This window comes from Phytophthora infestans, genomic scaffold (genome assembly GCF_000142945.1).
Source record: "Phytophthora infestans T30-4 supercont1.13 genomic scaffold, whole genome shotgun sequence".
In the NCBI taxonomy this organism is placed as follows: Eukaryota; Oomycota; class Peronosporomycetes; order Peronosporales; family Peronosporaceae; genus Phytophthora; species Phytophthora infestans.
This window is the reverse complement of record NW_003303746.1, coordinates 1,488,116-1,558,490: the sequence shown is the minus strand read 5'-3', so window position 1 is coordinate 1,558,490 and position 70,375 is coordinate 1,488,116. Positions and strand designations below refer to the sequence as shown.

The window sequence follows — 70,375 nt, the reverse complement described above, 5'->3', positions numbered from 1 at the left end:
TTCAGCAGTTTTTGCACCGTCTTGCTTGAAACGACTGACGACGTCCATGATGTATCTCTTTTGGGAAAGACAGAGGACGCGCTGTTCGACATTGTGATTCAGCTCAATCCCCAGCACAAATTTGGCAATTTCGAGCTCCTTGAGTCGAAAGCGTTCTTGGAGGAAGTTGCACACATTTTCAACAAGCTGCCTCTTCTTCGATGCGATCAATAGGTCATCAACGTAAAGACAGACAATAACCAGACTTCCAGCGTTGTCATCATCATCGTCACCATGCCGGTACACGATATACAAGGATCTGCACACGACGTAGCAAAACCAAACTCGATGAGCGCCGAGTGGATGGTGTTGTGCCACACCTGAGAAGCTTGCTTTAGTCCGTAGATTGATTTCTCTAGTTTGAGAACAGATCCTGAAGGAACTTTTACTCTTGGCGGAGCTCTCATGAACACTTTTTCCTTAAGAACGCCATATAAAAAAGCCGTATCCACATCAAACTGAAAAATCAAGAGCTGTTTTTGGCAGCACACCGACGGGAATATACGAATGCCATTCATGCTGGCCACTGGGGAATACGTATCGTGAAAGTCAACACCTTGACGTTGCGTGAAGCCACGCGCAACAAGTCGAGCTTTGTAGCGAATGATTTTTCCAGCAGCATCACGCTTCAGTGCAAAAACCCATTTCCATCCGACGGGCTTCATCGTGCTGGTGCGCGGAATTACGATCCTGTTGTTATTCCGCTCCAAGGGGTTGAGCTCCGCAGCAATCGCTTCTTGCCATTTCTTCTGGTCGGGTCCAGTAATAGCTTCATCAAAAGTGCAAGGAACATCTGCAGCAAACGCAACTTCTCCTGCAATAAGGGCTGTTTCCGTCCGTGATCGCTTTGATGGTCGATCTCCTGTCTCCAATTCATTGTCGTGACTGCCATCATAAACCACCATCGTGCCCGAATCGCTCTCATTTGCGACGACGGAATCTCTAGCACGATAGTCACTTCGGTTGCCCGATCCGCTGTAAGACACAATACTTGTCGTGTACTGGTTACTAACACGGCGGCTCTCCGTGGGATGAAAAGCATAACAGCTGGCGTTGAGAAGGTTCTGGAGCTGGTAATTGCCTCGGAGCGGCGGGGCTAGTGGAAGGAAGAGCAGGAATGCCGTCTGGGACGGGAAGTGCAGCAACTTGAGCTGGGGCTTCTTGGACATCTTCCATGGTAATGACATTGTCCGTGACTCCTTCCGCTTCTGCAGGGTCCATGTCCACGTCGATGCTGCCGGCGTTCAGCTCTGGTTGCATAAGTTCATCGTCCACGTCTTTCCACACAATGTACTCAATTGGTCTGTCACGAGGAGCTTCAGCGTAGACACCATCAACTTCACGCTCATCTAGCGCTAATGATCGACTGAGTTTCACCTTCCCTGTCTCCAAGTCGACGACGCGATACGCTTTTGCCTGCTCTGCGTATCCGATCAGCATGCACTTGTAGCTCTTAGCGTCAAGTTTAGTACGCTTTTCCTTGTGTACATGCGCGTAGCCAATGAAGCCAAAAACTCGTAGATGATCCAAACTTGGGCGTTTGCCATGACAGATCTCGTATGGCGTCACGTGGGGATTCACATTGTCCACGAAACGGTTGATCAGGTAGATTGCGGTGTTCACCGCTTCCGCCCACCACTTGTAACTTACGCGCTTGTGATGCAGCATGGAGCGAGCCATTTCCATCACAGCTCTGTTTGTGCGTTCTGCTAAGCCGTTTTGCTGGGGAGTGTACGGTGTCGTCAGCTGGTGAACAATGTCACTTGCTCTGCAGATACCGTCAAACGTCTTGTTGACGTACTCTGTGCCGTTGTCCGACCTGACCGCCTTGATTTGGTGGCCAAACCGATTCTCTACGAGGGCCTTGTATTTCCGAAAGCAGTTCGCCACCTCGCTCTTCTTCTTCAAAAAGAAGCCAACAATGTAACGGGAGTAATCGTCGACAAACAGAAGTATATACTTCGATCCGCCACTCGATGCTGTTTTCATCGGGCCCATCAGATCACTGTGGACGAGCTCGAGAACGCGACTTGTCTTCACCGCACCTGTGCTCCCCGGAAAGCTACTTACCGTGTGCTTCCCTTTCATGCAGCCTGAGCACAATTCGCCGCCTCTCGCGGTGATCGACGGCAATCCTGCTGTGGCCTTAAGGGTACTCAAGATGCGAGCTTTCGAAGCATGACCCATACGAGCATGCCATAACTCCCACTGCGTCGAAACGGGTTTGTGCTTCACGACAGCAGCTCGTTCGGGCTCAACATCAAGATCGTAAGCTTTGCCCACCTTTGGCACCTTAAGAATCGTCTTATTTCCTCGCATGAACCTGCAAAACGTGGCTCCAGACTTCACTACGAGTGACCGAGAAGTGATTCGCGGTACAGACAGTAAACGACGATCGAGCTTCGGAATATGAAGTGCATTCTGCACAACGATTCGTTGGTCTTGGTAACCTCGAATGTGGATGTTCTCAATACCCACCGCCTCCATTACAGCACCATCTGCGACGGTTACTCGGATAGATTTCTTGAGTGGTCGGTACGTGACAAAATCCTCCTTTTTCGGCGACATGTGCGAAGATGCACCGCTGTCAATCAGCCACCCTTCACCACCCCCTTGGTGAACCATGAACAGAGTCTCGTCGCCGCCATTCTGGTGAGAACTTCTGCAGTCTGCCTCCTTGTGCCCACGCTTTCCACAAGCAAAGCACTTGCCACCAAATTTATTTTTGGATGGACCACCGAATTTCTTAATAGCCCTCGGCTGCACCTTCGACTTTGTTCGTGAGTTAGGGCGGGCCTTAAATGCCACCTCTTCCGACTCTTGAGTTGCTTGCTTGTCGTGCTCCTTATGCAACTTCTCCTTCACTTCGATGAGAGTTACGCTTCGGGTATTCTCGAAATTCGACACTATGGTGCTGTACTCAGTAGGCAGGCTGCCGAGCAACACTACCAGTTGCCGTGCGTCATCTATCCCATCGCCAACAGCCTCCAGCGCCGTTTCCAACTCGTTGAATCGGTCAAGATGCGTGGCCATAGTTTGTCCTGGCTCCATTGCAAACTCGTGCAGTCTGCGGGTCATCGTCACGCGATTCTGCAGGGTAGAGCGGCTGTAGTACTCCTTCAGTGTGTCCCACGCTTGCTTCGCTGTAACAGCAGTGCGTATCCTGGTCTGGTGTTTTAGAGACACCCTCTGAGCGATGAGTGCCAGCGCATTCTGGTCACTCAACCTCCACGCCTCAGTCATCTCGTGTTCTTGCTTCACGACGGTGAGATGGTCCCCGAGGCCCTTTCGTGCGAATGTCATCCTCATATTAAACTCCCAATGGAAGTAATTGTCGGAACGGAGCAGGTCGTCGGGCTTCTTCATGGTACTCTTCGTCGAAGCGCCTTGGTCTCATAACCTGTTGAGTTGTTGGAAATTTAAAGAGTGAGATTAATCGTGCGCTAGCTACTTGTGGTCCTAGTTCGAGCTGATCTACATCTAGCCTGTAGCAAAAGGGTAAAGTCTTGGGCAGCACGCTGAAGAGTGCTGCATGCCACCAATCGCAGAGCCACCTGAACGAGCATGGTGCCACCGACCAATAGTCTTCTGTGTGGTGCGTGTGCCTTGCCTGTACGTCGTAATCAGCGGTAGATGACTACATGTTGACGTGCCTCTCAACAATACTTATTAGTAGGACGTTGTTTCATGGATTTTATATCCAGATATTTACAAGTCCTTCCAACCCAAAACTACTCTATTTCTAATACTCAGATTCCAAGCCAAGGTTTTCACCTCAAAACGTAAATTAATCGACTTGAGCACTTAAAAATTATTCCATATAAGATATGCATTGGATGATCATATTTGTCAAAATTCGCGGAGGTTTCTCTTTGAACCTGCGACATCACTGTCAATTACAACTAACCGAAGTTTTGTAGCTCGTGTAAATATTCCTTAAACAGACTTCAGCTTACAGATGATGCACACTTTACATTTATCGCCAATTTGAACAAGAGGTGCGATGGTGTGGGAAATTAATCAATGGCGATGAAATTCATCATGACCCGGATAGAATTCAAGCGCTGCCTTACCCAACGACAGCGGCAGAGCTGCAACAATTTTTATGCGCAACGAATTGGATGAGGGATTCGCTCGTCGACTACGCCCGGAAAGCCCGTCCACTTCAAGATGCGTTGGACACTGCGTTAGCGCGAGCTTCCAGGAGGACGAAACGTGTTGCAGCAGGGATTGCAGTGGAACTTACTAAACAACAACGACTAGCATACGACTCAATGAAGGAAATGTTGACTATGAGCGCTACGTTAGCGTTCTCAGAAGGAAGGCGCAACGATGTGCCTGCTGACAGATGCCTCCGATGTGGGTTGGAGTGTTGTGGCCAGTCAAGTGGTGGAATGGCTACCTGGAAAAGAAGTGTACGAGCAGCCACACGAACTTTTAGTTTGTCTGAGTGGAAGCTTTACTCGATCGCAATACAACTGGTCCATAATATAAAGAGAAGCTTACCCGATCGTGTGCGCTTGCGAGAAATTAAGCTATTTACTCTTGCGCGAAGGTGGTTTTAAGCATTACTGTGACCACCGGAACTTGGTCTACGTATTTGCACCTGGAAAAGAAGTAAAAAAACACATTCGGGGCAAATTTGTGCGATGGTCTACTAAGTTAATTGAGTACAGATACGAAGTGGAGCATATTGACGGGGAATCGAATGTTTGGGCGGACATGGTGTCGCGCTGGGGAGACAACCACGGATCAGCAGTTCATCTGAACGCTATGACTCTCCGGAAACGAAGAAGTGTGAGTCTCCGGCGAAGCCGCAGCCGCACCGGAAGCGCCGTAAGAAGGCTGAACCTCGCTCAGGTGATAAGCTGGTGCATACACAGTCACATCAACATCACCTTCGTCCGCTCGACGATCCGGATTTCATTTGGCCGTCGGTCACCGTGATAATTGAGATGCAGCGGCAGCATGCAGCGTCTCGACCAGCTGTAGCTGTAGGCAATGCCGAGCAGGGTTGGTTTATCAAAGACAAGATGTGGATCCCCCGCAAAGCTACCGATCTCGTACAGCTGCTCCTTGTGGTGGCACATTGCACCGGGGACGTGATGCAAAGCTGGAATGTGTCGGTAGATACTTCAATGTACACCATTTACGAGCATATGTGGAGCGGTTCCTCGATGCTTCTCCTTCACTTCGATGAGAGTTACGTTTCGGGTATTCTCGAAATTCGACACTATGGTGCTGTACTCAGTAGGCAAGCTGCCGAGCAACACTACCAGTTGCCGTGCGTCATCTATCCCATCGCCAACAGCCTCCAGCGCCGTTTCCAACTCGTTGAATCGGTCAAGATGCGTGGCCATAGTTTGTCCTGGCTCCATTGCAAACTCGTGCAGTCTGCGGGTCATCGTCACGCGATTCTGCAGGGTAGAGCGGCTGTAGTACTCCTTCAGTGTGTCCCACGCTTGCTTCGCTGTAACAGCAGTGCGTATCCTGGTCTGGTGTTTTAGAGACACCCTCTGAGCGATGAGTGCCAGCGCATTCTGGTCACTCAACCTCCACGCCTCAGTCATCTCGTGTTCTTGCTTCACGACGGTGAGATGGTCCCCGAGGCCCTTTCGTGCGAATGTCATCCTCATATTAAACTCCCAATGGAAGTAATTGTCGGAACGGAGCAGGTCGTCGGGCTTCTTCATGGTACTCTTCGTCGAAGCGCCTTGGTCTCATAACCTGTTGAGTTGTTGGAAATTTAAAGAGTGAGATTAATCGTGCGCTAGCTACTTGTGGTCCTAGTTCGAGCTGATCTACATCTAGCCTGTAGCAAAAGGGTAAAGTCTTGGGCAGCACGCTGAAGAGTGCTGCATGCCACCAATCGCAGAGCCACCTGAACGAGCATGGTGCCACCGACCAATAGTCTTCTGTGTGGTGCGTGTGCCTTGCCTGTACGTCGTAATCAGCGGTAGATGACTACATGTTGACGTGCCTTTCAACAATACTTATTAGTAGGACGTTGTTTCATGGATTTTATATCCAGATATTTACAAGTCCTTCCAACCCAAAACTACTCTATTTCTAATACTCAGATTCCAAGCCAAGGTTTTCACCTCAAAACGTAAATTAATCGACTTGAGCACTTAAAAATCATTCCATATAAGATATGCATTGGATGATCATATTTGTCAAAATTCGCGGAGGTTTCTCTTTGAACCTGCGACATCACTGTCAATTACAACTAACCGAAGTTTTGTAGCTCGTGTAAATATTCCTTAAACAGACTTCAGCTTACAGATGATGCACACTTTACATTTATCGCCAATTTGAACAAGAGGTGCGATGGTGTGGGAAATTAATCAATGGCGATGAAATTCATCATGACCCGGATAGAATTCAAGCGCTGCCTTACCCAACGACAGCGGCAGAGCTGCAACAATTTTTATGCGCAACGAATTGGATGAGGGATTCGCTCGTCGACTACGCCCGGAAAGCCCGTCCACTTCAAGATGCGTTGGACACTGCGTTAGCGCGAGCTTCCAGGAGGACGAAACGTGTTGCAGCAGGGATTGCAGTGGGACTTACTAAACAACAACGACTAGCATACGACTCAATGAAGGAAATGTTGACTATGAGCGCTACGTTAGCGTTCTCAGAAGGAAGGCGCAACGATGTGCCTGCTGACAGATGCCTCCGATGTGGGTTGGAGTGTTGTGGCCAGTCAAGTGGTGGAATGGCTACCTGGAAAAGAAGTGTACGAGCAGCCACACGAACTTTTAGTTTGTCTGAGTGGAAGCTTTACTCGATCGCAATACAACTGGTCCATAATATAAAGAGAAGCTTACCCGATCGTGTGCGCTTGCGAGAAATTAAGCTATTTACTCTTGCGCGAAGGTGGTTTTAAGCATTACTGTGACCACCGGAACTTGGTCTACGTATTTGCACCTGGAAAAGAAGTAAAAAAACACATTCGGGGCAAATTTGTGCGATGGTCTACTAAGTTAATTGAGTACAGATACGAAGTGGAGCATATTGACGGGGAATCGAATGTTTGGGCGGACATGGTGTCGCGCTGGGGAGACAACCACGGATCAGCAGTTCATCTGAACGCTATGACTCTCCGGAAACGAAGAAGTGTGAGTCTCCGGCGAAGCCGCAGCCGCACCGGAAGCGCCGTAAGAAGGCTGAACCTCGCTCAGGGGCGGACCAACACTCTTTTCGTGTTCGCCATTTGCTGACAGGAGACGAGACTGACGTCCACCCTTCGCGACTAAAATTCTACGCTGATAAGTCACTGTTGGTCAGCGAAGAGCTGCGAGATCACGACGCAGCTCAAGGTATTGTACTATCGGTGGAGAAATTGAAAGAGACGCGCTGGAATAAGGATAAAAAAGACTATGAAGTGCTGGTTAGCTGGAAAGGGCTCGAGTCGATCGAAGACTCGTGGGAATCAACCAAGCAGCTGAGCAGGGATATACCAGTGCTGCTGACAGAGTATGCAGCTACTACGAACAACAGAAAGTTCGAACAGCACATTGCCGCTGAAACAAAGCTCAAGCCTAGGTCAACAGACCAACCGTCACTGAAAGCACAACAGAACGTGCAGCACGAAGGACCGTGAGTGGACAAGTGCTTGGGAGGGCAGTGTAGTGGTGGATAATTCAATGGCAAGCCTTCACCCACTCACACAGGGCAAAGCACAGGAAGGCGATGCCGAGCTGGCTAGTTAGGGGTTAGGACAACACAGCCAAGGCATAGAGTGTGCTTGGCACTGAATGGACATTAGAGATTCTACTCTAGAAGACTCACAATAGACTTTTGGGTTTACCAGGAAGCGCCAGCTTCCCTAGCAGTAGTCTTATCGCTAAGACCTACTACACCTATATAGAATGTAAACGGATGGCGTGTGTTAGTTTAGAGAGCACCCACGACCAGTATTTGACGGCAGCTCACACACCAGCTCAGAATACGCATAAAAATCTTCAATAACTTCATCAATTCACTCTTCATTGCTTTGCATGTTCTCGACACGTTTTCACCATGTTTTCGCCATGGTTTCAAAAGTTTACTTTGTGCCAACTCTCAGCCATCTTCCTCAGTCTTCATTTTTCGTGTCGTCCTGGTAACCTGATTTGGGCAAGTTTCCATCACCGTAATATATTATGGCCATGTTTTACCATGCTGGTATTTTATTATCGGAAACATGGTAAACCATGGGCTAACATGGGAAATCTAAATATTTTCACTTACCTAAGCCTTTTTAAAAACATGGACGGTATGGGTCGCCAAATAAAAAGGGCTAGCTCATTTTAAATGTTAGCCACCTCCGGAGGTGGCTCACTTTGAAAGTAAACAGGTCGTTGTCAAAAATGTAAGCGTATTTCGAAGGGGGTTCTGAGCACGTTCTTTGCAATGTTCGACTGTCCCTAATAAAAGCACATCAAAATATTTTTTCTACGAGGTATGGAGACTTTCTAGTTGGCATAGTAGCATAGTCGCTAGTTATGTAGACACCGTCGTAGAGATCGTGTAGTATTTGCCAGGGCGTATCCGATCCTCATTTGGCATCCTTGCAAGCACTAGCGCCAGCAAAGTGAGGCAATTTCAACGTTTGCCTTCAGTGACACAACATACACAAGCCCCTGAACGATAAGGAGATTTATTACATATACAGTGAGACGTTGAAGTTTATAAGCATTGCTGCATAGAATCCGGCTGTCCTAGATCTCAGGCATTGGAATTTTTTTTGGTATATCCACCGGAAAAGTATTGCTACTAAAATGACCAACTGTTGCACCATCGAAATACAAATACTTAATTGCACAACGACCTGAAATTGCAATACTCAAGTGCAGGGTTAAACGACACTGCAATACCAAATTGCAAAATTACCTACAATATGCAACTGATACATTCCGTTTCTACCGTGTTGATTCCGCAGGTAGAGATTTTTGAATCCAGTCATCCATCGCTGTGCTCATGTAGATCTGGTGTAGATATGAACTTAATGCAAGTGAACACAACTTCGCCATCCGAGTCGCTGACCTCGTAAAAAAAAAGAACTTGGCAATGTCTGGAATCTGTCCTCGTACCCTGTTTTTAGTAAATGTCATGATCTCTAAACTAAATCTACTAGATTCTAGTAAATCTAGTTTAAAAGGGCAATTTCGGAGCAACTGCGTCCGGTTGCTTTAGGCATTGGCCCCGACGTGGTCAATTTTGTAAAATCAAATTTCGTAAAATCAAAATTCAGTTCTGAATAGTTTTTGTGACTGAATACGAATGCTGAAGGGGAACCGTTGCAGGCCAGGATTTTTTACATGGAAACACACTCATGTCCTCGTCCATGATCAAAATAAAATACATTACCGCTCTCCTATTTCCGAATTAAAAAAAATCGAAAGCATTTCATTTTATTTTGTGCCGCCTCCACAAAAGATGCTCCATGACGTGGTTACCGCTAATGCAGCCGGCGCTCGCGGACGCGCCGGCGAACGACGGCTCCTGTCCCGATGTCGAGGACCGGGCCTTTCCAATACGCTGTGGGGAGGCCAAGTGGCGCCACCTGGACCTCTAGTTGGAGGCGGAGATAGCCCTTTGGAAGGTGGAGAGAGCAAAACCGTCCAGAATCGCAACAGTGACGGGGAAATGGATGAATCAGAAGGTCAGGAGAGGCGAAGGAATATGTAGAGGCGGGGCATCCATCGGAAACAGATGGAGCGGACGATGATGACGCTGCAATTACGTCTGTGTACCCGCCGGTGAAGTATCACGGCAGTTGGAAAGCTTGGCAAGAATATTTTGAGGACTACTGCCAACGGACGCTGCAAGTAATACCAGTAAAGGAGACCATGTCCAGAGCAGAACGCAACAAGAGGCTCAAGATAACGAAAAAGGGTAAAGGCGAGTCCCAGTTTGTGCCCGACGGCTACGACCCGTACCAGCGGACGTATATTTCCACTCATGAATGGAGGAAAAGGAAGTCCCGCAGCGAAGGAAGCCGTCCCAGACAGCATATCCGTCTTACGAATTCCCAGTTTCGTTTCGTGGTACAGTAAAATCTCGCTCGTGGAAAATTACAGGTCAAGAATGTTTTTTTTGGCACAATCACCAAGTTTCTCCTGACGTGATCGCGCAAAACAACCCCATCCAGTTCGACGGGTGTACATGTGCTGGAAGTTTCTCTGTAAGGCCTTTCTTGAATAGGAGTGACAAATCGCTCACGAAACGTCGCGTCGAGTTATTTTTCTATTTGCTGAAGGCTCGTCTACTTCCTTTGAAAGACGCTTCTGATGCAGCAACACCCGACGCAGACGACGACGAGAAAAAAAAACGAAGGCCCCAAGCGATGAAGACAGTAGGAACAATGACGAAGAAATCCCTTCCATCATTATCGCGACGTCGACAAGCTAATTGTGGTGGTTGTAAGTCTCGCTTGCATTAACTACATTTAATACATGTTTTTAACTTCATTGAATTCAAGTTTGCTTTACCTTGCAACTCAGTAAATCTGACATCGAGCTTTTCGTAGAAGCAGCATTGATAGGGCTTCGTCGTTGTGAGAAAGATCTCTTCGATCGCATTTGCAGACAGGAATCCAGACTTCAAGTCGGTTGCCAGGATTAAATCATGGCCAAATACCTGATTTATCATGCTAAATGGTATATTCATTACAGTACGAATCTGTGACCAGGACTTACAGTAGTCCTGGATACAACAGGATTAAATCCTGGTTATACGACAGCCCCACGTTTATATCTTCCCACGTCCTCAACAAATCTTCTCGTACATGAATATTTATTTAAGTTAGATTGTGTCGCCAGGATTATTCTTGACTATTTACATGAATGATTCCACGTCGATAATCCTAGCCTCGAACAGCCGCCATGCTGAAGCCAAGCCTCACGCGGTGCAAGCCGTACCAGGCCATTGGCTTCTTGCAGGATCTTGGGTGACTTTGTAAGTACACCAGGACGCTCATCAGTGATGCTCGCGGGTCTGGGCTATTCACGAAATTAAATGCTGAAAGCAAGTGCACGAAAGTGCACAAAACCCTTTTGTGCTGCACGAAAGTTTTTTTTTTTTTCAATACGAAAAGCCCTTGCGGGAATCGCACCGAGGCAGTCTGGAAGCAGCTTAGAGTATGCTAGGATTTACAGAGCCTTGGCCGAGGGCTGGGTGGGGGGGGGGTCGATACTGTATGGCATGTGGAACAGAAGAAACTATTAGAGTTTCTTCGGTCGTGAAGTGGATCTGCTGAAATTGTCGCCTACAGACCGAATGGTTCCGTTGCTGGACATCCGGACCTAAGAAAGTGTGGGGAGTTCGTCTCGGGCTCCTTGTAGCTCGCAACATGCCTCAAGTCGCAGTTATTGAACATGAACTAGCTCACGCTCACGATTACTTAACCCTTTGGTTACTTAAGTACTCGAGTGTGGCTCTGCTGTCTTGTGTTGCTTGCGGTTTTCCTTCTTCTGTGCCCGTCGCTTTCCTCGACCCTTACGCAGTAGGTCGTCTGCAAGTCGTTCCAGGATCTGGTGCAGAGTAAAATGGGGTAGCGAGCACCCTCCTGGGGGTTTAAAACAATGAACTGGTGCGTGTACGTCGGTGACGCTCGACACAGCAGGCGGCGTCTTGTCTTCTCCGCAGAAGGCGTAGTGCAGTGTCACCCACTTCGGTCGATTCAGAATCTCAAAGTTGGCGCGCGTCGCCTTCTTCAGCACCTTCGTGTAGTTCTCAAAGCCCCATCGTTTCGCCTTCCCTGGTTTCTTTAAGCTTGCCGTTTGTTGCTCTGGAAGACGCAAGTGAGCGAGGTCACAGCCTTCGCCCTTGGAAACACTCGGACACATTCCCTCCAGAAAGAAAGGAAGACAGTACATGCCTGTCTGGTACGTGTACGGGATACGGTCACGGAGATTCCACGACGGAAGAACGGGACATACAGTAGACACCACGTCGGGCGTCGATAACGCGGACGCTGGTTCAGTACTCGCAGTCGTTGGCATGAAGCTGTACAAATCCACGACTGTCGACTCGGTGGCAGCTTCGGCAGCAGCCATCAGGACTTCCACCCCGCCACGTTTCTTGCCAAACGTGCTTTGGCCGTATCCGTCTTGTGGTCGCAAAAGATAATTCCCCACAGGGACATCTCCCAATGTTGCAAACAGCGTCGCAAGCCACTGAAATTTCACGGAAGGACTATTCAGCATTAAAAAATAATTAGTTCCATGTAAAAAAAAAAACATTTCAGCGACCTACTCAAAGTACTCGAGGGGGAGTGATTGCTGGGCACTGTCTCCGTAGACGAGCGACGCAGGAGAATAATTCTTCCACGAGGTAACCGCGTCGTTCTTGGGATCCACTCGAGCCACTAGAACGGCTGAACCACCTCGAAGCCATGAATGCAGCCAGAAGCGACATCTCTCGCTCGTTGTCAGCAGTTCTTCAATTCCCAGTAAATGATAATCTGGCTTCACAAACACGCTCAACGGCGCCGTCGTGGTCTGCTGATCTTGTGATGAACTCTCCGACGATGTAGGTACAACCACGCCTACGTGTGTGGTACTGCGCACAAGAATCCGCTTGTCATCAAGTTGCCAGACATGATACGCTGTTCGTCCGCCTGTTGATCCTCCAACAACAGATTCACTCTAGATGAATAGAAGTTAGACTTTTTTATGCTTGGCTTTGACTTAAACGCAGCAATCTCACCTCAAAGCGGGACAGTAATGCAGCGCGTCCAGCTTCCGTTACTTTGTCTCGCGTGCTTGGACTGCTTCCTGGCAATGGACGGTCCAGAAAGAGCCGCTTTTTCGTAATCGCCGCTCCATCGCGAATGATTGCTCGGCTTTTCAAGGGGATCCCCCACCCTACAGGCTGCATGGTCCACACGTGTCAGTACTTTTAGTGAGTTAGTACAGAAAAATCTATCGTAAACGTACCACGTGGGCGAAGCGAGTGGACGTATCGCTGTCAAAGAGAGTGACCAAAGTGGACGAAGAGATGGCTACATCGCAGTCGTACTTCTCCATCAACTGTTCAGCCTGAGGATCCGCCGAAATGGCTTGGCGAGGAGACACAACGTTCAGCCCTCCGCTATCACCCACAGCGTGTAGAAGCGGCTGACCGGCCACAAGTTTGCGCAGGTCAATGACGCAACACGTGCCTCGAGCAGCGACCTCTTTTGCCGTCGCCACAATAGAGCCATTTCCATCAGGAGCACTGCCACTAGGCAGCTTAACTGCCACGCATGGCTCAAACCATCGTGGATACAGACGATAGATGTCGTTCCAACACTGCGTCAACATCGCATTGTACTGCAAACACTCAGCATTCACTCAATTAGCACCATCATTCCTCATCAACTCACTGCACCATCACACTCACCCACGACTTCACAGCTGGCGGTATGTGCGCCTCGTTAAAAGCACATTCAGCAGCCAGGCTTCTCGCCATCATCCTGCAAAAACCCACTTGTTCCAACTCAACCTCCGCTTTCATTTGCTGCCACTGTGTAGCCTCATCTTGGGAGAGAGCCAGCACCTCTGGAAGTCCACGCTACTCTCCAAGGACAACCATTCCGTCAGCTTTTCCTTCTCTATTACCAGTAAAAAAATATGTATTATGTACCTGTTGAGCTTGGAAGAGCTTGCGCTGCAGCATGAGGTACCGTTCATGTTGAACGACGGAGAAGCCAGAGACCCTTCGACGCGCATTGTCAAGCTCCAAAATCTTCTCCGGAGCTCGAATCCGACGGCTTTCAATGGCCTCAACAAGTAGTTTTACCAGATGTTTGGACTGCTGCTTGATTTGCATTGCTGCAGAGCGTTTTGAGGTAGAATTCGGCTCATTAACAGGCGTGAGAATGGTCCGTCGACGGGTCTCCAGTGCTTCATAAAGGCTCGACTCGTGGGCATCGCCACGGACGGAAAATGATGCAAAGTCATTGGCAGTGAAGAACGCGGGGCTCTCGATGTCGTTACAGTCTTCCGCGCGGCGCTTTCGGCCTCCAAGCAGGCGACGTGGGGTGGCGAACGGATTTACAATTGTGTCCATTGCTGAATTGCTGAAAAGAGACGTTGTGTTTATTTGGCCAATCATAATTTCTGAATTTGGCAATTTACAGATACATCTAGATTGCACTTTATGAAAGTGATAATGCTGGGATGAATTCGATAAGTGGTCAGTCTGGACGAGAAAGAAGGCACTCGGAAGAAATCCGTCACTTAAAATGCGTTCTTAGAAACAGGTTTGTACATGCAGTATAGTACTCTGGACAATTTTATTACATTGGCGGTGCGCCCCCGCCCCCCGATAGTTCTGTGATAAGTGTTGCGTGAATGTTGCTAGGAAGCCCAATCCGAGAAGTCGGCACCGGAATTGGCATCCGCAGCAGTGGTAAAATTTACCACTGGCAATAAGCTAGTGCAAGTTTTGGATGCTTCGTATAATTATCACAGGGTCGTAATATCTCCAGCTCGTTACTTATCAACGCCACCTTATCCAGAATACTCTCAGCAAGTGGCCCAATAGCGATTCTTGTCGCTTTCGCTTAAACCAACTTGTATTGGCTGTACATGCTGCAACACCTCGTGGCTTCTTTTTTTTTATGCGCATGAAGCAGTCGTCGTCTCTCTCGGCTGCACTTTGGGCCATTCTTTTATTGCTTGTCTGTCCCAACGGTACGATTAAATAATTCATTTTTTTTCTTTAAGTCATAAATATTTGTATTTACAACAATTTTAACTTTTTTTCAGAACGAGCACAAAAAATCAACTGCCCTCCCGTTGTAAGCTACGTGTAGTTTAAGCAAGAGGCTGGCACAATATAACTATGTTGCTAGAAATGTACCAGTCTCAGTTAACCAAGTAATGCTATGTCCATACCTACTTAGTCACTTGAGAAAATTGAAAAACGGATGTCTGGTACTACGTCCTATTTCACCACCACTTAGTTGGTACTGAACACGCAGATAGTCTGCGTTTTTACGTTTATATGCAGTAGTATATTTACAAGTTTTATTTATTATAAGTCCAATGTTATTGGTACAAAAGATCGAGATTTTCAGTACTACGCACTGAATTACAAACAAACCAAAAATTAGTACTCCAGTAGCATTGTATTTGTGAGCGATTGTTGTGTCGCTACCAAAGAAAATGTAGAAGTAAGATGTATTGAGTGTTGGTAATATACCTATTCACTATTGTTTCCTATTCATGCTCCATGAGAGGTCATCGTGTTGCAGTTGCACGTTGCCAGCTTCTGGAGTGCTGCTGTTGCTGGGCACGATCCCAGTAACGGCAGTGCTCTGTAGCTACTGCTACAACACTCCCCCCCCCGAAACTTTTGCTGAAATGCAAGCGACTTACTCATGAGTCGCTGCTCAATCCACCAGTGTTCTTGCTAGGCGATATAAAGCGCGTTACGAACTGCTCGCACGGTTTTTGCTTTCCGTGTTCACGAGCGAACGCCTTCACGACCACTGGTACATCCTGCAACAAAGCCTGCCGGCTCTCATGAGTCTTCAATAGCGTCAAGGCCACGCCAATGCACGTTGATCTCATGTCGCTTCTCTTGCTGATTGTAGCGAGCCTTAAGTAAGGTGTCCACCACATGCCCTTCGCTGTTGTGTGCAATATGCAGCAAACGATCCTCGGTCACGTCAAGAGAGGAGTCCGCGTAAAATTTTGGCGGCTAGCATGGGCCTCTTTGCGTTGACCCATAATCAAGTTTTGGATCGGACAGATTCAATTTGACACGGTGCCAACCACCTGTGCCGAGCCAAACCACTTTACACGCAATTTGCTGCGTGTGTGCTGCCAAACGTCTGCGTACAATATGAAATCTTCAACCTTAAATTCGGCCATGGCAGTGCCTTGTTTTTTGTCATGACCTTTGCGCCCCGCCGCTCTGGTGGTGGAATTTGATTGTCGAGTTCGTTTGTGCATGTCTGCTAAAGCTTGCTGCAGCTTGGCAATATGTTTTCTCTGCGTGTTCTTTATCTTCTCTACTGTAGTCCGTTGTAATGGTCCCGGAACAGCAATAAGGTCGCCTAGGCCCATCGCCTTTAGACCCGTCATCGCCGTCACAGGCGCCACACCACCCAGTGATGGAGATGGCGCGTTGTTTAATACTAACTGTATAATTTAAAAGACCTGCGGCCACTCTTTAGGTTGTAATTTCCAATCGGAGAGAAGAGCCCGGCAACAGCGCAGGATTTCTCTCATTACTACCTCCATGGTACAATTTCCCACGGGCACCGGGCGGTTGTAACGTGGTGGTACGCTCCAAGTACATGTTGAAGCGCTTCTGTCGTCTTGTTCTTGAAAATGTGTCCCCTGGTCACATACCCAGGTTCGACGCACTCCAAAGCGAGCAAGCCAGTCGAGCAGAGCAGTGAAAGTAGTATCCGCATCCGCCGTCTTGCAAAGAACTAGCCACACGAAGTTGGACGCGTCGTCTTTGATGACCAGTACGTAGGTCTGACCCACGTCACTTTCCCCCATGTACAAGAAACCCCAGTGATTTAACTCGTTAGGTTGCTCGGCGTGCATAGCCTCACCCAACATGCGCTGTTGAGGAGAACCGCTTAGCGTACTCGCGCAGTGCAAACAACGCTTGACGACATTCTCCACGTCTTGGTTCATCCCTTTTCACACAAAACCGCTCACTAATCTGCTGTAAAGTCACCCCACTGCCTCTGTGACCAGCGATTCCAAAGTGCTCAGCTACACAAACCCGCATTTCCAGGGCAGCATCGTCGGGAATCCAGATCCTGCCTTTTATGTCTTTCGAAGAGAATCCTTCTTTGACTGGGTAAAACCTGGCGGTGGAGGGGCCACACTCTGCGCTGAAACAATCTCCGTCAATGTTGGCCACACAAAGGTATCGTCGAGCTATGGTAAGAACGGTAATGGTACCTGTCTAATAGCGCAAATAGTCTTGCGTGTAGAGCCCCATCTCGATAATAGGTCCGCCCACACATTCTCGTCTCCAGAGATGTCATGAATCTTATACTTGTAGCCCATCTGCAGAAGAGACCAACGGTGGAGCTTATCCGCTGTGTATTTAGGCACTGAGCTCGACACACTATGAGGATCAAAGAAAAACCTTACATTCCGATGATCCGTGAACAGCGTAAAGCCGTCGTGCCGGTGGGGTAGGTAGTCAGCACGTCGACACCTTTCGACAATGACGTAAACTTCTTTTTCAACAATCGCCCACCGCCGCGCTTCACCTGTAAATGAGCCGCTCAACATCATAAGCGGCTGATGTTCTTGTTCACTCAGCGGCCTATGCACCTGGTCGCGTGGAATCTGCGTGATCACGACACCTCAGTGCTCGTCACTGGCATCCGTGTACACCGAAAGACGTTTTTCCAGGTCCGAATGAGCTAACTGCAGCGCCTGTTGTAACGCTTCCTTGCATCGACCCAGACAATCATTTTCCACCTCACTCCAGTCCACATCGGCAAGCAGGACCGGTCGCACTTGCGATTTTTTGCGGCCACCAGCTCGCTCGTACACCCTCTCCATGCACTACGTCAAAGAATCAATCAGCTTATTGAACGCAGCTATTGAAGCTTACATCCATTAAGTGCACAGACGAACTGTTGTAGCTCCTGACCTGTTGTTGGTGCAGGAAGATTCGTGAGAGCATCGATCCGATCCGGATCATGTCGAACTCCATCACCGGACACGACACACCCACACCACAACGCCTCGCGCTGATAAAACTGCGTTTCTTTTAATTCAATTTGAGTCCCTTGTCAGCACAAATTGTCAATACCTTCTTCAGTAATGCAAGTTATTCTTCATCACTCCCGCTGTATCCAAGCAAGTTATCAATCCAGATCATTAAACCGCTGTTGAAAATCTCAGAGAACAGTTCGTGCACTGTTGATTGAGCGTACGCCACACTATTGGTTCCGCACATCAACACTCGTGTCGGTGTGATCACTCCATCGTCAGTCAGAATTGTGTAGATATCCTCACACCTCAAAGTCATAGCAAACTGCAAAAATACCTTAAGGGAATCGAGCGAAAAATATCTAGATGAGTCTCGAAGTTGCTCAAATACCACCTCCAGTCTCGGCATTGGCCAAACAATTTGCTCGACACAGGCATTTGGGCCTCGAACGTCGACAGTCATGCGGTGACTTCCAGCCTCTGTCATGTTGACGACCTGTGGAGGCGAAAACCACTTGCTCTTCGGGTTCCGATAACACAAGCCAGCCACAATCAGCTCGTCAACGTGTTTCGTTAGGAATTCCCGATGCCCCGGAGAATTCCTTTTTGCTTTCCACTACACCAGGCTTTTAGGTCACCTCCATGGGTGGCATATCCACTGAAGGATCGCGGCCAATCAAGATGCAAAAGACGTTAGAGCATCTCCACCCAAAGCTCGCTATCTCTATCACTAAACCGACGTTTGGCGCGGCGAAACAAATAAATTTCAAGTTTAGCGAGGCATGTACACACCCATGACTCGCTAAAGTGATCTTCAAATTTGAACAGTCGTCGAAGTTCTTCGCAAACTGCAGGGAGAACTATGGATTAAAGACAGCGTATTCAACCAGTCCTTGCTATCCTACACGATGAGGTCAACGATGACTACGGGGATGATGAAGTAGCAGCTGTAGCCGGCGTTTGTGTTGCTGTGGCTGCAGGGACAGAGCCACCGGCTAAAAAACGAAGAGGGGGGTCGCAGCCTGGAAAAAGCCCAAATATTGACCGTGGACGTGCAGCTGCGGACCAGCTACTGTACACAGACTACTTTGCTCCAAGACCTCTGTTTCCAGAAGCTCTGTTTCGTCGTCGTTTTCGAATGTCTCGTCGTTTGTTTCATCGAGTCGTCAAAAAGGTAGCTGTGGCTGACACTTATTTCACACAACGGCCGGATGCACGAGGTGTTCTTGGCTTTTCACCCCGTCAAAAAGTAACTGCTGCGCTACGCATGCTTTGCTACGGAATAGCTGCCGACGCAACAGATGAATACATCCGCATTGCAGAATCTACTGCTATGGAGAGTCTAAAGCGCTTTGCAAAGGCAGTGATCAAGTGCTTTGGTGAGGAGTACCTACGAGAACCTACTGCTAACGATATTGCCCGCCACACTGCCATCAATGCCAGCCGTGGTTTTCCTGGTATGTTCGGGTCGCTGGATTGTACTCACTGGATCTGGAAAAATTGCCCTTCGGGTTGGCACGGTATGTTTCAAGACCGTGACGGAAACGTTTCTATGATTTTGGAGGCGGTCGCTACGAAAGACTTATGGATTTGGCATTCATTTGTAGGTCTTCCTGGATCTAACAATGACATCAATGTAGTGGATAGGCCCCCCCTGATTGTAAACTGGCTTAAAGGGAGCGCTCCCAATTTCGAGTTCGAGGTCAATGGGAACAAATACAGCATGGCCTAATTGTTGTGCGACGGTATTTACCCAAATTGGTCTGTGTTTGTGAAGTCGATTAGACAACCCGATTCACCGAAAGAGAAGCATTACGCCGGCGCTCAAGAAAGTGTTATAAAGGATGTGGAACGTTGTTTTGGTGTTTTGAAGGGAAGGTTCGGTATACTAGCACAACCGGCACGCTTGTGGGATGACGATATCCTTTTTGTATTGTATGGCGATGCTGTGTTGCTCTTCATAATATGATAATCGAGGACGAGCGCGACGAAGACGAGGACCCTTACATACAATCAGTAGAAACTCTGTCTGGTGCGCAAAGTATACTTCCATTCGATGATCTACTCGCAGGTATCTCCCGCATACAAAACCACGCTGCTCACGCCCAGCTGCAAAATGACATTGTTGAGCATCAATGGAATATCAGGTAGAACGGTAAAAGCAAAACACTCTTCTTACCAATGTAACACTGTGAAAAAAAACTAAGCAGCTGCAGTATAAACGCCGAGCTCTGTATCATCTTGATCATCACAGCCGTCACCACTTCCATCAAGTACTGAGGCTTCCGCTACTACAGTTTCTCTCGACGACGCATGGGATCTCTCAAGTCTTCCAAGAACTTGACGACGACGCAGCTCAAAGAAGCGCCGAGAGTCAGGGTCCAATTCGTCAAGACATACTGTAAACAGTGCCACGTCACAAGCGTCTTGAATGGCGCGTGCTCGCTTTTTGCTTGCCGCTGCAATCTCTGCGTTTGCCTTGGCCAATTCTGCAATTGAGCTGGAGGTGGAGGCAACTGCCTTTGCTTCCTCCTTTGATGCCTTTCTGCCTTGGGGGCGCGCGCCACGAGCCGTACTCTCGCTGTTAATTGCGTCACCCCCCGTTGTTGTGCCTTGACTATCATGAACGGAAGTCCACAGCGGTTCGCTGCGCAGGATTCGCCAGCAATGCAGTAGCTTGAACGGCTTGGTCGCTGTCACGCCATCGCGATCCTCCATCCTCATGTAGATCTGCTGTGCGTCTTGGATCTCGTCTTCAAAGCTCGCTCCAGACCGGCGCTCTACCTTGTCCATCGCTGCCGAGAAAAGCTTAGCTTGGCCAGAGATCTTCGACCACTTGCACTCCAACGAACGAATTTCTCTCACTACCGATCCTGCTGGCCGGGCAGCCGTGAAATGCTCGTGGATGCGTTTCCAGAACGTAGCAGAGCTCTGGTCTGTCCCCGTTCTCGGGTCCTCGCTAATCTTCAGGTACGACATGCATAGCTGGATCTCATCCTCCTCAACAAAATTAGATATGCGAGGCATCGATGCTCTTAATGCGATTTTGCCGCTCAAAGTTTCTGTGTTCTGCGGCTGTTCAGTTAGCGAGGAGCTCGCGATCCTCGCCAAACGGGGACGAATTTGGCGCGAAGAGACGCAATTTGGCGAGGGATCGCAGCGTCGATAGCGATAGAGATGGTCCAGTGGGAGATAAATAACTGTTCCACGTAATTTTCGCGCCAAATCGCTTTAGCGATAGCGACGGCGCGTTCTGGTGGAGATGCTCTTAATGAACACTAATTCCTGAGCAAATTCAGCTATTACGCCAAGCCGACGGGCTTTGTCCACTTTTTACGAGAGGATTGTCTTGACCTCATCTCGCTCGGTTTTGCTATCACTTCTGAGTTCAGGAAAACACGCGCGGTATTCCTCTTCCCCTATAACCCGTTCTCCCTCCGTGGCTGCTGGAGTCTCCATGGCCCCAGCGCATGCGAGAATGCTTGCCATACCACTACCAGGGTTATTGTCCACGTCTGCCATATCCCAATCAGCACTAACTTGCTGTGCAGTAGCTAACCGTTTTCCAGGACTGTAACCTAGCTTCTCCATAACCCACTTTGACAAGAGTATATCTCCCGCACACAGTGGTAGGCTACACTCTGTAGCCCAGCAGATAACATTTCGAATAACTAAGGGGCTTCCCGAAGTCGAAAACAATAAAGCCAGCTTCACTTTGCTCTTTACTGGCACGGGTTTATCTGCAACTCCCATCACCGCCGCTTCCCCAGTAACATCTTGCTGATTTAACCACGCTCCTTTTGCTACCAGTCTCTTCAGTCGTTTCGTAGTGACCCCCGAGACCTCTGCAGCACTATCTGGGGTGAATTCAGTCTTTAAAATGCCCATGTCCGTGCACGGGATTGTAGACGACAGCGCCATCATCTAAGAATTCACCGGGGTCATCGCCTTGACCGGTTTCAAGATTTTTTTTCCCTGTAGTCGCTTCATAAATCGCCTTAGCCTCCAGTGGACTCGAGATATTGGGACACTGAAACACTCCATGAGTCGGGTCACCACACTTGAAGCATTTCTTCGGCGATTTACTCTGGATAGTTTTCTGCTTTGAGCTACCATCACCTTTCTTTTGTTGCCGATCGTCAGAACTTTGAGCTTTACTAAAGTCCTAAGACCGTCCGAAACTTCGCTTCCCTTGCATTTGTTGCCGAGCTGGCTTATTACTTCCCTTCGGTTGAGGCTGAGCCGAAACATGCGCCTCACAACACATAAGCCTTCTAATTCACCCCGCAGCCACTTCTGAAAAGTAGCTAGGTTCGACTTGGTTGACTTGTGGCGTTGTCGGCACAAGTGGTCTTTCACTGCCACCTTAAACGGTGGAGGCCGCAGTGCATCCACCAAATAACCCACGACCTTTTTTGGCTCAGTATGTACGATGTTGAGGCGGTCAATGATTTCGTAGAATTCTGCCATCAAACAAGAAAGTCTGGACTCAGCATCCTGCAACTTAATGTCCATGCAAAGGGCTCTGACCTCTTTTTCCAGAGTCTTATAAGCTGTATTATCTGGTATACGTGCTGTCAAAGCATTATCTCCACTCGGCCTCTGTGGTGTCCTTCTCCTCCTTGAAAGGCTCAAATTCACAAATTCGAACCATAGTGCCTTGCCCGATGCAAGCACTAAGAGGCATCACGACGAACTCGGCCTGGGCTCCTTGGCTCAATGTTTGAATGCGCCGCTTGTAGATCGCGTAACTATCCGTAAAGTCTTGTTTTAGCTTCCTCTATAGATGGGCGGTACAGGTAAATTCGTTCCTGCTGCCATAGTGACAGCCGCCGGTTCCGATGATCGGTTTTTCGGTGATGATGCTGCACCTTCGGCGAACGTACCCCACCGAGCCTTTAAATGCGGCGGAACGGCTTCTGCCAAGCTTTCGAGTATCTGGCCTTGAAGGCCAACCGCTTTTCCGCCTCTCTCAGTGCCTTGTACTGCTCCTCCAAGTACTGGCGATGTTCGTCCATTTGACGACGCATTTCCTGCTGTTGTTTGATCAGAGCCATTTGTCGATCATTCTGCGCTTGCAAGTACCCGAAAGTCTGTGCCGCAAGTTGATTTTGCCGACGTTGCACCTGGTCGATTTGATCAGCAGCTCTCGGATGTGCTGCCGCAGAATGCTGTGCCAGGGCTTCTACTTGACGTCTCGTCTCACTCCCTAGAATTACCGCCGTCCTGGTGGTTGTCTCCTACGTCAGTCGCAGCTCGAGCTCTGTCCTGTGAGGCAGTGGAGGATAGACAGCGATGGGCCTCCCACCGGTGGAGACTGGCATCATCGCTTCGTCCGCTTCTAACATAATGGGCGCGACTTCCCAGCTAATGAATTCTTTGTTGTGTCGCTACCAATGAAAATGTAGAAGTAAGATGTAATGAGGTTTTGGTAATATACCTATTCATGCTTGTTTCCTATTCGTGCTCCATGAGAGGTCACCGGTTGCACAACTGCCGTGTTGCAGCTGCACGCTGCCAACTTCTGGATGGCTACTGTTGCTGGGCACGATTCCAGTAACGGCAGTGCTCTGTAGCTACTGCCACAACAGCGCTGTTCTAAATTTAAGAACGAGTTAAAATAATCGCACTGTGAGTTGCGTTCGTTTATACTAGCAGTACCTTTAGCCCTCACCGGATTAATTTCACGGTATGCATAGCTCGCGTTTTGTTATTTCGCTCGACATTCGGCTTACATTTCGCTGAAAGCTGATTGTTAATTAAATGTTGCAGTCTGGTTGACCATGATACCAGACTTTCTGGTTGTAAGGGAGGAGTCTTTCGCTCTAATGACCATGAATCGAGGCGAAACGCTCGCATAACAAATGCTACATCACTTAAAATAATTTTCTTATTCACTGTGGCAATGAATTGATCATGAAGTCCCAATGGGTGGGGGCCACAAGCTACGATAACAAGAATTAGCATCAGAGCGGATCGATCGATCCTGGGTTGGGAGACCACCTGTAACGGGGTAAGAGATACCGTTACTAGCTTACACTATAGTGCGGAGGAAGCTCGCAATAATAAAACCAAGTCTTAGGTTTGTGTCAAATTCAACTCTGATTTATTTAGGACCAGGGCGGCTACCCCTGGCCTCGTGTGAACCACTCAAACACATGTCTATATCTGATTGGTCAATAAGTGAGTCTGGCTCCTCACTATCAACCAATCAGATGATGACACTTTGGCACACGCTACCCGTGTGCCACTTTACCTACTTATGTAATAACTAAAGAAATATCTACCTACTTATGTAATTGGAGTTGGGCCCATTACATCACCCTTCTCTCTAAGTTGCGTTTACGCAACATAAGCGCACGGAACACATTTTAAGAAAACTCGAAAACCGACAAGGCGGAGACATCGGAGACAGCGCGAAGGGCGGCAGCGCCAGCGCGTCGCTGGCGGTGGTAACAAGGGCAAGCCCAGGGTCGACAGGTGCGCCACAAGCTCTGGATGTACTGCGAGGACCGTCACTGTGCGTCTCGGCTCCCAAGACGCACATCGACGAAGTGCCCAGCGTACATGCGACTTAGAAGACTCCGAGCTGGAGGCACTTGGATCACAGACATGAGGAACCTCACGAAGCCGACTTCGTGGCGCAATGGTCAATGCATGGGGCTTCCAGTCAGGACGCCAGGGTTCGATTCCCACCAGGCGCATTCACTCACGCACACGCGAGTGTTATTTTTGCTGCCAGAACGGAATAGCTTCGAACATCTCGAAGACATGAGACTTGTCGACGGAAGTCAACCACTTAGGCAACCCAAGTGAGCATCACGTTGTCACCGCTGGTGTCACCAGAATCAGGTACTTGTTGGCCACCGTGTCGCCGCTGGTAATCGAAGTCGTTTCGGCGCCGTCGTAGCGTGTCGGGTTGCCAACCCACTGGTCACCGGTTCTAAGTCGCCGGTTGTTTCTTGTTTTCATTCTTGCACTGACAAGTTGTATCAGTGTTCGCCGCGGCTCACGCCGACGTTGCACGCGTCGGAGCGCGGCGTCGTTGTCACCTCCTCGTGCGGGTCGTACTCGTGGCCGTTCTCGATCTCATTCACGGTCTCCGCGGGGTGACCCGCGGAATTCTTCTTCTCAAGCAGCATGGTCTCATACTCGTGGACCACGTCCGGAATGTCGCGGAGAAGGTTGGCGCGGGCTCCCATGTTCTGGGGGATAACCGAGCCAACGTACCAAGTAGCGGTGTGCGGTCGGAACCGCGCGAGGAACGCGACTACGGACGTTTCGTTGAGCGGTCGAGCTGTGGGGATCTTCGTGGTCAACGATACGCTCCACAATCCAGCGCGCATCACCCACCGAGTCAATTATCGGTGGTGGGCCTTCACGATGATACGGCGTACGCCCTGTACGTTCAGGGCGAGGTGGAGGCAGCTTCGAACCGCGCGTTGGACGCTCAGGTTGGGGCTGAGCGGGCGGAAGATCGTGCCTGGCGGGTTGAGCAGATCGCGTCGGAGCTTCGTCAGTCGAATCGGGAGCTGTTATCTCGCCTACAGGGATTGGAGACGCATGTGCTTGGCTCTGCCCAGCAGGGAAATCGTCCGCGAGAGCGGGCGCCAGGGGCTGACGGCTTTCTGGCGCGTCAGGCTCGTCGGGCTGGTCGCCCGACGCATGCTCCGTCTGCTGGCTCGAATCAGGAATCGTCGCAGGGAAGTACCGCTTGAGTCGCCCGACGTAAAACGTCGGGCGGAGTCTAAGTGATGACGGGATGTCCAAGGTGTAGGCGTCGCCCACAGCCTTGGTTACACGAATGGGACCGATGAAGCGTGGGGCAAGTTTGTTGGCGCCGAGGTTGGTCACGGCGGAAGCGCGGAGTCCCTCGGTCGATAGGAGAACGCGATCTCCTATCTTGAATACATTCATGTTCTTTCGACCGTGCTTATCAGCTTGTTCCTTTTGCTTGTCCACTGCGCTCTGCAGTGCGTTGCGGACAAACCTTGCGATGGATTGCCTTTGCATGACAAATTTCGCAACTGCCGAGCGATCGGCAGGAAGCACCGAGGGTTTCGGTGTATAGTTTGCCGTGGTAGCTTCTTGCCCACGAATCTTGCTGCCTGGATCGATCAAGTTCTGCGACGTCCATCTCGTTATCGGAGATGCAGTATGCCGAGGAGGCTCGATGGACTGCCTGGACGGAGAACGAGTCAGGGCGTTCGCACTGGCTACACCCGAAGATAACCCTGAAGTCGAGTGCGCCGGCAGGCTTGTTGACACCGGTGAGGCTACCGGTGCGTGCTGAGACACCGGTTCACGTACCGGTGATGACCACGACACGGACACGTTGTCCCTAGAGCTGAGCGCAGCTTCAGCATCCATGTCGACCGAAGGAGGTTCTACCCCACCAAGGGTGGAGCCGCCAGCATCCGTGGGGTGACCCACGGCGAGAAGTGCCGGAACACGTGGGTGGCGAGCGTTGTTCACGAAGAACGGCGTCATACCCGTCGAGGAGTGCTCGGCGTTGTTGAGTGCGAACTCGGCTAGCGATAGGAACGAGCTCCAGCTCGTGTACGAAGCTGCATAGCTGCGGAGAACGTCTTCAAGACGCGGTTGACGCGTTCTGTTTGTCCATCCGTCTCCGGATGTGCCGCAGTTGACATCAGCAATTTGGTTCCCAAGAGCTCGAATAGGCGTGACCAGAACACGGATGTAAACCGCGGGTCGCGGTCGAACACGATAGACTCCGGTAGGCCGTGGTGACGAAAAATCACGTCGACGAAGTGGGCCGCGGACTCTTCCGCGGTGATTGAGGCCGCCACCGGAACGAGATGGACCATCTTGCTGAAACGATCGACGAACACAAGTACACCTGTGCGCCCGGCTGTATCGGGCGGAAGACCGAAGATGAAGTCCATCGAAATGGAGCGCCAGGCTTCCGTGGCGACCGGAAGAGGGCGCAATGGGGCCTGAGACGTCGAAGACGGTTCGCTGGCAAGTTTCACATGTGCGGACCCACTTGCGTACCCACTTGTACATGTGCGGCCAATAGAAGTCTCTCGACAGTGCCGCGTACGTCTTCTCGCGACCGAGATGTTCTCCAGTCGGGGCGTCATGATACTCGTGGATTATGCGCGCACGTAGATCAGCGTCGTTTGAGACGACGACTCGAGGTCCATCGAACCTGTCGATGCTGTACTTGAGCAGATTACCGTCCAGTCGATATCGATCGATCTGATTCCGCGTGGTCTTTGACAGGGCACTTAGCGTGTCACTACTAGGAGCACGCAGGTGCTTCATGATGGCGCCGTATATAGGGTCATCATCGTACGCTGTAGCAATTTCGTCGCCCAGCGGGAGCGTGGGCGTGGTCAACGTCAAGTTGATGCCTGACGACACGCAGACCGCACATTCGTCGTCGTCCTCATCAGCGAGCTGATGTCCTAGCGCTTCACGGGGATCGTAGTCCGGACGCCGAGACAGCGCGTCGGCGAGAATGTTATTCTTGCCCGGCTTGTAGTGAACAACGAAGTTGTACTCGGAGAAGAATGACAGCCAACGGGCCATCCGTTGCGACAAGTGAGGGCTCTTCATCGCTGTCCGCAGCGATGCGTGATCAGTGTAAACCGCAAATGACTGTTCACCGAGCAGGTACACTCTGAATTTGATCAGAGCGTACCGCATTGCCAGGAGCTCCTTGTCGTGGACTGGGTAATTCTTCTCGGCTGGCTTCAGTTGGCGCGACTGATAGCTGATAACGCGTTCGTGTTCGTCATCATCGAACTGCATCAGCGCACAGCCGATGGCAAAATCGCTCGCGTCGCAGACGACGTGGAATGGCTTTGAGTCATCAGCAAGCTTCAGTATCGGCGCAGACGCCAAGCTCTTCTTCACCGAGCCGAATGCAGCTTGGTGGTCCGATTTCCACTCCCAGATCACGTCCTTCTTCAGCAGCGAGGACAGCGGCTGGATCAACCCAGCGTAATTCTTCGTGTACTTGTGCAAGTAATTGGCCATGCCAAGCCACTGACGCAACTCAGTAGGGCTTGTCGGCGTTGGCCAAGCACAGATAGACGATACCTTCTCGGGATCCGCGCGCACACCGTTCTTGCTCACGTAGCATTTCAACACCGGAATCTCCGGTGCGCAGAAGACACATTTCTTCAGGTTTGCGTAGAGCTTGTTCTCTCGCATCACCTGGAAGACTTGTCTCAGGTGTTTCAGATGTACGTCCACGGCACTGAGGTTGCCCTCAGCGCGGCTGTGCACGACGATGTCGTCGAAGTAACTCGGCGCGAAGTCTCGAAGCGGGCGAAGCACATGGGATACCATGCGATTGAAGGTGGCAGGCGCGTTCTTGAGGCCCTGTGGCATCACGAGCCACTCCCAGAGCATCCCGCTCGGTGTACTTACGGCGGTGAGAGGCACATCAGATGTTCTCATCAGGATCTGATAGAATCCATCGGTCAGGTCGATGGCGCTGTAGATGACGCTGCCAGCCATGGAGTCCAGTACCATGTCCTTCCGAGGGATCGGAGTCTGCGCGGGGATGGTGGCATCATTCAACTTGTTGAATGCGTGAACGATACGCCATCCCCCTGTAGCTTTCTTCACACAGAACGTTGGACTGGAATGGGGAGAGGTACTCTCACGCACGTGACCCGCCTTTCGGCGGGCCTCGAAGAAGTCATCGATTGCTTTCACTTGATCACGCGGAAGTGGCCATTGTCTGGTAACGCAGTACCTCGTACCTGGCGCGAGGTCGATCTCTTGCTGAACCCCACGATCCGCCGGTAGCTCGGCGGGGATCTCATCCAGGAAGACGTCGGCGTACTCGCAGGCGGTGTCGTATACGGAATTCGCTGACTCCCGCAAGGCCTCCCAAGACTGCGTTTGGAATCGTTCCTCTCGAGCAGACTTAGGTTCAGCACCTAGCGGACGTGAACGTTCACTGTCCGTTGCGACCGCATTTGCTGCCTCATCCACCGAGACTGCCTCGGCGACCAAGCATACTTGCTCGACGTCGCCAGCCTTGAGGTCCCGAAGAAAGTTCTTCCAGGACAAGCCTGGAAGGCGTGTGATCGCCGCCGCTTCGCGCGGCGGGCTCGCGATTGCGATGCTGCGCGACCGATTCGGGCCTCCTTCCACGTACTCCAGCGCGCTGACCGATTCCATCGGCTGGTCGTGTAGTCTCGACGAGGTTTCAGGCGTCGTCGCTTCGACTTCTTCTTCGACTTCCTCGAGCTTACGCTCGAGTCTGACGCACTGCTACTCGACGATGCATCACCCTCCTCTAGGCGCGGGAGACCGTACTCGACCGGGCCGGGAACACGCGGGAGCCCCTGCTCAACCGTGGCATCGTTTGACGGGAGCCCAATCTGCTCGACCGCCGAATCGCTGGGCGGGAACCTCTGCTCTACCGCCGTCTCGTTGTGTGGGAGCCCCTGCTCGACCACCGTCTTGTACTGTGGGAGCCGCTGCTCAACCACCTCATCATCTATCTCGCGAAACCGCGAGGGCTCTTCGCCCAACAACGTAGCACAAGCCATGCAGAGAGGGTCATCGCTCGCTCTGTGCACTGCTTGTGTCGTTGCTGTTTTGTCGACGACTGTGACGTGGGGCCAGTCTCTTGGCGCCACCAAGTGGTGTGTGAAGACCTCGCTTACGTCGAATCCACGTCGACGCTTGACTGATTGGGCCAGCCAGTCAATCTCTGGCTGATATCGCGCAAGCCAAGGGATGCCCAGGATACAGTCAAACGCGTAGTTCATCTCGATCACCAAGAAGTCGTCCTTGCTACGGAAGCCGTCGAACGTGTACGACAAAGACACGTCACGCCGCACAACGCGGCGAGCCTTACCATCTGCGAGTTTGACTTGGATCTCGTCAGGACCATTCCGGACGCGGACGTTCTTGGGTAGTACCGACAAACACGACGCGCGAAAGAAGTTGTTGGTCGCTCCTGAGTCAAGGAGCGCGCGCAGTGGTCGCCGGGCACCGGTGACGTGGAGGCTGACAATGATCAGTCTCGAGTCGCCCGGCGTAGTGGTGGCATTAATGTGTGCTTGGAGCACGGGAGGGCTCGAAGGTTGGGCTGCCACCGGAGGGTCCGGTCCTTCGTTAAAGCCAGTAGGGCGCCCCGCACCTACTGGTCCTGGTCGTTTTTTGAATGAGCGACCGAGGAGTGTTCCGCGTCGACGTGAGAGACGACGGGAGCTGGCGCGCGGCACTCCGCCGCGCGATGACCCTTCTTCCCACAGCGGAAGCAAATGAGGGAGCGATTGCTTCGCCCAGCGCTGCCGCGGTAAGACCCGCGACGTCGATTGCTCGACGTGTTGATGGCGTCGATCTCCATGGGCTCGGAGGTAGACGCCCGGGCTTCCGCAGGTATGGCTGCGGCGTACGATGCAGCGACCATGTAATCCTCGCGAATCGCGAGGGCAAACGCCTCCTCGAGAGAGGAGGGCTCAGCTCTGGTGAGGCAGTAGCGGGTCATACCCTCGCGCATGCCGAACACAAATACGTGGACTTGCGAGGCCATGTCGATTGGCTTAATCACGATGCATGACGCCAGATGTCGCGTCTTCTGGACGTAATCACGCATGGACATCTGCCCTTGCCGCAGAGCGAAGAACTCTGCGCGAACACGAGACTCATCTTGCGGGGGCTCGAACGCGAGACGCAAGTCGCTCTGGAGAGTTCCCAGAGTCGGGAAAGCCTCGGGGTCGACAACCAGCTTCCCGAGGGCCCATTCTTTGGCCTTCCTGGTTAATCGGGAGAGGAGGAAGTTCATCTTGGCCGATGACGCCTCGATGCGTCGCGAGGCGATAGCGATGTCGATCTCGCGGAACCACCGGTTTAGCGGAAGCCGGTTTTCACCGGCGCCAGAATACGTAGACGTCTCCATCTTGACGACGTCATTCTGGGATGGACGCGAGGGAGTTGACACCCGCCGATTCGCATCGGCGAGCTCGCGTTCCATGAACTCTTGTGCTGCAAGACGTTGCTGGTCGGGCGTCGCTGAGCTCAGCAGCGATGCGACGACAGCGTCTCCGGACACCGCCACGAGGCGGTGAAGCGCTTCCCACTCCACGCGAGTGAGATGGGGGAATGCAGCATGCTCCAGGGTCGCCCCGGAGATCTGGACTTGGCTCATCGTAGACTTGGTCGTTGGAAGGACTACTAAGTGCTACCAGGTGTAACGGGGTAAGAGATACCGTTACTAGCTTACACTATAGTGCGGAGGAAGCTCGCAATAATAAAACCAAGTCTTAGGTTTGTGTCAAATTCAACTCTGATTTATTTAGGACCAGGGCGGCTACCCCTGGCCTCGTGTGAACCACTCAAACACATGTCTATATCTGATTGGTCAATAAGTGAGTCTGGCTCCTCACTATCAACCAATCAGATGATGACACTTTGGCACACGCTACCCGTGTGCCACTTTACCTACTTATGTAATAACTAAAGAAATATCTACCTACTTATGTAATTGGAGTTGGGCCCATTACACCACCGCTTAGCCGCTGGGTTGGGCTCAGCACATTCGGTGCGCGCGCTAGGTGAACATATAAATAACTTTGTGCAATTATGATAGTGACCTAGTGTGTGGCGAAAATGCTCGCCTTAAAGTTGTGGCTAGAGATGCATTATGGCACGAAGGGCATCCAGTCAGGTCAAACTCGGTACTAAATGGTTTTGTCTTCGCTGATTGCTGCGAGTTTTCAGGCTGAAAGCTTAAGTTCTCACACACTACAGCTACACACAGCCTAATGTTCGTAATACGAGCATTGTACCTCGTTTTATTTCCCCCGAAGGACTCTTTCGTCGTAGTTTTAAGCTACCATGCCACTCTGCGTGATAAAAAAAGTAAAATGTACCCTGCTGTGAATAAGAAATGTTGGTTATATTCGACGCGTTTATTATGGCCTTGTTCTAAACACAAACGTCTAGTAAATTTAAAAACGGGAATTTGAAATGTTATGGCTTCGCACAACTTTGTTAGAAACGGAGCCAATTTAAACTCCAATGACATTTTAACAATGTTTTTTCGCTTTCTAGCTCGCTTCACTTTAGGATCATTGCACCACCACGCTGCGGTAGATCAATGTCCCGCGTTCCGCGGGCCCGTTTTGCTAATAAATTATGAAAAATGCTACGTGAAGAAACAAACCGGTACGTGTTTTCCTAGCCGCGCCGAAGACGATCTAGTTGGTGAGTGATTTAATCCTACTCACGTACATGACAGTGGTCGACGCGCAAAGTCTGCCGAATCGGCAAGGGTTTTAAGCTTCTCGTCAGTCATGACTCCTGACATTCCCTTCATTTCTTACGCAGCTGATTCTTTGTGACGGGGTCGCACAGCACCTCGCACAGATGGAGTGTTTAAGGATATTTACTACCCGAGTAAACGCTAGCTCACGTGTTCTCAGCCTCAGAGGGAACGGTTTGCTAATAGAACGGTTTGCTACTTAGAAGAGTAGATGTAAGAATATAATTAGGCTTAGCTTGGGTTCTATACAAACTAAAGGTAACCTATAGTGGAGCTAAGTAGTCATGCCCTGACTGGCTCCTAGGGCATCTGGTCCGTGTACCAGGTGTCCACAAGAGTGACGGGGTACTCCTTATATAGCCTCGGGTACACTGGATTGTACTTCCCATAAAACTGATAATCATTTGATTTTCCAACGACAACTGATTCTCCAATACAGAAGTGAGAGAAATAAAGCACCCAAAGGTGAATTCTCACACTGAGTAGCCACGAGACTGTCGCGGCTCTCAGTCACACCCACAGTGACTTGTGCACTCAAAAGTCACTGGGATTTGCATCACTTGGCTCACAACTGTGCTGGCCGCAACGCCTACACTCAGTGTTGCCTTAGCTCCTGCGATAGCGCGTGTACGGTTCTTCGGCACAGGTGAATTAGCATCCGAACGTGTGGCATTTGGCCACAGTGTGCACCAGAGGACACGACAGTCCTCGCAAACGCGTCCGGGGCATGGTGTCTCCCGCGAGGGACGACACCGAAAAAGGAAACACTTGCCCCAGCACTATAGGAAGCCCTCCGCTCACCTCGGGCTATGCCTTTGGCTCCAGCAATGATCCAACCTTGCGGGCGGAGCTTCTGCCACTTCTCTTTGCATTTTGATCGTTTTACCAACGGCGCGTAGGTGTCCTTCATCGACACCATGTACCGTGATGGTACTTAGTCGTGATGCAGGTGTCTCATTTCGACACCATGTACCTTCCGGTACTAGCCTTTGGTGCGGCACGCCCACCACAAGGTTGTCATGTTCGGTGACAACAGCTTCCGCTGTGCTGTCGCCTCGAATGATTCATGACCAGTGCTTGCATCATGCACGACACATGTGCAAGCACAGTGTACAGGTCCGTGGGCCCGTACACCAGGTACGTTGTGTACGACACGTACCACAGCTACCATAAGTGCTCCGTGCACTTCATGTGTGTCATGCACGACGAGTTTATTACGCGGAACCCCCGGCAGGCTGCTCGACAGCAGCCAGTGTCGATGCACGGTACGTGCTCAATCTCACAGTGTATACGCCCAGAGCAGCATCGGGTCGTGGTATGGCGCATATCCTTTGCACCCATAACAGTGTGTGCCATCGACAGCATGTACCTTGATGGCACTCGACCGTGGTGGGGCATATCTCACCATCATGCCACTGCGGCGTTGGTGTCTGGCATTGACACCGAGTACCCCATGCGGTACTGAACCATGGTGAGGCAAGCAACCATCACCACGGTGTCATGCTCGGCGCGGCACCAGCTACAACTGGGTGCATTGCCTCGACCACCACCTGGTCAGTTGTGTGTGCACTCGTGCACTACACTTGGGGTATGGCCCCACGGCCCATTATACCCGGCGCATTGCGTACATCACGTACCGCAACCACTTTGTCGGCGGGTGAGACGCTCCGTTTAGGTCTTCCATGACCAAGGGGCCTGTGCGGTGATAACACCAGGCTCGAGCTTCACCTCGTGTGTGTTTGCATGCACCACAGCACTGCTGATTCGCTCAGCGATTCCGAGTCACCTAGCGCCAGTGGTCCCGTCACCACCATGTCTTGTTTGGCTAGCGCACCGCAGCTGTAGTCCGGCTGTTCACCTCCAGCCTGCAGTCGATCTATATCGACGGCTGGTTCCGTAAGGAGCTTGGTCTTACCTCAAGACCAGGGAGGAAAGGTATTTCCAAGCCTCTCTCCACTTAAACTTGAGACCGTTGAGTCTCTCGTGGCTTGTGATAGCCACTGGCAGCACGACGGCTACCTGCCTCGTGGAAAGCCAGGGAGGAAAGGTATTTCCGAGGATTGCTTATTGGTCCTAAAGGCGCACGTCAAAGAGTACCTCGCTATCTATCGAGAGGATATCTGCGATCGGAGCAACATGGTTGACAATGTAGGCTTCGTTCTAACCGTGAAGGAGCGCACAATGCGTTTCCTTGAGCGAGCTGTTCGCAACAGTATCGAGTCCATTGCACCTACGCTGGTTACTAAATGGATCTCCATGCACGCAACGCGGTGAATGCTGCGGAGGAAATGAAGGACATGATCCAAGAGAAATAGGTTGATGGAAAGTGTCTCCATCTGTTCACTTTGAATGCATCAAAGCTCATTTTGATTTTGGATTCGCTTACCCTCAATCTGATTTTTTACTAATGTCAATTTGTCAGTATCACTTTGAATGAAAATAATCTCGAATCGACCGGGCAAAGGTGTAGTATACTGTAGCAATGAATTAAAATACTTTGAAGTATCTCACATACATTCGGGTGTCGTAGATATCAATCCGAGTCAAAATAGCACTTCACGTTAGCTACTACTGTAAGATATGTCGTGATGTCAAGTACTACAGAATCTCGTTCTTAATGCAAGTCAGCCGCATGTTGCTTTATTATTTGAGCAGCATCACTGACATCCACCTACCCACTACATGCTCACCCCAGTGTTCTTCAGCACTGGGTTCTTACTCTGCTTCCTGTACGGCATCTCAGTCGATAGTTGTTCTTCATTCAAAAAAATCATGCTAAGGGTGCACAAGTTGCTGTTGCATCTGTGCCTGCATCGCCTGTTGCTGCTGTAGCTGTTGCGCGGCAATCTCCTGTGCGTGTTTCGCACAGTGTCCGTTCTTCTGAGCCCACTTGGTACAATTGGGGTATTCACATCTCTTGCCACCTCCGTGGCCACGACAGAACCCTCCCGACTGGCAACTTTTGGTGCATCCCTCGAACTTGCAACGCACTCCGCCACCGTGTTGCTTGCACAGACCTCGCGACTGTGCCGTCTTGGGACAACCCTCGACATTGCAGGGTTTGCCGCCACCGTGAGCGATACACAAGTGGCCAGTCTGAGCGCTCTTCATACATCCGTCCACCTTGCATCGTCGTCCTCCACCGTGCAGCTTGCACATTCCTTTAACTCGCGCTGCGTGGTTGCAGCCCAGCGCCGAGCACAGCTGCGTGCCATTGGCGTCAGTCTTGATAGGTTTGCCGTTGTGTGTCGATATCCGCATTTGTTGCTGCGGGAGGCCTCGCATCTGTTGCTTCTGTGGCAGGAGAGCAGCTCCCGGCTGCATGAGCATACTGGGGAACTGAGGCATGGGCTGGTTGGCGCCAACGTATCCGGGCGCAGACATCATGAGTCCGTTCTGATGTTGTTGCTGCAATAACGCGTTCTGATACAGCTGGTTGTACTGCTGCTGTTGCTTCTGTTGCTGCTCTTGACGCAGCAATTGTTGCTGCAAAAGTTGCTGCTGCTGTTGCTGCTGGTACGACATATTCTGCTGCGGCATGGCCATGGTAGGTAAGTTGGCAGGTGTGGCCACTGTCGGGTTGTAGCCCTGACTGTCCAAATACTGACCATAGCTCGGTGCTGGCGGGGCCATCTCTGTGTACATGTTCCGGGGTGGGTTCAGTAGCGTCTGTGTGTCCACAAAACCCGCCGACTGAGGTTGCGACGACGCTGACGCACTGGTCGGTGCGGTTGACGTGCCGTTCGAGCCATGGTAGTCCAGTAGATTGTCCAGATTATCCACCTGCACCACGTCGTCTCCTCCGTAGTCTTCGTTGTCGATAGCCGAGACATCCGTCTCAATCGACTCGAGAGTTCTGGCTAGATGTTGGAATCTGAAACTGTCCTGACTCGTCATGGGTTTCTGAATCGCCTGGTTGGACGTGGCGTTGAGCATGGCTTGGATGATCTCGAAACTCGTGGTGCGAGTGCCCATCCCTCCGTTAATTTGGGTATTTCCCGCATTCTGAGGATTCGGTGGCATGAAACTCCGCATCAGCTGCAGACTCGACAGTCTCTGTAGCGTACCGGCCTCACAGTCTTTGTAGACTTGCGTCAAAGGTTCTGGCGTGTTGCTAGCGAACGAATTGTCAATGAAGCTCAGTAAGTGTCGTAGACTCTCCTTCTTCTCCGTCATAGAGAAGTCGTTGGAGCTCAGCAGCTTCTTGAGAGACGGTTTACTGTCTACTTCTGGCTTGGCGTTCTCGGAGCTCACGAGGAAGCTGCCGCCTGCGTTCTGCGAGCTCATCAAGCGTTGCGAGGGCGGCTGTTGGTCCAAAAGACAAGCCAGGACGTCCTGGATACTGGCCTCGCGATGTAGAGGCTGGCGGAAGTCCTCATTGCGTGCAAATTCCGTCTTAACCATGGCCAAGTCTCCGGTTGAGAGCGACACGGGCGTCTGGTGCTCCACTGCGGACGTGAGTCGCGCCTTCATATGCGTCCAATTGGCCAGTTGCGCGGGGGAGAACAGCGACGTGTCCACACAGTCCATCATACTTCGAAGAAGCTCTGGGTTGACGTTAGAGACGTCGATGTTGGGGGGCAGAGACGTCGGGTTGGAGCCTGGTTGCGCCATGGTGAGCGGTTCGCTTTGACCGGTGGCTTTTTGATTGTGTTCCCCCCTAGAGAAGGAAAAGGAACCTCGGAATTAGTGCTGGCGAATCAGAACGGGTGGAACGGATATTTAGCCAATGAGAGATAAAAGATGAAGCTCGTTTCATGTCGCGTAATGTTGAACATTGCATTTGTAAAGGGTGGCAATAGAGGGCGGCTTTTGACTCAAAAGGCACAAAAGATTTGCTCCAAGGTTGATACGAAGAGCATGATCGATATCATCATGAAAGATTGCATCGACTGTAAGCTTTCTGGGAACGGGAACAACTTGAATTGAAAATATACAGTACTTTACCTTGATCAGCGCATGGCATCGTTGATACAGAGCATAGAATACCAGTACACAACCAGCCTTTTTGTATCAATTTAAAGAGGATATTGATGGCACCGAGCACATGTCACAGACCTGAAAGGTGAAAATCCATTTGGGCTACATGCTGTAGGAAGAGCTCAATGAGCGACGCAACGAGCCGGACGAAGAAGCCGAGATCATTACAGTGTAGACGACTATTAATGGGCTTGTTCCAAAGGATAGCTCCGAGTGAGAAAACAGCAACTGCTGCTTGTTTTTTTAAAACGACTTCAACTTTCTGGGCGAATCATACTCAAGTGTAGCCATCTCTCAGCGATCTTCCCACACAACGAACATGCCAAAAACGTTGTTCCACTAAACTGTCGCACCTTCCAAGACAATTATTAATACCGTATTAATATTTTATTATTCGCCGGGTACGAACAGCGAAACTATTATAACTATTATGCTCCCAGCTTCAGCAACATAACAAGTAAATAAAGCTGATACGAGCTATTTCGGTGATGAAATACTTGGTAAATGCAATTTGCTAGCCCAAATAGGTAGCAAAATTTGTTACCATTTGATGCAGAGTCTCGGATGGACCGCTTGAAGCATCTGCCGCAAATACTGTGCCACAAAGCAATCACCCCTTTGCTTTAAACACTTTAAACGTCGAGGAGCTTCGCAAAGATGTTCCAGACGATAGAACCGTCAACGGCGGCAAACCTAGCGCGAAACCTCTTCATGTCTCCTCCGACCGTAGGCCTGGCGTGTGCTGCTTGGGGGTGAAAGGCGGTCTACAGCAATGGAATGACCAGATACAATGCCGCCGAGCCGACTACGAGCGATGGAAGCGCAATTTGGTTGGTGGTAACTGCCACTCGACATGCTAATGGCTCTGCTCGCACAGAAAGTGAACACCGCAGCGACATTTTCCTCATGACAGAGATTGAGAAGGTAAACCTCGACGATCAATGTTTATCCTTTTCTTGATAACGTGGCATTTAGGTACCACAGATAGTCATTTTGCTCTATCTGTGGACAGGATGTGTTTCGAACTCGTTGTGAGCTCCCACTTTTCGCAGGAGGTGGCAGTGCACAACACGCCACAGCAACAGATGCTGTACATCATCTTTGTCTTTGCCAAGCTGCGTTCGGACGCGGATACGCTCAAGGCATGGATCTTATTCTAGCACGAACGACCGCGTCGGCGTCGGAAGTGGAGACCGATGCTTACCACATTTTCGTATCGGTAATGGCCTCACTTAAAATACTGTATACTCGATCATCAGAAAACCCTCTTGGCGGCAATAACTAGCAATTTGCAAGTCGGTGCTAGTCGCGCCATTTGCAGCTTGCAAATGGCGCGACTAGCAAAGCTCCTCCGACAGCACGACGCTGCTCTTTGGCAGCACCTGGTACGAGACTCATCGCGTAACTATCTGTATCCTCGCCACTAACAAAGATATATATATATATAAATGCACTTTCATTAGCTCGGTGGGGCTGCCCCCCAGCTCTCGGTGATACGTTGCACTCTTAGCCCGCGAGTTCTCCATTCCCGACACTCTTCTCATCTGGGACGCTCTCCTCGCAGATCCCAAGCGCTTCAGCTTCTTACGCTGTGTCAATTGTGCCCTCATCCGCTCCCAGCGCAGTTTCCTGCGGTTCACCAAAGGTTTCAAACGGTTGCAAACTCTCCAAGCATCCAGCAAAGACCTCAGTATTTACCAAATTGCCGAAGTCGATATGTAGCCATTTACAAAAAACTGCCATAAATAATTTTTAAAAAAATCAAGTCGTACAACCGTATTGTGTTCTTCATCAACTGAGTGGAGCTCCTCGGCCACAGTAAATGCCCCGGAGTCGCAGTCGCAGTGCGTCTCCGCCCCGTCATCGTCGCCACCGCCGCCACAGTCGCAGCCGCAGTCGCTCGCCTCGTCGCCGCTCAAAATCTCACAATTCGCACCGGAATCGCCACCGGAAACGCAGCACACGACGCGAGATGCCGAAGAAGAATCGGATCCCCGACAATTGGGACGATGTGGCCAAAATGGGTACACTAGTGGGCACCTCTCACTTCCTGCCGCTTCGGGTGCCTTTGGACGCTAAGTATCTGCCTCAATTCCACAATAAAAGGGAGGAAATTTGGACTCCGAAGGACTTTTTGGAGACCCAAGAGGCCCAAAACTTGAACGTCAAGATGATCATCGACCTTACGAATACCTTCAAATATTACGACGGAGAGCGTGAATTTAAGGACTCGGGAGTGGAATATGTCAAGCTCAAGATCGAGGGATTCAACGGACCTCCGGATGGTCGTGACGTGGACCAATTTATGAACATTGTCGACGAATTCGTTGCCAGGGAGTCAGAAGGGAATATTGCGATGCATTGCACTCACGGGCTTAACAGGACTGGATATCTCGTTGTCACGTATATGGTCGAGAGGCTGGGCTACACTGTCACAGACGCTCTGGAAGCTTTCAAGGTGGCTCGACCCCCAGGACTCATCAAGCACATGTACGTCGAGGATCTGTACAAACGACTTGGAGAGGGAGAAGAAGTGAAGTTGCCGGAATTACCAGAGTGGGCGAGCGCCAAGTACGGCAAGAGAGCGCACGAAGGGAAAAAGAATAACTATCGGGGCAAGCACAGGAATCACGGAAGAAGCGAGAGGAACAAGCCACAGGGCACGCACAGAAGGTTCGAGGAAGAGATAAAAGAAAAATAAATGTTTTGAGTATAAACTACGGCAATTGTTGGAGTCGACAGTGAAGTGCGTTTTGGATGACGTTGCGACGCTTGTTGACAAGAACCTGGCGGGTTTTCAGAAGCTGCTGGAGCTCGCGGGTGAGTACGATGGACTGAGAGTGGCAAAGAGCAAGAGATCTATCAGTCGTAGAGATCATATGTGGAAGCTCCAGTGGTGTCACCTTTGTGTGGGTTAGCTTGACAGATACACGGATTCGCGCTGATTGCTCGCGTGGTTTTTTCTCAAGAATTTGCTGGCGTAGTGTTGGAGGCATAATATGCCACTCTTTGTGCTCTTTTTGGTCTAAGAGTGAGCGCAAAAAGATCGTCACTTCACCTGCGACGTCTTCTCGCTTCGAGTCTACAGCTTGGATGCCAAGCTCCTTCTGGACCGACGACACGGCTGCGATATGGCACGGGAACTCCCACAGAGGATTGCGGTCAGCGACGCGCATCTCCGACTTGAACACTTCCGTACTTTGAAGAATTGAAGTTGACCTCAGGAAGACGCGCACGTAGGGATCAAGCTACAGAAATTAGACAGTTAAATATTATATGCATTTGAATCTTCAGTCTGAGAAGACTAAATCGTACCATGTCTCCTATTCGAGGGTCGCGGTATGGTAGATTCTCCCCTTGTTCGACGAAAACGTCGAGCGTTGCCAGACTTTCCCCGTTTGTGTCTCTTGAGACACCGCTCGATGCGTCGAAGTGCTCGTTTCCCATTGCTGTCTGCAGTTGGTCACAATGATCCTACAGAAACACATCAGAGCTCGATAGAAAGAGGATTACGTCGTATCATTTGGTGTGTGATACCTTGAGAGTGTGTTGGAACGAGTTCCATTCCGCTTCAAGATCGTCTGGAAGTTGATCGGGTGGGGGTCGGAGTGATGTCGGAACGACGACAAGTGTACACTCGGAGCGAGTCATTTTCTTCCTTTTCCTCGCTTTCCTCGAATCGACTTCAAACCAATGCCTCGCACAAAACGACAGGATGTTGAGAATGGCTGCTTCTGGGATAAAACAGGGTCGTTCACTGGCACGAAGTCTGTCTACAGCCTCTTGAATCTCTAACAGCAACACACGACGCTCGGTGTCGTATCGAGAATCGGCAGCTTCGGTCGCCGAAAGCCGCCGCAATAGCGTCGGCTCGAAGCTGCTTCCTCGAATGTCCTGGTCGTAGCGGACTTTTGCCTCCACACATTTCCGCTGAAGTGTCTGCTTCGATTGGGTCAGTTCTCTACGTGTGGCTACCTTTTCAGCCTCGTACAGATCCCGCTGACGTTTCCTGATTAACGCGTAAGCAAGAGAGACTTGTCTAAATTCGGTAGGGAATAGCGCTGCGTTCTCACTGGACCAGACTTGACACGCACGTTCAATGATCTCCCGATTCGCGGCATCTTTTAGACAGTCGAAGACCGTCTCGCCCTGTTCGTCCTCCACGTGAATGTGAGCACCTTATCAAAACATAATTCTCAAGTTATGATTGGATTTTATGAATTACGACGAGGCATGTCTTACCATATCGTAAGAGTTCTTTCAGGACTGGGGGGTTTGCACGACCGGCAGCTTCCATGAGCGCTGTTCGGCCTGTCTTGACGTGCGCGTGGTCTACTCTAGCTCTGCTCGATAGCAAGCGACGAGCAACTTCTAATTGAGCGCTCTGACACGCAGCGAGTAGTGGAGTCAACCCCATGGCCTTCAGATTTAGCACCACAAAGTCAGTTCTAGAACTGTATGACACTCTAGATTTTAGCCCACGTACACTCTCGGCATCAGCGCTGAAGCCCATAACAAGCAATGTTTCAACGCGGTCCACGTTGCCTCGCATCGCTGCCTCACGAATAGTCTGCACATTTTCTTTCTGGCACATTCAAAGCTAGTGAGAAGCAGGTCTCTGAGGTTCAGATTGAGTAGATCTCGCTACCCTTTTGCCTTCATAGAGATCGCGTAATAGCTGCTGGTTTGCATACTTCAGTTTAGCTTGTCGCTCTTGTCGACTCTCACTCTTCTCGTCCAGCAGATTCTTCTCAAAGCGTCGCATGGCACGAGCGATCTTCCGACGATGCCGAAGCATTAACTTGAGCTTTTCGTCCTCACACTTCTTTTTGAATGACACGCTCTCCTCGCGACGCTGCTGTCGATCTATCAAGCTCAGCTGTACAGCTGGATCATAATTCGACTCTACCGGGACTTCGATCGGAGCGTCAGTGTCATTATTCAAGTCTTGGGACGACTCAACGGGGTCTCGAGCTGCCAAAAGAAGTGGCTTCTTCCACGACGACAGGCCAGTGCGTAAGTTGCAGTAGTAGGCCAACCCACTCACGGTATCCCAACATTTAAGATACGAGCTATTGGCCAGCTCGACGGCTTCACGTCGCGCACGACGAGCTCGATAAAGAGTCTGAAGTCGCACCACAAGCTGCTCCGGCGCTTCGTCCACTACATTCGACATGATGTGTGTAAATTTAGTACAGCATCTAGAATTGAAGGATTTGTGCATTTCAAATTAAACCAAAACTACGTGTTAGCGGTCTAGCTGTACGTTACAAGTCACGCCCAGGCCTGGCCCGTCATAATTAGTACCTCCTGGGCGATGTCGTGGTACATTTGTTTGTACTTGAGTGGGGACGGGAATTTATGGCCTTCGTCGTGGTCGAACCTGATTCGTCTGGAGCTCGTATAGCTTCTAAACAGCTTCTCCATCAAGGGAACTCGGGGATCCGCCTTGCCCATGACATGGACCGACGGGACGTTGATGGCCCCGTCGACTGAGCTTTTGGCTGCATCCAGCAGCTCCAGCGTCTCTGGGCTGCGAGGGTAGAACCCCCCTACCAGAACACAAGCTTTCCAGGGCACATGACCGTAGAACGAAAGGTAGTGCGCTGTCAACAAGGTGGCAACAGCTGCCCCCTGCGAAAACCCCAATATAGCATCCACAGAGCCGAGAGCCTGAACTTGACCCACCAGGAAGTCTAGAGAATGTTCGAAGCCCTCGTAGCGATAGGTATCGCCGTCCTCGCGCTTGAGCGCGTCCCACCACTGGTAGAATGGGCCGTTCTTGCCGTAGAACGAGCGCACCAGCTCCTGTGCGGGACCCGATGCGGGCCAGGGAGCGTCTACATACACCAATTCGGCCTTTGGGCCAAACGCTTCACGTAGAGCAGTTGTCTGGCGCTGTAAGATGCTGCCGCTGGTTCGCCACCCATGGAGACACAGCACCCGAATTGGACGTGGCATTTTTTTTAATTAAAAGTGGAATATGAGTCATAAATATTTCAAAGGATACAATATTTATCAGAAAAGAGAGGCTATGTACTAGTGGTGATTGGCTGAAAATAAAGGCTTCTGACGAAAGTCGGTGATTGGCCGAACCTCTTCAACTTCGTCAGATCCTCAGTATTATTGTAGCCGGCGCGCTTCGAGTTTTGACGCTCCGGCGCAGTTACCCAATCAACCGCGTTTATAGCCGTGAGGTGGCTCGACTTGCTAAATCACAACGCAGGGTGGGACCCCGTCGACGGATGCAGCATCACCGATTTGCATCACAGTGTCCATGTTTGGAGGTTGATACGAATAAGCCGGATAATGGTCGTGCCCTGTACAGGCAAATCGCGTGTGCCCCCTGACATCAAAACCCAGCCCAGACGATGTTGATTGCAATTACCGATGTCGATAGCAAAGAGTATAAGCTCACGTACGATGGCACATGTATGCAGCTGTGAAAATAATGGATAGAGAAGAGCATGATCTTGGAATTCGTTTCTCCACCGTGCAGAGCCAAGTTTTGCACTGCTTTTTTAGGGCTTGGAGGGGCTCAAAATATAAATTATGTCACTCTGACAAAATCAGACGGGGTTTTAAGCCAAGGTGTACAGCTGAAGCTATCGTTCTCCGGAACACAGCACCGGATTGCATTCTTTAATCTAGACCAAGTTACAGTGGTACAAGGACTAAGACCCCGTGGTACTCACGCGTATTGTGCGGGAAACAACACTCTTTTCTTTTTTTAAAGTTAATTGAGCTGTTTAAAAGGGCGGTTCTTCACTTGGAAAAATGAAGTTACCGGTATCGTGATTATTCAACCAAAAAAAATGAACCAACGGAATGCAAAACCAAGATTTGTTCGTCAATAATTAAAAGCGGGAAACACATGCGGAGTTGGGGTAACTGATATTTACGATTAGATTGGAGGTGGACCCAATCAGCGCTTGGCACCGTTTCGCGCTGTACTAGTCGAGTCTGTGTCCACTCCATGTGCCCCATCACATTGCTCAGCTAAAAGAACCCTTTCACTCATTCTCCATTTTGCAGCGTCAAGTGCACATTTCTCAGCTCGATAGCGCAATGGCGTGGCTGAAGGTGCTTTTCGCCTCTTTGGTCCTGGTTACGAACACACCTGCATCGACCAGTGTGATCGTCACCAAGAATGGTACACCTCGACCGACATTTGCCACACCTACTGTAGTACGACGATCTGGTTCCGGGTCGGCACCATTCGTTTCTGGCTCCGGATCCATTAAAGCTATCATCGAGGCGCTCTCATCCTCAGCTTCAGGCTCCACATCGGGGACGGGCGCCATATCATTCGCAGCAGTCTTTGACGCGTTTTCGACTTCAGGATCGGGATCATCGAGGTCTTCACGGCCATCAGCATCGTCGCTGATGGCTTCGGGTGAGGAGTCTAGAGTGACGGTGACGTCCAGCTCGTCGTCCAATTATTCAGCATTGATCACCTATGGCTCAGGCGCTTCGTATAAGCTCGCAACTCCGCTCACTGCTAAGAGTTCCGTTGTACCGACGTACCGAAATTGGGTAGGCCCCCCAGAACTGCAAGGTGACGCTGCCTGCTGGCGGGAGGCTCATATCATGGACAAATGTCCGTCCAACTACGACCGTCACGAGGCCACCAACACCTGCTGGGCGGAATGTCCGATCGAGTTCCCAGTGAGATGCGGCATTGAGTGTGTTCGTCAAAACGACGACTGTGGTCGTGAAATCTTCTACAAGGTCTCTTCACTTATCAATGTCGGTCTCAATGGAATCATGGACAACTGGTTCGGCAAGTTTTCTCTTATGGCCAAGAAGGTTCGAACCGCCGTGTATTGTTCCTGTATGATCCTTGGTTTGATCCGAGCCATGCTCCGATACATCCGCAGTGTCAAGAGCGCAGACCCTCAAGCTTCTCAGGACAAAATCCTAACTATGTTGTACCAATCAAACGCTGTGGTGGTGGAACTCCCCATCACTGTCAAGTTCTGCACGGGTGATAAGCCAACCAGAGCGTGGTGGGTGGCAGACCGAGTCATGGCTTCGACCCAGTATATTTTGACGCAAGTTCTTTCGCACGATGATGAGCTGATCACAAGCTGGAACCGGTTCAAAGCCTTCATTAAAGGCGCAAACTTCACAGCTCCACCGGAGATGATCACTAAAGGGGAGATCGGATACCTCACGGACGCTCTGAAGTCCAAATCGACTTGTGGCCACGACTTGCAAGGACTGGTCGATCGTACTTGGGCTACGATTGGGGAGCTTCGGGAACAGAATCCTGGTATTACTGAGGATCAACTGCGACTTGCAATTGAGGATACTGAGCTTGTGAAGACAGACATTGCCATGGTAACAAGTAATTGCATGGAGCTGCTCGTTGAACAATCCAACGATGTTACTGCGTACAGGACTCGTGACAAGATCCGAAAGACTTTCGGGGTGATCATCAACGACCTTATTACGAAGGGGAAAAGCAACAACGGCACGTCGTACAAGGCCAACGAGTACACCTACAAGGCACTAAACCAAGGCCTCAACTTTTGGGTTGTGACGGGCTTCGATATGACTGGTATTTCCAGTATGATCTCCGATTATTTCATGGCTATCTGCGGCCCCACACAGTTTATCGGAGAGGTGGACGATGGTACCCATCCGCATACACTTGGATTGAAGACCGTCCAGAAAGCTTTCCAGAGCAGTACCATGTCTTGGACGAAAAAGGGAGACGGTGAGGTGATCATCAACTTCAGCAGTTACGATACGAAAAATGTGACGGTAAACATCATGTCTGGGGGAGACAAGGTCGACGAAGTGGACGTCGCTGCAAGCGGAAAAGCCACGTGGAAATCGACTGTGAAGAAGCTGGGCGGCAAGACGCTGTATTTGGATCGATGGCGTCCAGGCTTCTTGGGTCTTCCGGGCACGGGAGGTGGTTCTTTGATGTTGTGGCTACCCCACGCTGCCGAAGGTGGTCATTTGGATCTGAATGTGAGGTTGAACGTGAGTTAGAACAGACGAGAGATATCCTAAGGGGGTCTCGTATTATAGAGATAGAGCTAGTTGTTAGAGTGAGAGTGAAATATTTTACGAGCAGCAATGAAGCTGCAAAATAGAAGAAATTGAATTACTGATTCGATTCGATGCTACTGTAAAAGTCGATACCTCTTTAATTAACGTTAGTATTCGTTTTAACTTGTTCTTCTGTTATAACTTGCCTTGAGGAACACCTCATCACGTATAATATATTGTGAGGGCTGCATGGAATTAGATCGAATTTGGCAATAACGAGCTTCAAATATAAGTGAGACAATAAATTTTAGTGACCCAAACTAACGCTCGCTGCTTCATCACGTTTCCTGTAGAGCAGTCGACAGGAAACCGGACACTCTGTTGATAAAAACTACTCGCTGAAGCGATAGATTTGAAGGGGAAAACGTTACTGTAAAACCTCCGGCAATCCTCGTGCATGCAAGTCACTACTACACGAGTCTAACAACGCGAGTATTTAGTCGGCAAGTCGAGTGATAAACAGCGTCGAGGTGTTTGCAAGCATGCACGTTACTGTAACCAACAATTCATCGTTGCTCTTCAGACGCGCAACTGTCATCGGGGACGCGATGCGGCCATCTTCCGCGAAATAGCCATACTGAATGCATTCGCCATTCTTGAGCAAGCTCACCTCTTTGTTATCTTCATCCTCCTCATCGTCATCATCCTCTTCACCGTCATCACTAAATCCATCTCTCTCGCTGTCTCTCTCGATCACTGCTGCGATGAGGTACACCCCGTCGCGACGAATTTTCAGCGTGCCATCGTCGCAGTTCTTGACAAGCTCGTCGGATCCATTTTCGATCCATTTTATTCTCTTGCTATCGTCAAACGTGCGTACAGCCTTGAACTCGGCCAAAGAAGTTGGTGTGGCCTTTACAACCTCGAGCTTATCCAGTTTCTCTTGTTGTTGGCGCAGTTTAGCCTCTAGGGTGTTGATCTTCTTAAGCTCCTCCTCGTGGTCGTACAACTGTGCCTCTAAAATGTCAATTCGCTCAACAGAAACCGGATCGAGTAGAAACTCGAATTTGGCTTCCCACGTCGCGTGCAACACACGAAGCTTTAGGATAAACCTTAGCTCAGCAACTCCATTTTCCCTCTCCGTTAACTCTCGCCGAGAGTTGTTATAATCATTTGGAGGACACGAAAGCGCTCCTTGAAAAAGCTTTTGAGAAACGCTGTGAGTACGTCAAGGGGGCTAGCAAAGCCAAGGAGAAAAGTTGAAAGCAGAGAGCAGGCATACCTGGAGATAGTCCTCAGTCGATGCGCCAATGAGCGCGTTGTCAGCCGTCACATAGACCTGCTTGTCCAAATCGCCCGTGTACCTTGAAGCAAGAGCGCACAAATTGTTATTTTGTCATGGAGCTGGCAATGGCGAGCTATCAATGTCCGTACCACTGCTTCTTGCTATTGCGGTTCTCCATCCAAATGCTCAGCTTGTTGTTCTTAAGCTCGATGGCGTAGCGATAAAGCCCAGACAAGAATGAAGTACACCCTTCAAACTTGCTATCTCTTGTGGGAACTTCTGTAGAACCATGAACTAGTTCAAATTCAATCAGCATGTCCTTGGTAGGGAACGACATCTTCTTTGTCGGTTTAAGGCAAAATCAGTTATGCAAACAAGAGCGGCCAACAAAGGACGCTGCTCTTTCCCGAGAACTTTACAATGAAAGATTGGTGATTACATCGAGTTATTCTGGTAATTTAACATGATTTTTTTTCTTAAGTCACAAACGTCAATTAGAACTCTGATTCCGAAGTGTAGCGGGGGTCTTCTATTTTCTTTTTGTCGCAGATCAGACGAATCGAAGCAAATTAAAAGAAAGTAAGGTCGAAAACCCCACATTTTGCTTTCGTCGTGGGCGGATCATGGGTAACTTAATCACCCAGCCCTTTCTCTCGTACGTTTAGTTTACTTTTTAGTAAAAAGTTTTTACAAACGACGAAAACAAAATACGGGGTTTTCGACCTTACTCTTTTCAATTTGCTTCGATTTTTCTGATCTGTGCTCATAGCGAAGGCTTGAATTTGTTTCGGTTTGTCTGGCAGAGGCAAAATAAAAGTGATCGCTCGGGAGGCACCGAGTCACTAACAGGGTAATGCAGTCACCTAGTCCTTTCTCTTATACATCGTTTCGTTTAGTTTACTTTTTACGAAGTATTCAACATCTCACGTCACAGAAAATCCATGAATCTGGCAAGACGTGTGCTACCGTTTGTGCCTATCAGTGACGCGGTGTCGCCCGAGCGATCACTTTTCATTTTGTCTCCGCCAGACAAATTGAATCAAGTCCTAGCCTTGTGATCCGTTAGGCATAAGGTTCAACGTCGTTGATGTTGCTGAAACCAGCGAGCCCCCCCCCCACCCCCTCAAAGCCTGTTGGTCTCTTTCTCCAACCCGAGATCGGAGCTGAAATGCTGTTTAAGACTTGATGGATATGGACAACGAGGACGTGTGGAGTAAGCGCTGTGGCCAGCCTGTCCAAAGTTCTGGTCGAGCTCATGTCGAGCGTGACGAGACACACATGTACACCAGATGCTCGAAGACCGAGTAACGAAGAGATATTAGGAAAGTAAAGTGGAATTAGCATTGGATCCCTTAGACACCGGCTCATTGCACTGTAATCACCTTGCAGAACCGTGTGTTTACCACGGAAAACATATGCGAGTGGTATAAGTTTCTATCACTCGAGGGGCCGTACCTTTAAGCGTCACCAAGCTCTCGTCCAAGTCGACCACACCCGGAATTCTCAAAGGGCATCCGTTCCTTGTATAGCGTCAATATGAAGCCGTTCCACGACCTACAAAGGAGATCAGTCTATCTACCGAGCCTAAGCGTAGGGGTAGATCGACTACCCCTTTAGTCTTCAGAGGGTGTCCTGAGACCACATTTAGGCTCTGCCGGTACTGTCGAAGAGGATCTTGGCTTCATCCTATTCACTTCAAGATTCAAAGATGGATTAGGTAGGCGCCAGCTCCCGTGTCAATTAGCAGATCAGTGGGGACACACCGGTTGAAAGCACTTCGACTCTTCTCACCGAGACAATCACTCTCTTTCCCTCCAGAAAAGCGTCAATCTCACCGTCACAAGTATCCGGCTCTTTGACAAATTCTCGCAAGCCCGGTTTTCTCTTGAGAACGGTAGGGGGGGGGGCAGAGATCAACTTAGTAGTCCGTTTTTTTGTCAGTGGAATTGTGCAGGTTTATCACCTCTGACCTGTTGGCGGAAGAGAAGTACAGTCAGATCGAATCTGTTTCAGGGAGGCATGCGGGACCGTTCCGCGCGATCTTTTCCCGCACTTGTGGCACGGCGTGCTCCTTCCCAATAGCTCCATTCGCACTCCCGCTACCTCCTTCCTCTAGGACTCCTCGATTTCCCTTACGATTCGAGCTCGAAGAGCCCCACTTTCCATTCTGACAAAGGAGCCTATCACTCGTTTTGCCCTTTTCACTAAGTCTTGCTTTCGTCAAGGAACGGTCTCCCCAGAGAGGAAGTGCTCTTAACTAGGGAAAGAAACGGTCTCCCCAGAGTGGAAGTGTTCTTAACTAGGAAAAGAAAGTCTGGTCGGGAGGGCACAGCAGAGCGCACGAAAGCGCTGGGATTTGATAGACCGGGGGTAGCAAGTGCAAGGAGAACGCATCGTTCGGGCTGGAGCGGAACGAGTTGTTAGCTTCGACGCTCGAGACGTTCAAGGTAGAAGAATGTAAGGGAATTTAGGGCATGGGGTTAATGGCCTTGTCGTGAAAGAGATCCGGCAATTTCGATTGGAATTGCTGTGCGAGGGTGTGCGAAGAGAGCTTGGAAAAGCGGTTGGAGTAGCCATGTTGAAGTTTTTGGTCGCAGTGATTGATCTGCGAAACGCTGTCGCTTGTGATGCGACCAGCTAGGTCAGCCTGGAACGCTTTCAGGTAAGTGATGGCACACGGCTAGTGCAGCGGGGCCGCCGTAACTTAAGCGTCAGAGGAAGTCGTTCGACTCAAATGGTCACTAATACTAAGTTCCTTAGGTAAAAGCCAATGCGTCCTACAAAATGTCCTAAACCGGACTATAGATTACTTGCAGACAAACAGAAAAAGTGACAAGTTTAGGACGTTACGACAAGTTTTAGGACAATCCTGTCGAAATTTATGTTTTCTAATAGGACAGTTATAGGACAATTCTGTCGAAATCTATTTGGCTTAATGGGACAACACCACTGTCCAAATAGGACACTCGACTGAGTACTATTAATGGGATATCCTCTAAAAGAATGTGTTTAGGCCTGACACTGTATTACGATTTCGCATTATCTGGCACGCGTCGAGTACAGTTTCGAGACGAAAGTAGCATAGCTGGCCGGAACTTGAAGGTCTTCCTGCGTTTCGAGGGTGAGGCGCATGGAAAATCATGCCAAATGAGGGCTTATAGGAGGACCGTTTGAACCCGCAGCGAAGCGGAGGGCTGCATTGGTCGGCGCGTAGCCCGGAGTAGTTCTACCAAAAAGGAAGTTACAATATAATCTGGACACTGCCAACGCGCGGGTGTCCAACCAATATTATGATTAACCATGTCTACATGTAGTACTCGTCCATCTGCCGTTTCTCTAAAACCTGTCGAGTACCCTCCGTGCTCCATAGTTCGAGTGAGATGGTCGTCCTCGGCAGCTTGTTTTGGTTTGGGTGGCTAAGGTGTGTTCTAAAGTTTGACGCAGCGCACATACTATTACGCACAACAGGTTTCGGGCAGGTTTTAGGACGTAATCTAAGTCAGTCTGTATGACAGGATAGATCATTTTTAGAACAGAACGCGAGTGAATAAAAAAGTTTAGGACAGCTTAGGACATTTGTAGGACGCACTATCCCACACCGTTCCTTATCCAAAGAAACTTACAGCCCACGACCAGGGCTCAGAGCTAATACCCTAACTTTTATGATTTAAAACCAGAGGTATTTTATTTACTATTATTGCGGCCAAGCTGCCTAGGGGTAAGTATATATGTATAACTAACTAGCATAGTTAGAGCTAATCAAATGTATAGCGTGCTGCTTTCAGCCAGCGTACTGAGAGACCTTGTTGACTCTCCAACTTATGTACTGATATTTAATAACTCTTCGGGTACTCCGTATCCCTGTGTGTTCAAAACCAAATAGCCCCGTTACAATCTCCCCCAATGCTCCAAGCGCATTGCGCATCTTGTTCTCAAGTGGTCTCAGACCTATGCATGCGCCCCGCGCCTACTTCAAGAGCCGCAAACCGCTTAGAGCTATGCTCTTGACTCACCCGAGTCGTTGACAACTGCTCAGCGGTTGAATACTCGCTTCACAAGCGATAGGTCGGTGGTTCGATCCCACCAGGGCGTCACCCTCTCGTTCCATGAACAATTGTCCTCTCTTAAGGGTAACACCCTTTTAGCTCAATGGTTGAGCGTTGGCTTTGAGAGCCACTGGTTGGTGGCCCGAACCCACCAGGGCACAGCCGTCTCGTTCCATGAGCTGTTGTTCTCTAGTGAACAAGCTTAAGAACAACACCCTTTTAGCTCAGTGGTCTAACGTTGGCTTTGGAAGCCACAGGTCGGTGGTTCGATTTCGCCCGGGCGCAGCACTCTTATACCATGCGTAGTCCGTTCTCGGATAGACGTACGGGTATTCCCCTTATATCTCAATGGTAGAGCTCCGGACTGGAAAGCTAAAGGCCAGAAGTTCGATCCCCATCTGGGAAACACTTTCGCTGTTATAGCGCATCCACATTTGGATCATGCTCATCGAGGCAAATTGTTTCAAAACAGCTATGCGTCTATCGGGACGCTTGTGCCTGAACCTTGTTCAGCACAACACGAAGCACCTGCTTCCTTCGGGACCACGTCCCCAACACCACGAGGCCTCTCAACCTCTTGCTCTCGCTGCGAGCACCGCTCATACGTACGAGCTGGCTGCTGTAGCCACCGGTCCGAGCCTGAGCTCAACTACTGACCTGTTCGCTTCCCACTCTAGTGGAAGGCGCCCAGCGCCTGGCGACGCTGTCGCACGCCATGGTGGCGCTTCGGCACAGGATGTGCCCGGTTGTAAGCGTCCACGACGTCAAGGCAATCTCGTCGGAGGCTAACCTTAAACCTCCTTGCGTTCTGTGAGGGAGGGTAATCCCTCCACTTCTCAAAGTACTGGGTACGACCCTGGCGTCTACGTCGCGCCACAATGCGTTCCACGATAGTAGCTCGCCATGCTCATTGAGCTGAGCGGGAGGAGGCCTTGTCTCAGCTGGGTTCTCGCGGGGAGAGTCAGCACTTGCCGGAACGGCGTCTCCGTCCATACGACGCCGGCGTCCACGACGCGAACGTTCACGTTTACCGCCTATCGGTCGATCTCGAAGAGATAATCCACCTTAAAGGATAGGTTACAGCCACCACTATTGACTCACAACCAGGTCTCGGACCTTGAGCGTACAGTCGCTCGGCTGGACGTTCAGCTTGCCTTGCTCCTGCATATCGAGCACTTCGCTCCGCGACCTGTGGCTCTGTCACATGCTGTTGATCAGCCATATGTGGATCCACCACTTGCTGTCGTTCAGCCTCCCGTGGCTCTACCACCTGCTGCCCTGTAGCTGCCCGTGTCCCAGCCACCGTTGGCGCTAGCGCCTCCGCGCCCACCTGAGCAGGGTCTTGATATGGCTTAATCAAGCCAACATAGAAGACCGGATGCGTGTGCATCTTCTTCGGAAGGTTGAGCGTATACGCTGGGTCCTTCCTGGCCACGACCTTGAACGGTCCTATGAGTCGGGGTCTCAACTTCGTCTTGAAGACTGCAGACACTGCATGAGCTGGTAGGGTTTTTGCGTTTAATAAAACTTGGTCACCGAACCCAAACCTCTCAGCGTTGCTTCTGCCCTTGGCATCGGCATGCTTCTTCTGCGTGTCTTGGCTTTCAGCCATAGCGTCGCGTTCTTGACGCATTACGCTAGTCTCAAAGAGACAACGTCATCGACTTGCTTGCGAACCGCAACATGGCTGACATCAGCTAGCCGCTCGGCTATCCCTCCCCCATCAAGCCCTGAGCCACTGCGTGGCGGCGTCAGTGGTACGCGAGGGTCACCAAGCCGATCACATAGAAGGGAATGTACTCTGTCGAGGCTGCACGGCATTATTTAATGCGAACTCAACGAGTGGGAGCATCTGGATCCAGCATTTTGGCGCCTTAGCGCATACGCTTCGGAGGGTATCCTCCACAACGCGATTCACGCGTTCGGTTTGACCATCGGTCGGCGGATAATCCGCTGTGGACATGTCCAAACGGATGCCGAGCACTCTGAAGAGGGACGTCCCGACCTTCGCGGTGAAGCGCGGGTCTCGATCCGAGACAATTGTCTCAGGCAAGCCACGTTGGCGAAAGACTCGGTCTAAAACAGCAAAGCTGTACTTTCACCCTCAATGGTGTCCGGGACTGCCGCTAAATGAGCCATCTTGCTCAATCGGTCTACAAAGATCACTATACCCGTGTTTCCCGCCTAATCCTTGGGAAGGCTAAACACAAAGTCCATACTCATGGACTGCCAGCATCCCTTGGGGACAGGCAAACATGCCAATGGCGCTGCCGTGCTCGGCGCGGACTTTGTCCGCTGACACGTCTCACACGTGCGTACATAGGTGCCGACCCACTTATACATCTTGGGCCACCAGTACATCGAGCTCACCGAGCCATAGGTCTTCTTCCGACCTAAGTGCCCGCCCACGGGCGTATCATGAACATCATAGAGGATTCGATACTTTAGATCCTCATCATGAGGAACGACTACACGATGGTTATCCTCAGAGTCGGTGCTGTAGTACAGCATGCCACCATCGAGCGAGTATCGATGCAGCCTCGCGCGTAAGCGCCCCGACAGTTCCTTGTCAGAGTTTTTAAACCCTTCGCTCCCAAGAGCCTGTAGCAGTGCTACGCATATGGCGTCCTGTGCATACGCTCCGCGTATCAAGTCAGGCACTGACGGCGTCACCGTCGTGACATGGGCTAACGCGTAGTCCGGCCTGCGCGAGAGCGCATCGGCCACTACATTAAGCCGCCCCGGCTTGTACTTCACCTCGAAGTTATATTTGGCAAAGAAGGAAAGCCATCTTGCCATTCTCTGAGAGAGATAAGGCAACTTTGTCGCAGTGCATAGCGACGCATGATCAGTAAAGATAAAAAAATCTTGGAGTGTAGCAGGTGTGCCCTGAATTTGACTAGCGCATGCTTCATTGCAAGTAGTTCTTTGTCATGAGCTGGATAGTTCTTCTCTGCAGCTTTGAGCTGGCAACACTCAAACGCAATCACGCGTTCACATCCTTCGGCGTCTAATTGTAGTAAAGCACAACCGATTGCAAAATCGAAGGCGTCACAGACGACGCTAAACGGACGATCTGGGTCCGGTAGCACAAGGATCGGAGCCTGGATGTGGCTCCCCTTTACAGCCTCAAAGGCTCCGTTGTGCTATACGTTCAAGCATCATGGTGCGTCCTTCTTAAGGACATCTGATAAAGGCCGAGCCTTCTCCGCCGCAGCTCGCGCTGTACTGGTGCAAGTAATTAGCTCAGTCTAGCTACTTGCGTACGTCGTTTTGGCTCTTGGGAACCGGCCAGTCCACGATGACTTGACTTTGGCAGGATCTGCCCGTAAGCTACGCTTCCCAAACAAGGACCCGAGGAAAGGTATCTCTTCCGCGCCAAAGACACACTTGTTCAAGATGGCATTCCACTTATTAATGCGCATGCACTCGAGCACCGCTCGCAAGTGGTCAATGTGGCTCTCCACGTCTGACTTGCCGTGCTCAGAACGACTATGCATAAATATGTCAAAGTACACGTGAGCGTACGCCCGGTGGGGCCCAAATATTTTGCGTCACAAGACGATTGAGCGTTGCAGGTGCGTTTGACAGCCCCTGGCAGCCACTCTCAGAGCATACCGCTCGAAGTACGCACCGCTGTCAGCGGAATTTCGCTCGCTCTCATGAGCAATTGGTAGAAACCATCGACCAAGTCGAGTGCGCTGTACAACGTACAGCCTATTATGTTGTTCTACAGAACGTCCAAGATGTTTGCGCCAGGATGATGGCCGTATGCAGCTTGTTAAAAGCATGAACAATGCGCAATTTGCCGTTCGGCTTTCTAACACAGAGCGTGGGTGTCGAGTGCGGAGACTTACTCCCACGCACCATCCCTGCCTCGTGCTTCGCACGGAAGAATGCGTCAATGACGTCACACTGCTCTCTTGGCAAAGGCCATTGCCTTGCAATGCCTTGCTACGCAGCATTTGGTTCCAGGAACCAATGAATCTCATGACACACGCTTCGATCCGGAGGCAGGCCCATCGCTGGGTCTTTCGGGACAGCGTCTCCGTATTTCTTCACGACCGGGTAGAAGGGATTCGAAGGATCTTTTAGGATCGTCGATCCGCTTCTTGCGCTCAGTGTCTTCTTAGTGTCCTCTAGGACCGTGTCGCCCACGACGGATGAGGAGTTCAACTCCTCCTCAGGTCCCAGCAGGACCACCTCGGCTAACTCGCCTGGGTTCAAGGCTTCGCCAAACTCGGCAATGGACATCTCGTCCAGCTCTAGCAGAGCATCTACAGCGAGCAGAGTGTGACGGCTGATGCCGCCTTCGACCTCCCCCGTCATTCCATTGACGAGTGTGTACAGCTGCTCTCAGAAACCACGTGGACCCTCACCCCCTCGTTACGTTGAGCACCTCGTCCGACGTCGAAGACGTCACAGACGCCCTGCGTCTTCTTCTTCTCTCCCTCCGCGACCGAGCTCGGCCGCGTGAGGGTGGTGTGGCGACATCTCCATCACCACCACCGGATGCAGCAACACCATCACCCCTCGAAGAAGAGACAGTGTCTCGCAAGACACTCGGCTGATAGCCAAGAGGTCCTTGACCTTCACACAGTGGGCTAGGTGTCACTTCATCTGCATCTCCTGGGCCGCGCCCACGATACCTCGACTCGCCGTCGACCGCGACCCTCGTGCCACGCAGCGGTAGGTCTTCGACCAGATCCGTACCACTCTGTGGATTACATTAGACAAGAGGAAGGAGCGACACTTCCTTCCCCTCCATCTTGCCCCCTTCATTGTTGAGGCGTTCCAGATGACGCGGTGGCGTTCCGAGTGGTCGCATTCTGCGTCAGGCTACGCAGTCGATGTAGGCTAGGGCACCTTGCCACCGTGTAACTCTTCTCACCGCAGAGAAATCACTTCATACGACGGCGGTCCCCGCTCCAATAGAATCCTTGGGGTCTGGACCAGTTGCACTCCATAGAGAAGTGACCCAGCTCGTCACACCGGTTGCATCGCCCTTGTCCTATCGGGCAGGTTTCGTGACCGCACCTCACTCATCCACAGCGACCACATACAACGTCTCCTTCCGTCGTACGGGTGTCAGGTCCGAGTCCGATCAGTAGCGGTCCCAGGTTCGACGGGAAAACGTAGGCGAAGCGTTCTAAGTCAACGAGGCGTTCCTAACCGGGGTTTGAACGCCTTGAACGGGGGGGGCAGTACTGATGTATCTTGCTGCAGCTCAGCACTCTGTAGCTGCTTATGCATAGACTGGCTCATTAGCTGTAGCTGCTGTAACATCTGCGACTTCGTCGAATTCGCGTTTTTTGGTCGGGTCACTGGCTTTCCATCGTCCGCGAACTCGTCCGCATCCTCGATCGGCATGTGCAGATTCTTGAAGATTGGCCGGTCACAGGCCTCTCTGATCGTCGCGACCATATTGCCATTCAACACCGCCTTCTTCTCCTTGTTACGCAGGCCGTCCAGAAAGAACTCGTACCGCATGCGAGGCTCATGGTAGCTCAGGGCCTCGCACATGGTCGAGATACAATGACCACACTCTTCAGCCGACTCACCACGACCTCGTTTGGCGTTTTTGAGGCGGCTTTCGAGCTGGGCAGGAGTTTGGCAGATAAATCGGTTATGGAACTTTACTCGAAGGGTCTCGAAACTGTCGCTCCTTGAGTTATACCACCACGCCCGACCCACGTTACCACTGAGGCACTGCTCAAACGCCGTCAATCGCATCTGGCTGTCCATCCCATAGGTGTATCTCTCAAAGGCACGCTAGAAAGCAGCCGAACTCTCGTTCGTATCCGTTACCGAGTAAAATGGAACGATTACCTTTCCGGCGTTCCGCAACTCGTTCGGGATACCGACGTATGCAACGGCTCGACGAGGGTAATCTGCGCGTTCCAAACCGCTCTTGCGTCGATATTCAGCACTTTGAGTTCCGGCACTTCCTCCAAGACCTTGGTTCCTCATGTACGTCGGTGAGGTTCCTCCGGCCGCTAGAGGTATCCCTATCGTAGGCAGACCCGGATACCCATGGGTCGGTGCTATGGGAGCTGCATGCCAGGTGGGTAGCGTTCCACCCTGACTTCACCCAGCAGTAAGCTGGGTCATTGACCGGTACTGAGAATAGAGCTCGTTCGTCCTGGGCGCTCCACCTACCAGCCCATTCCCGAAAGAACTGAGTTCCTTTGGATGTACGCGGGAACGGGCCCGAGCGGCATTCCTACCGACATTGACGTATTAGCTGGCATCGAGGCTCTAGGAATCGGAGGCCTATGGAACTCAATTCGATGAGCACTCGAAAGTTGTTCCAACTCCGCGCGTTCCAATCTGGCCGACCCAGGTGTGTAGGCACCACTCCGCGTTCGGCCTCACGATGGCCCAGCAGTTGGTCATTGACCTGACCTGCGCTGCCCAGTGGATAACGCGCCGCACCACGTACGCCCTCAGGGCAAACAGCAACCTCGTTGCTAACAATTTGTGACATTCCAATGTACAGGACCGGCGCCTCGGCCTCGTGCTCGCGCCAAAAGCGCTTCCGCTTCCTAGCAGAGGTGGCTTCATGATTCACCAAAGCTCCACTAGAAGCAGGATGAGATTTATAATACAGCTCCGACCATGTCAATAACCTCTGCGTGGAATTCAGCGTCGACGCCAGGCTAGAAAAGGGAAGCGGCGAAGCAGGTCACTGCAAAATGTGCTGACGTGTTAAAAGGCCCAGCATCGGGTTGTTAAGCAAGAGAGAGGCATAGAGGGCCGTTTGCACCAATTATTCACAAAGGTCACCAGCTAGCTCAAGCTACCGATATTTAATAGGGAGGAATCCAATAATAGTTAGAACCACAGCTGCACTAATTTTATGAGGCGATTCGTGTAAGGACGACGAAGGAAGCATATATTCTGCAGCGATTACTTTACGATGCACTGGACCGTTCTGACTAGAGTTCAGCGAGCGCTATAAAGGTAATTATCAGTCATCTGTGATACGCAGCTAAACCAGTTGTTGAAGAAATTAAACGCTCTGGATACATCGGCCGCTCAAACACAGACACCTTCAAACTCGTCTTTTTGGACAGATTTAAAAAGCAGGATAACATAGTCCGAGTTCTTGACGCAGGCATGTATTAATGAGCATACGGCACAAGTCGAGGGTCACCTGAAACCCAATGCCCGTACGTACACTGATCAGCAAGTGTCTGATAGTGAAGCAAGCCTAAAGCAACCTAAATGAATCTGCACGACAAATGCGGTTTGATTTCTACCAGCAAACTACAAAGAGTGCTCGCCAGCTGCAGCTGCAGTTTCAAACAACTAAAATACGAAAAGTAAAAATGCGCATCGTGTTGAGAACAGAATTCAATTTAAGTTAACCAGCTCAGTGTCATCCAGGAGAAAGCCGGTATAAAAGTCTGTGAGCTACAAAACAAAGGTCAATGGATCGATGCCAAGTGCGAGGGCGCGAAGTCTTTGCTTAACTCGAACGTGGAGTGGCAAAGCGAGTTGATACGTGAACGCTTTCAGCAGAAAATGGGGCTTAGCACAAGCCCAGTATCTGTGCGAGATGAATGCTAAAATGAAGTGTACACTTCTAGTTATGAATGGGCAAATTGAAAACGCAGAGAGCAGCACAGCAGACTTACTTGCAAAATACGAACTACTCGAGAGCAGAATTGAGCTTGCCACACAGCAAACAAAACAAGAAGCCCACAAAAACCTGAGTTCAGTCAAGTTGAAAGGGTGTAATACAATGTTAATGGGTGCAGTGTTTCTATACACAACATCGTTTCAAGTCAGGTTAACGTCGCTCATCTTATCGACAAAAACGATAACACAATTCGTTTAAAAGTAATAATCCGGTAAAGTCAAGCGTACTGCTTACACTATTTTTTTTAAGTACGAGACGAACGAGCTACTCATTTTAGGAATCAAGGGTTAGACAGAAATACGACGCGTCAAACCCGGCGAAGACAGAATGCGTGAAAACGACGAAGCGAACCAGCCTTCGGCTACTAGGGGCACCTAAGTAGACGGTCGGTCCGTTGTGGCTAAACTGGAGCAGCAAGGTTTCGCTGCTCATGGATCCGATAAATTGAAGCATACACTAACAATAAATTTATAGCTCAACAAGAGGCGCTTTGCTCCAGCGACAGCTCGGATTTCGTAAGAAAGCACAAAGTTTGTGCGGAGGCGACGACATCTATGCTGTCGACGTGGTGAAAATAATGCGTGTGTTGTATACCAATTATGCTCCTTTTTCTAAGCTTAACGTTTTTACTACACCTGCGTCTGCAAATGACAGTGAGAACCCTAGCGAAGTACGTGGTGGGTGTGCTGTCGCTTCCGGTACGGGCGGTGATACTGCCATCTGCAACGCGCTCAGCGCATTGTTGGATCGTCTCGTGTCAGCTGCGTGTTTACACCATTGCCCGGCCAAGTTGAGAATAGTTTCTACCAAAACGATACTGTATTTTTCCGGTTTCCCAAAAATGTAGTTAGCAGCCAAAACTCAAGGTCCAAAGCGAGAATTATTTCATGCAAAGCGATCCAGCCGACGTGCAGCCAAAATTCGACGTGTTCGCGCGCGCGCAAAATCTTGGCGCGAAGCCTCGGCTCGAGGGCGCGCTCCAGGAGCTCACTTCTAATCCTGCCTTGTCCAGCAAAGATGCCCTCCCAAGCCTCCCTCCCCAAGCACTCCGCGGCCGAGAAACTTCGTGTCCTCGACGCCTGTCGCGCTGGAAGGACCGACTGGCTCACGGTAGCCAAGAACAACGGCATCTCCCGGGCCGTTGCGTACCGCATCGTTGACACCGGCCGTGTCAACAATCTCCCCCGTGGTGGCGCTCGTCTTAGCTCAATCAAGGTTACGCCGCTGGTGAAAGAGCAGTTGGAGGAGTACTTGAACGAGAACTGCACGTTCACCATGGAGACCATGCGCCGCATGCTCGCGCTGGACTTGGGCGTGGCCATCTCCACGTCGACGATCAGCCGTCACTTGCTGGGGATGCTGTACACGGTGAAGCAGACCCGCGTGGAGCCGACAACCTGCAACAGCATCACGAACAAGACGAAGCGTAAGGAGTTTGCGATCAAGTTGAAGCAGCACCAACGCCAAAGTAACTTCATTGTGTACTTCGATGAAACTAACTTTAATGTGTACTGTACGCGCGGCCGAGGGCGCGCGAAGAAGGGTGACCGAGCTACGGTTGTTCTGCCGCCGTCCAAGGGTGCGAACTTGCAAGTCCAGTGCGCTGTGAGCTTGGCCGTTGGTGTCGTTTTGCATCGCCTCGAAAGAGGTAGCATTCGGATGGAGCAGAGCGCGGACTTCATCGACGAGATATACGCGACGGTCAAAGCGGCCCAGTACTTCCGCGAGAACTACGCTGGGAAGACGATCGTTGTCGTCTTGGACAGCGCCCCCACCCATCGCCAGACGGAGAAGCGCGTGACGTCCCACGCCGACCTGGAGCTGCTGCGTCTAGCCCCCTACTCGCTGATGTGCAACCCCATTGAGGGTTGCTTCTCCGTCCTGAAGTCGCACATCAAGGACCACCTCGCCTTGGATCGCTCGGAAATTTGCGATCGCAGCGACATGACCGACGCCGACGGCAGCATCCTGACCGTGAAGGAGCGCACGATGCGCTTTCTGGAAAGGCTGTCCGCGGCAGCATCAAGTACATCACGCCCGCCATCGTCTCGAACATGGAGCTACACGCCCGCGACTCCGTGAACGCTGCCGAGAACATGGTCGACATGGTCTACGGAAAGTAGGCTGATAGTGCTAATTGAGCTTGGGACCCTCGGCTCTGTCTGTTCGCTTTGCATGAACTCAGTCTTGCTTTGGACCTTGATTTTTGGCTGCTAACTACATTTTTGGGAAACCGGAAAAAATACAGTATCGTTTTGGTTAAAACTATTGTCAACTTGGCCGGGCAATGGTGTAGTTGCTGAAGACGTCGCCCTCAAGACACAGGGCTGAATCACGCTTGGTGATAGCGTTGTTGAGGCGCTAATGTGGCATCGGTTTACGTTTGCTTTATTAACGTTGTGTTATGTTGTGGGATTAACGCAGCCAGACGGAGCAAAATAAGCGCGACGGCGCAGGTGGTAACCGTAAATATGTGCGCCATCAACGGCGGAGATTGGTGAAGATCCGGTACTTGGATCTGGTTCGGAGCGCAACCTTGCTGGTAGAGACGAGGGCGCGTACTGCGGATGTATTTTGTATGCTCATGGCTATCGTTGCTTCATTAACGTTGTGAGTCCTAAAAAGCACACTAGTTCCAGAGACGAAAGGAATAGCTGTGGGTGCGGTGACTCTGTAAGGATATATCCACTAACAAGCAGCGGAGGTCAGTATGCCTACGTCGACGTAGACGAAGAAGATAAAGAATGCAACGTCACCTGTCGAGATGATGGTGAATACTATGGCTAAAAATAACGTAGCCATTCAGCTAACGCTGATTTAAGTAATTGTCGCTTTCCATAACCTCTACCAATTGTAATTAAGGAGAATCATAGCAAAAGCGGGGATATGACGTCGAGGGCTGTGAGAGGCATGCCAAAGCGCGCTCGGACACGCAAACCGGTGAGCAAAGCGATAAAAGGGCTGGTGCTGCTCATTCATTCGCGTGTAGGCAGTTGTGCACCCACCCGCTCGATCAACGGTACTGTTTTTGTGTCGTAACCTTGACATATTTAGCTTAAACGCTACGTCTGGCAGTTCCTACCAAACGCAAGAGCAGCCCATCGATAATTGGTTCCACATTACAGTTGAAAAACAATGCTGCACCTGTACTCGCCCCACGAAGACAGCCGAAGTACTTACTTGTCTTGCAAATATGAGGCGATGAGTGAGATCTTCGAGGAAAACGACAAGGCAAGAGAGCAGCGCCGAAGAGCTGTCACTATATCTCCAATAAGAAAGAAGTATCGGCCACGCGAGCGCTACAGCAAGCCGAAGACCGAAGTTGCCGCGATGATTGCCGCTCACTAACGTGGATAACTACGCTGAGCCAGTTCCACGTAAAGGCTACGCTTGTTGGAACTCGTGGGGAGCTGATATTAAATAATTTGCCGTATGTAGGCCATCAAGTACTGCGTTCGCAAATTAAGTTGACGAGTACGTTCGCTACGTTTGCGCTCACTTACCCATATTGGGTATCTCGCGAGTGCTTTGTAAAAAAAAAGCGCACACACGACAGAAGCCCAGCTCTACAAAGCCTTATCGAACTTTAGGTGTAAGCACGGTAGGCAAGCGATAGATCCACGTACGACCGAAGGTCGACAAACATCCTTGCCACGAACGAACGGCACACTAGAACAAGCGAAAGGGTCGAGGGGTGACATAGGCTGGAGAGATTCAGGCGGATCGTGCCGAAAGATCTAGAGCCAAACAGGCCGGCGCATCTAGAACGAGCTGGAGATTGAGCGGGAAGGGGGGTCCGCAACGGCAGGAACGGAGCGAAGCGATGTAGAACGGACCGCAGAGGTAAGCGATAGGTGGAAGGAGAGAGGCAGCGAGGTGGTGTGAAAAGCTCATTTTCATGGAAACTCCGCAGTGATGTGATTATCAGTTGTAACGGCAACTGTGACTTGTAATCCCTGGAATAACGTTAGTCAAGTCCTGGTTGAACACGTGACGTGTACGCACGATATTAGATACCTTGCCTTTGTGCGCGTATGAGAGCACGGAGAAGACCGCAGAAATGTTTCTGAAGAGCCCTCTGCACCATAAAAGAAGTAGCTTATGTTGCTAGTCCAAAAATTGGGACTTCCGGAGTCAGTCATTTCCTGTGTCTGCTTAGCAGCCGCAGTATCTGCCGTGTCAAAGCTACTCTTTGAACATGGGGTTCTAGCTACCTCTCAATAAACTTCTACTCCCTCCGTCTGAAAATATAAGCGGGCTACCTATCTAAACCGTGTCCGAAAATATTAGCGACTCTCATACAAATTCTAATCATTAACGAATACCGTTGTATTTCGGCTACGCACCTGCTGCTGTTGCTGACAACCAGCTGACCCGAGTCAAAGCCGAATTACCGCGCTATCAGTAGCCTAATTCGATAGGCGATGGCAAATTTTACGTATCTACAAGTATTCAAGCCACCCAATTTAAACATGACGACCTAGCGAAGCCTTTTCAATATCCCATTCGGCATTACAAACTTTGGGTCGAGATATCTTCGCGACCACGTGGCCGATTTAATTCAAACGTCGACTGGAAAATTCACCGTAATCCGAATAGTAATTTAGGCCAATAAGCTACCAGTTACCTGTAAGCTGCACCGGTTAGTAAGCGTCTGCACCTGCAGCAAGAAACGCAGAGCGAAGTTGGTGGGAAAGGCAGCTTGTGATGCTGTTTGTATTTTGTGAAGTGAGCTCTAGCATTTTCTCTCTCTCTTTCTTCGTCTAGCTTAATTTCCATCATCATGTTTTCTCCCTACTTTCGTCACCTTTTCCAACTGCCTCAGTGACACACCCTAAACAACAAAGTCTTTTAGTCGGCTCGGCACTAACCGTGAGGACCAGTACATCACAACAGCCCCATCTACTGGTTGTCATCGCTGTGCCGGCCACCGGTGGACTCGAAGGTCTAGTTCGAAATCAAACTCATAGTGCTGCGGTGCTGTTCAAATTTTGCTCTTGGTAGTGGCTTTGTAAAAACATCAGCCACATTTTCAACGCCGGGTACTCGCTTCACATCGATCTGCTTCAACTCTATACGTTCACGCACGAAGTGATGACGAACATCAATGTGCTTTGTTCGACTGTGAAACCCAGGGTTTTCGCGAGCTTCTTCGCGCTTTCGTTGTCCACGAACACATCAGAGGGTTTCACTTGCTTCACTTTCAACTCATTCAACATCTGGTACAGATGCACAACCTCCTGCACTAGCCGACTTAGTGCCATATATTCAGCCTCCATCGTGTGCAAAATGCCACAGTCCTCTCCGTCTGACTGCACCACGAAATCGTACTACCACAAAACTGCGTCAAATATCCTGCAGCTCACTTGCGATCATCAACACGATTCGCAAAGTCAGCATCGGCAAAGGCCTGAAGGTGGTGCGTCAACTTTTGACTTTCCTGCACGCCACCAAGACACAATCCCCACTCAACTGTCTCCTTCAGGTACCGCAGTCCACGTTTCGCTGCACGCCAGTGTAGAATGCCTGGGGTCTCCAAGAACTGACTGCACTCACGAACCATAAATGCAAAATCTGGCCGTGTACCCAGCATTAAATACATCAAACTTCCAATGACCGCTCGATATGGCTTGGTCGTCATCAGCTCGCGTTCGTCATTAGCTGTAGGACACATTGACTTTGACAACTTTAAACTCACACCACTGGGAACTCTGCATCCATTACACTTGGCCATGTCAAACCGCTGCAATACTTTCTCAGCATACTTCTTTTGATTGATGAACATCGTTCTTTCTTGCCTGTTGCGTGTAATCTCCCAGCCAAGAATGTAATCCAAGTCTTTCATCACGAAGCGTCTGAAAAGCATATGCTTCATGACTTTCATCGTGGCCTTTGTCGGCGCAAACAGTATCAGGTCGTCAACGTAGATAGAGATGAGCACCAACCACCCGTCGACAACCTTCACTGCCACGCATGCCTCACACTTCATTAGCGTGTAGCCCTCGCTCTCTAGGAACTCCTTCAGCAATCTGAACCACACGCGAGGAGCCTGCTTCAAGCCGTAGAGGCTTTTCAGCAGAACGCACACAAAATTCTCTTTTCCTTTCACTTCATAGCCTCCGGGCTGCCCATGTAAACCGTCACGTCGACGCCTCCGTTCAGGAAGGTAGTGGTGACGTCCATCTGGTCTACCCCGTAGTCCCAAATGGCTGCCAGCGTGAGCAAGTTGCGCAAAGTTTCCAATCGCATCACAGGCGAGTAAACTTCAAAGAAATCAATACCATAAATCTGCATGAAGCCCTTGATGACGAGCCTTGCCTTAACCTGTCAATGTCTCCGTTTGCATGATACTTCACTTGAAATACCCAACGGTTGTTCAGGACCTTCATGTCCTTGGCTCTTCGCACCAGCTTCCAGGTGTCGTTCTTCAGCAAGGCCTCGTACTCGGCATCCATTGCATCTTTCCACTGCTTGGCGTCATCACTTTGCACGGCTTCCTTATAGCTAGTTGGCTCAAACATAGCACTAGCAGTAAGACAAACAAAGTTTTGCCACACATCCATTGCCCTCTCTTTCGCAATCTCTAACTGCATTTGAGCTCGAGCCTTCTTCCGCTCTGTTCCTGTGGCCACTGTCAGCCCACGAGTGTCATCAGCATTGGTTGACTCTTTATAGGCCAGATGCACACTGCCACTAAGCCATCGCGGAGGTTTGGATACTCGTCTACTCCGTGTTACCGGATAGGACTTGCTTTCTCCATCTACCAGCGCCTCTTGCTCCAGTGAACGTTGCTGTGTATGCGCTGCTATGCGCTCCACGTCACCATCCACGTGAGACTTTGGCAGTTTGGCCGTGGCATCCTCCTCTTGTCCCTCAGGACCACGCTCCACTAGCAGCCGGAGCCGGGCACCGCTCACTGCGACGAAACCTTACACGCTTTCGGGGTTTATCTGTCACCATCTCATGGAGTCGACCTCGCTTTCTGCTGCTCAAAGCAACATCACTCTAATTTTCATCACCCAACTCAGCCCCACCAGCTTGAGACTTTTCTGTATTTTCGTCGGTGGCCTCACCATCTCGACGTTTGTTCTCACAACGCTTTTTGGCTTCATCCTCTTCATGCATTTCATCTAGAATGGGCTCCAAATCCCGCACAGTGCTGTCGCTCCGACCAAAAAAAATTTCCCTGGACGCAGCACGTGTGACGGAATCTGCTGTGCCTGCCCCTGGATTCTCTTCATAGAAGACCGCGGTGTGACCTTGCGATTTTTACTTTCCTGGAAACGATATGTACGTTTCTCTCTGGAATAACCCACAAAGATTGCCTCTCGAGCTTTGGCATCCAACTTTCGTCGTTCCACTTTGTCAATGTATGTGAGAGCTGCACATCCAAACGGCCTCAACTTCGAATAGTAAGGAGTCTCACGATACCAATCAGTGTACGTAATCTCCAGGCCTTGCACAGAATTTGGCATCATATTCGCACAGTATGCTGCTGTCATACCAGTTTCCGCCCACATTGGCTGCGGTAGGTTGAAATGAGTCAGCAAGCATCTCATCCGCTAGGTTAGAGTCCGAATCATCCTCTCAGCAACCCCATTTTGTTCCGGCGTGTGTTTAATACTGGTCGTGCACTCCATTCCATACTGAGCACAATTTTGCTGCAGCTTGTCAAATTCTTTCGCATTGTCACTTCTCAAGCTTTTCATTCAAACATGCAGCTGGGTCTTAACGCGTTCGTAATATGCATCAAACTCCTCATAAATATTCGAGCGACGTTCGAGTAAGACTACAGTAACAAACCGACTTGCATCATCGACAATGACTGCAAAGTACTTTTTACCACCGTAAGCCGCCTCTGCATATTAACCCCACACATCAAGGTGAGCCATCTCGCCCACTAGCCATTCTCGATGCTGGACCGCTAGTGACTTGAAGGATTTTCGAGTCATTTTCCCCTATACGCAAGTTTCACGCTCAAAATTCCCAGGGGTACGAAGATCCACATTGCCCAGTCGCCATGCGTCATGCCGAAACAATGCGTTAAACACACTACGCCCTGGATGGCCTAGTCTAGTGTGCCACAAACAATGCGTTAAACACACTACGCCCTGGATGGCCTAGTCTAGTGTGTCACCTCATCAGTTTTCTTTTGGCAGAGCCATCATGGCCACGTTACTAGGACTTCCAGCTCCAGCCGATACAATTTTGTTTCGTCTACATGCGCCACTGTATTCCCATCTTGCAGCATACCATCAGCCCCCTCTGGTTCGTCAAAGTGCACTTTCACACGTTCCTTAATTGGTACATCATTATTTACTTGCCGTCGCACCGAGTATAGATTGCACTGCAACTCGGGCACATATCTTACTCCACGCAACGTTAATCTTTGCAATCCACTGCTTGTGCTCAACAGTTTCACAACTGTATCAATTCCTTCAACACTTAAGGTGTGATTACCTTTAACACGCACTCGTGCGCTGAACGGCGTGAAATCCACAAAGTCCGTCAACTGATTGGTCATGTGACTTGTAGCACCAGAGTCCATATACCATCGATCGTGAGCGAGGTCCGCAATCTGCCTTTTCAAGGTTATCACATGAAGCATTACGTAGGCCTCATCATCCGATTCATTATAGGTCCCTTTTCTTGCTGTCTTGCTGCGCTTTGACGGCGGGGCATTGCTCCTTGTCTCATTTGGCGGCCGCTTACCAAGATGAGAGCATTCGTACACTCGATGTCCCTTCTAGTTGCAGTGAAAGCACTCTGGACCACCGCCTTGTCCGTACGAGCCTCGTCCGCCAGCGCCTCGGCCTCTGCCGTAACCTTCTCCGCGGCCTCGACCACAACCTTCTCCACGGCCACGTCCGCGACCTTGGCACCATCAGCAAATAGCGTCTTCGCTTCATCAGTGTTGTCGGCTGCGACCTTGCGGTCTTGGCGGCGGTCGTACGCAGTCTCAAGGGTGTGCTCCAACTGCTCATAGTTCGGGGGTTCGTTTGGGTCAGTCGGCACGTGACAGGCCAAGAACGTCTCCATTACATTGTCGTAGTCACTAAGAGGCGAGCCAATGAGCAGAGCCGGCTTCTCGTAGTCGTCCAGTGGCTTCCCAAGCAGCCCCATCCTGTCCATCAGGTGTCGGATCTCGCCGAGATGGTCCGACATATTGCCCTTGGCGTCCAGCTGCAGCTTCCTCAACTTTGTCATTTCCGCAGCATACTTAAAGTAAGTCTTTCCAATGTACCGTTTTTCAAATGTTCAATCACTTTGTACGGGGTTGCCTCGTACTTGACCGTCTTCATTATCTTATCAGGCATGCCATCGTACATGATCTCTTTTGCTCCCCTACTCTCCTTCATGTACTTAGCATGATCATCCGTCTCCTCTCCTTTCGCCTCGTCATCAGTGAAGCTCGGTTCCGTGGGCTCTTTTTCGCAGTAGCTCCACAGGCCTTTGCGCTGGAGCTTCAAAGTAGTTCGCTCCAGCCACTTCGAAGTCCTGGCCATCAAAAGGTGGGTGTGCCTTCTTCTTGTCATCCGATCCGCCCTTCTTGTTGCTGTTTGTGATGCTCATCGTTCTTGTTACAGGTGACTAGTCGGACTCATAATCACTTGTAAACTGCACTGGTAAGTAAGCGTCTGTACCTGCAGCAAGAAACGCAGAGCACTCGAAGTTAGTGGGAAAGGCAGCTTGTGCTGCTGTTTGTATTTTGTGAAGTGAGCTCTAGCATTTTCTCTCTCTCTTTCTTCGTCTAGCTCAATTTCCATCATCATGTTTTCTCACTACTTTTCTCACCTTTTCCAACTGCCTCAGTGACACACCCTCTGTAACGGGGCTACATGGTGTGGAACACACAGGGTACGAAGTACCCGGAGAGTTAACAAACGCTCAGTGCATAAGTTAGAGAGTTAACAAGGTCTCTCAGTACGTTGGCTGAAAGCCACACGTTATGCATTTGATTAGGTTTAACTATGCTAGATAGTTAAAGAGATACATTTACCCCTAGGCGGCTTGGCCGCAATAATAGTAAATAAAATACTTCTGGTTTTGAAGCATAAAAGTTAAGGTATTAACTTTGAGCCCTGGTCTTGGGCTGTAAGTGTCCTTTGGATAAGGAACTTAATATTAGTGACTCTTTGAGTCGAACGTCCTCCTCTGACGCTAAAGCTACGGCAGTCCCGCTGCCCTTGGTAGCACTTGTTGTCAATCACGCTCCTGAGTCGGTTGACTTTATCCTCTGCGAGGATGGAACACCCATGTTCGCGAATTTGCCCCCGGCGCAGCAGGACGCGCTTACTAAGCTTATGTCCTTGCTTGGCCCGGAGGGCGTGGCCCATTTTGCATAACAAGGTCCAGAGGCGATCACCACCAGGCTAAAATCGTTCTCCCGCTACGAGAACGCGCTTTTGGAGCACGTCCAAGAGAAGATGAGCGCCGCAACGGCGGCGGCGGCGATGACGCGTGAAGAGTCTATGAGACTGAAACCGCTCATGGTGAGCGTAAAAACCTTCGAGGGGAAGGATTGAGAGAATCTCCTTCTCTGGACCCGTGAGGTCGAGATGGCCATGGGATCGGCCCTGCTCCAGTCTGAGCATCAGCGCGTGGCGATGGCTATCTTTCGGCTTGGAGGTCGCGCTCGCGAATGGGCACTAACGTGCGGCACGTCTGTTGACGCTGCATTTCCCACTTGGGATCAGCTGAAGAAACAGCTTTCGCGCGTGTTCGCGCCGCCTAATCAGGCAACCGTGTCCGGTCGAGGTTCCTTGCTACCCGCCAGGGTAAGAAGGAGTTATTGGACTATGTCCAAGAGTTGAGAACTCTTATCGCCGGACTGGCGGCGGACCCTCTTCCGGAGCTGGTCAGCGTGACCGTGTTCATGGAGGGACTTCGTGTGAGCGCAGCTCGAACGGAAGTGTTCCGTGTACATCCTAACGCTTTCGAAGAGGCGGTGGATGTGGCATTGAATGCCGAGCACAGCTTCAGGTCGGCGCGATTTGGTTGGAGCGCTGGTAGCGCAAGCTCTTCGAGCGGTCCAGAGCCGATGGACCTCAGCTATGCTGAAGATGAAGAAGCGGAGCTTCTTGCTGTGGAACAGCGCGCCGGCATCCGCCGATGCTTTGTGTGCAAAAGCACTAAGCACTTGAGGGCCTATTGCTCTCTGCGCAAGAAGCGCGAGGTTCTGGCGAGCCAATCCTCCGGGTCATCGCCGGGAAACGGCAACTCCCAGTAGGCGCGGGGCGGCCTACCGGGGAAGAACTGAGTTCTGTTGTGCCTCGAAGAGGTAGAGGGCAACGGGGCTCAGCCCCGAAGAGAGCTGGGCTCTCTTACGAGAAGAGTGTGTGCAAGCCGGGCTTGCTGGTCGTTCAAGCGAACATGAAGGGCTTTGCAAAGCCATGGAGAGTCTTGATTGACTCGGGAGCCTCGGTCGGGCAACTACGCCCG

The 70,375-nt window shown here is 50.7% G+C and overlaps 9 protein-coding genes and 1 pseudogene across 10 annotated transcripts; 3 read left to right on the top strand and 7 right to left on the bottom strand.

Moving 5' to 3' along the window:
• Positions 1–12,077: 12,077 nt before the first annotated feature.
• PITG_08381 (uncharacterized protein) lies at positions 12,078–14,082 on the bottom strand (the record flags this gene model as incomplete). Its single annotated transcript, XM_002903722.1, has 5 exons — positions 12,078–12,677; positions 12,739–12,903; positions 12,969–13,343; positions 13,402–13,584; positions 13,657–14,082. 5 exons carry the CDS (start codon positions 14,080–14,082, stop codon positions 12,282–12,284), a joined length of 1,545 nt encoding a protein of 514 aa, XP_002903768.1.
• Positions 14,083–19,916: 5,834 nt separating this feature from the next.
• PITG_08379 (uncharacterized protein) lies at positions 19,917–20,693 on the bottom strand (the record flags this gene model as incomplete). Its single annotated transcript, XM_002903721.1, has 1 exon — positions 19,917–20,693. The coding sequence occupies one exon, from the start codon at positions 20,691–20,693 to the stop codon at positions 19,917–19,919; it is 777 nt and encodes a 258-aa protein (XP_002903767.1).
• A 14,056-nt stretch (positions 20,694–34,749) lies between these two features.
• Positions 34,750–35,607, bottom strand: PITG_08377 (uncharacterized protein; the record flags this gene model as incomplete). The annotated part of the gene is made up of 1 exon (XM_002903720.1): positions 34,750–35,607. One exon carries the CDS (start codon positions 35,605–35,607, stop codon positions 34,750–34,752), a length of 858 nt encoding a protein of 285 aa, XP_002903766.1.
• Positions 35,608–35,633: 26 nt separating this feature from the next.
• PITG_08376 (uncharacterized protein) lies at positions 35,634–36,607 on the bottom strand (the record flags this gene model as incomplete). The annotated part of the gene is made up of 2 exons (XM_002903719.1): positions 35,634–35,757; positions 35,822–36,607. The coding sequence occupies 2 exons, from the start codon at positions 36,445–36,447 to the stop codon at positions 35,634–35,636; spliced, it is 750 nt and encodes a 249-aa protein (XP_002903765.1).
• A 2,319-nt stretch (positions 36,608–38,926) lies between these two features.
• PITG_08375 (uncharacterized protein) lies at positions 38,927–39,561 on the top strand (the record flags this gene model as incomplete). The annotated part of the gene is made up of 2 exons (XM_002903718.1): positions 38,927–39,487; positions 39,538–39,561. The coding sequence occupies 2 exons, from the start codon at positions 38,927–38,929 to the stop codon at positions 39,559–39,561; spliced, it is 585 nt and encodes a 194-aa protein (XP_002903764.1).
• A 110-nt stretch (positions 39,562–39,671) lies between these two features.
• On the bottom strand, positions 39,672–42,130 carry PITG_08374 (uncharacterized protein; the record flags this gene model as incomplete). Its single annotated transcript, XM_002903717.1, has 8 exons — positions 39,672–39,788; positions 39,858–40,202; positions 40,270–40,428; positions 40,492–41,132; positions 41,197–41,374; positions 41,441–41,539; positions 41,603–41,833; positions 41,918–42,130. 8 exons carry the CDS (start codon positions 42,128–42,130, stop codon positions 39,672–39,674), a joined length of 1,983 nt encoding a protein of 660 aa, XP_002903763.1.
• A 98-nt stretch (positions 42,131–42,228) lies between these two features.
• PITG_08373 (serine hydrolase (FSH1)-like protein, putative) lies at positions 42,229–42,915 on the bottom strand (the record flags this gene model as incomplete). Its single annotated transcript, XM_002903716.1, has 1 exon — positions 42,229–42,915. The coding sequence occupies one exon, from the start codon at positions 42,913–42,915 to the stop codon at positions 42,229–42,231; it is 687 nt and encodes a 228-aa protein (XP_002903762.1).
• Positions 42,916–44,544: 1,629 nt separating this feature from the next.
• Positions 44,545–45,957, top strand: PITG_08372 (uncharacterized protein; the record flags this gene model as incomplete). Its single annotated transcript, XM_002903715.1, has 1 exon — positions 44,545–45,957. The coding sequence occupies one exon, from the start codon at positions 44,545–44,547 to the stop codon at positions 45,955–45,957; it is 1,413 nt and encodes a 470-aa protein (XP_002903761.1).
• A 496-nt stretch (positions 45,958–46,453) lies between these two features.
• Positions 46,454–47,579, bottom strand: PITG_08371 (uncharacterized protein; the record flags this gene model as incomplete). The annotated part of the gene is made up of 3 exons (XM_002903714.1): positions 46,454–47,056; positions 47,240–47,321; positions 47,392–47,579. The coding sequence occupies 3 exons, from the start codon at positions 47,577–47,579 to the stop codon at positions 46,454–46,456; spliced, it is 873 nt and encodes a 290-aa protein (XP_002903760.1).
• A 3,922-nt stretch (positions 47,580–51,501) lies between these two features.
• PITG_27007 lies at positions 51,502–51,573 on the top strand (annotated as a pseudogene). The gene has a single exon. The product of its transcript is annotated as a tRNA-OTHER (tRNA).
• The last annotated feature ends 18,802 nt before the right edge of the window (positions 51,574–70,375 follow it).